Source organism: Carettochelys insculpta, chromosome 6 (genome assembly GCF_033958435.1).
Source record: "Carettochelys insculpta isolate YL-2023 chromosome 6, ASM3395843v1, whole genome shotgun sequence".
NCBI lineage: Eukaryota > Metazoa > Chordata > Testudines > Carettochelyidae > Carettochelys > Carettochelys insculpta.
Window position 1 is genome coordinate 61,157,579 of NC_134142.1, and position 72,089 is coordinate 61,229,667.

General features: G+C 46.3%; 1 long non-coding RNA gene across 1 annotated transcript; it reads left to right on the forward strand.

Annotated features, from left to right (window-relative positions):
- Window positions 1-7,980: 7,980 nt before the first annotated feature.
- On the forward strand, window positions 7,981-35,940 carry LOC142015374 (uncharacterized). Its single transcript, XR_012646141.1, has 3 exons — window positions 7,981-8,209; window positions 28,268-28,467; window positions 35,569-35,940. It is a non-coding gene; the product is annotated as an uncharacterized LOC142015374 (long non-coding RNA).
- The last annotated feature ends 36,149 nt before the right edge of the window (window positions 35,941-72,089 follow it).

The following is a 72,089-nucleotide window of genomic DNA, read 5'->3' on the forward strand; positions in this document are numbered from 1 at the left end:
TGTACCCTGCTCACAGAGGCGGGACTGTATCTGGTTCCAGATCTAGAGCATGTGTGGTGCCAGGGTCCATCTGGTTGGCTGGCACACACACAGAAAGGGGCTCCTGTATAAGCGGTGGAGCAGAAAGGACACTGTGCTAGTATGAAGGCTGTCCAAGAGGCTCCCACACGGCATACGAATTGGCTGTGGAGAGGAGATAAATGAAAACCTCCACTTTTGTCATGAAGTGGGAGCAAGGAATGTTTGGCTGTGCAAACCACACAGGGTATGATGACAAGGCCACAATGTTTGCTTTAGTAACAGGCACTTGATACAGAAGCAGCAGCTTCTTCCACTGTGGACAGCTGACTGTCTTCCAATCAATGCAATCAATACCAGAGTGGTGCTGAGAAGTTTACCTGCCACAGACACTGAAATGAAAGACGCGTTCCTGGACGAGGTGCCCATGGAAGCCAGGAAAGCCACTGTGAACTAAATCTGGTCATTCTCTGTATCATCCTGGAGCAGCTGAAAAGCAGGATTTGGGAAGCGTACGGTCTCAGAGGCTTTCCCGATGCATGCTTGGTCTTTCTTACCCACCATGCTGTTGGGTCCTGGGTCCAGTAGCCCCTCCCACTAGGCTAGGGGCACGGCCTCCCCACTTTCCAGCACTCGAATAGTACCTACCATGCTGCTGTCCAACTGCCTTTGATGAGTTTCTGTTTTATACTAAGATTTGCTGGTGAAGGGCCCTTCTCCTCTGTACCATTCCAGCAATCTTTCTGTGTAATCTTTCTTCTGGCTTCCACCCAAAGCATTTCCCATCATTACATTGAATGACCTAACCAGCCCATCCCTTTTCTGCTTTTCTCTAGCCACCTACAACCATCTGCTTAACCAGATTTTGCCTGACATATGTTCCAAATCAGTCTAGAATCTGTGATCATGACTATCCCCACCGATTATCTATCGACCACAGCACAGTAGCAAGGTCATTCCTCATTGAACCAGAATTACTGAACTGGAGCTCTGGAGGGGAGAGTGAAGACCAAGAGGCTGTAGCTGATTGTTTTGATACAAAGCTGGTGGGTGTTACAGAAAAATAATATTGGCTAGTCACAGATAGGGTTAGCTTTTAAGGGCTATTACGGAGATCTGCTCACCCTTCCAAAGCCACATTAGGCCAGCCAGAACAATGTCTTTAGCTCACCCATCAGATCTGCTCTGAAACTTGCATCATGCACCTGTTTCAGGATGTGTGTGTAGTGTTGCCCTTCTTATGGAAGGGGTTGGAGCCCCTGGAATTTCTGAGCCTCCTGGCTCCATAGCTCCTGAGGAACGTAGGGAATGGGATGGGATGGAAGTCAGACATCACAGATATGAGGCTTGCTGAACAGCACTGATGGTTTTACAGTCGTTCATCAGTCAAGTGGATTTTTGAGGAGGAATTCACTCCCCCTTGGCACTTTATTCCGTGCTGTACTCTGTGAAGACTGAACGCAGGCGCAGTTATGTATTGGAGTTGCTGCAGATTGGCAAGTTCAATTGGAAGAAATGAAATGGCCTTGTTCCCCACATCAACAAAAATTAGTAAGTAACCTTAGTATTAAGGCTCTGACCACTAGGTGGGTGTAGAGGGCCTTAGTTGATTAAGGAACATTCCTTTAAATTGTTTCCAGTTTGGCTTCTGACCCAGATTCTGGCTTCCTGAAAGGGGAGATGAACAATATGGCTTGGGTTTTTCCTCTCTGAAGTGAACTTTGTTAGGCTAGAGGTGATTCTTAATAAATTATAATTGCCAGAGTTATTCGGTAAGATGCCGTAAGTTAAATATGTACAGACCCTGGCAGGGCACAGCTATGGACCAGGTCACTTTTCATTAGCCCTTCTTCTGAAGCCCTGTAGAGGTGTGAAGTTGTTGGCCATGCTGGTGTCACTCTAGTTCTCCTGCAGTCCTCAGAATATCTCTGACCCCTAAGTGTGCACATTCCTGTAGTCTCTCATCAGCCACTAAGGAGGAAGCAAACAGACCTCCAGTTGAGACAAGCTGAGCACAGTTCCTGCTAGCTTGACGAGAGGGATGCTTCTCCTTGGCTCATAACATTGCTGACTTGAAATCACACGGTTCGTGTGTTTGGTGCCGGTTCAGCTCCACAGCCACTGGAAGAAGAGGGTCTGGCTCTGCTAATTAGTTCAATCATCTCCTGTGCTTGATCACCATTTTGGTGATGGATTCATATTACATAACTATCATCAGGCTGTGTTTGGTCATGGACAAATCACCCCCCCACTTCACAACTCTATCTGACATATGACAGAAGTCTGGCTTTAAGACTTCAAGCTCCACACTCACCCAGGACACTAGATATGAGACGTCACACCATCAGATGGACATGATGGTAAAATTATGCAAGCCAAATGCAAAACATGGTGATGGGAAGATGAGATAACATTGCTAGAGGACGGTGCGCTGCGGGATGACTTTTTGCAAGCTATCTTGTGCAGCAGATGACAGAGATGAAGAGGTTATTTCACGTGCCAGGAACGATTACAAACCAGACATCAATATAATGGTGATGATGGGCTCCTATCCTACAGAAAAGCTGACTGAAGCAGAGTGAGTCCTAGCCCAAGTAGTGTCAACAAAGGTTGTGTGGTCAGCGACTCATGCAATAGGATTCACAAAGACGTAGAACTGGCTTTCCAGAAGTTGGGTTCTTCTCAACAAAGCAAAAGAACAAACAGACGGCTTCGCTTAGAAGATGTTTCCTAATTGAATGCGATAAAATGAAAGCCATCCGTTAAATCTGAATGGGACCTGTTTCTGCTTATCTGAAGGTTCCAAAAACTTGGCTAACTTTCTTCGCTTCATCATTTTTCATTTTCCTGACTGCTCCTGCACCCCTCCCCCTTCGTTCTTGTTTGGACAGGAAGTGGAAGTTCCAAAATACCTTGACAGAAGCAGTTCTCACAGTATTTCCAGCCTGGCTGGAATCGGGAAGTACAGGAAACCTTACAGGCAGCTGTTCTCATGAAATTCTCTGCTTAATTTTTTTGCAGACCGAAAGGTTCAGATAGTTCAAGCAACCAACTTTTGGATGTTTGTCAGAACAAACCTCCAAGCCCTTGGAGGCTTGCTTGTCACCAATTCTTAGAAGGAAAGGAACAAACCCAGGCCTCCAGAGAGAGTATTTATTGGGACATAGTAATGATTCTGGGTTATGTATTACATAAATGTGGACAGAGCCAGGGGGACCAGATGCTCTGTGCTGAGGAAGTGGGGGCCCAAAAGGACTGTGCTGTGCTATTAGTCTTCATTTCCTGAGGAAAGAGTGGAAACTTGTGAGCAGTAAGCAGTCAGAATCTTCTTCACATTTAAACTCTTCCCAAAAAAATGGAACCTGAGATTCCTTGTCATAGCTTGAGGAAATACACACCTGGGACTAATTTAGTCGGCCAATGGATTGCACTGCTTCTCTAGTCAAACCCAACCGGCTGGCACGTAGGCTCCGCACTGGAGAAACTTGCCTACTGCAGGGGTATCCGGACTCCTGGACTTGTGAGAGGCTATGGGCTGCTGCCACCACGGCGCCCAGCTTCACTGCCTCCACACTGCTAAGTTCAGCATTAGCAAAGTAGCACACTAGGGGGGCCAGGCAGGTGCTTTGTTACCACAGGTGTGGTTGTACTGCTATTTACAGGAGAAAGAACAGTCGATTAGATTGAAACTCACAAATAACTATTTGGGAACTGGTACTTTTCCTCACCTTCTCATGCTCCTGGGATGTGCGGGAGCCAGGCTTTTGTGTGGGTGGTAGAGAGAAAGGAGGTTATGTTCCTATGATCATTTCTATCTGCAACATCCATTGCTCACAGTAAAACAGGAGAATCTCGCCCAAAATGAGAACACACACACACACATACACACACACACACACAGACAGGAATTCTACTGCTCACCTCTTCACACTCTTCCTGCTACAAGCAAACCTCCTTCTTGGAAGGAGTAGTAAAGCTAGGCTAGCAACGAAAGAGGTAAGGGTAGCTAGAGAGCTCAGTCAGGGCAACTGGTTGCACCTGGTGTGTGGGCCAGGCCCATTTACTGCTGCGCCCCAGCTGAGGAGGAGCTTGGTGTCTACTGTAAAGAAAGGACTTCAGGGGAGGCAGAGGTCTGGGGAGAAACCAGAACTTGAGTGCTTTTCCTGAAGTTATGCTTTCAATAAAGGATCCGGGCAACAAGATGCAATCAGTGGAGCAAAGCAAACTCCAGAATTAAGCCCTCATAAAAGTGTGGGACCTGGACTTACAGAGAGAAAATCTCACAACAAAGGAGGGCAACCTGTGACCTGACCGTGGCCCATAAAGGTTGTTGCTAGCAGGCTGCAAGACAGCTCGTTTATGTTGAGCGTCCATAGGTATAGGCTCCTGCAATTCCCACTGGCTGTGGTTTACCGTTCCCAGCCAATGGGTGCTATGGGAAGCAGTGGCCACCACATCCCTGTGACCTGCTGCTTCTCACAGCTGCTGGGAATGGCAATTCGCAGCCACTGGGAGCTGCAAAGGGACATATCTGCACACGCTTAATGTAAACAAAGTGTCTGACAGCCTCTCAGCAGACAACCTTGAGAGGCTGCGTGTGGCCCATGGGCTACAGGTTCCCCACCTCTGCCTTAGAAGGAGTTCTCCTGAGCAAGGGAAGCTTAACAGGTATGAAGAGTCAGGCCCAAGGAAGACAGAAGTTGGCTAAAGTTTATAAGTTCATTTAGAATTTGTTGGGATGGTTTGGGGCAAGCCCCATGAATCCTCCCCGCTATGAAAGCATGGCAAACCTAGAGAGGCTTTGGAATATTAGGTTCATAGGGGGCCCACCAGGGACTCTGAGAAAAGTCTGCTGGAAGCTTAAGATAAGGCAAAGCCCAGGGAGATAGCAGTAGGTGAGTCGGAATAGATAGCTCTTGCCTGCCCACTGCAGGATCTCTGGGTTGGAACCCACTGGCCAAGTAGGGCCTGGGATTTCATACTAGCCACTGGTGAAGCTTGTATGAGGTCCCTGTGCTACAAAGGCTTAAAGATTTCTGAAAGCCCTGAGATGAGAGGGTGTCAGGGCCATGCTGCGCAGAGTGGGTGACTGAAAACCTGTTATGAGGATGTTGGACTTCCGTGTGTGGGACTTGTCTCTACTGGTGGAGGGAATAAAAGTGAGCATAAGATCCTTGGTGTTACCTACATCAATCACTTTACTAATGAAGAGATTCTATGAAGATGTGGTCTGTGGAGACTGCAGTTTGTTGCGGCAGAGAGTAGATTGAGTCTTGCTGGACACATCTTGCATCTTTCAGATAAACTTCATCCAAAGGTAGCAATGCAATGGACACCAGCTGAAGGAGAGAGAAAAGGGGGAAGACCACTGAAAACGTGGTGGCGAAGCACAGTTAAAGAAGATTTTGAAAACATTGGCATAACGTGGGAAGAAGTGGAAACAGTGGCATCAGATTGGAATCTCTGGAAAGCATTTGTTGCCCAATGGGCCCAGATGCACAGGCGGACCTAAGTCTAAGTCTAAGTAAGTCTCCAGGGATGAGGAGGCAGATTGCAGGACTTGAGTGGCCGTCAACAGGAAGCACTAGACGAGGAGCATCTGCTACATCACGTCCAGTCGTGAGTGCACTAGTGGTGAGTCCATTTTCCTACCTCTTCTTTGCTTGCTGTTCCTTCAGTTGTTGCCAAAGAGAGCAAAGCCGACAAACCAGGGAATTTTAGTTTGGCAAAGACAAACCCAGTCTGACGACGTGCTTGGAACACACTATCAACTTGGAAAATAATTATGCCAGCATCCTTTGTGAGCAGGTGAGGTGTCCACCCTGCTCTGCACAGAGTATATTTAGACTCTAGACTTGCCCCATTTCTGAGGTTAGTCTTTACTGGTAGCTGAAATAACCATCAAACAGAACCTTAAGCCTAGCAGTTCTTAAGGTTGTAAGATCTGGATCCCTTGCTGTCTTGTCCCAACATGCACCTAAACCCTCTTCTGCCCTAGTTGGCACTAACAAGATTGATCAGACATAAATCTGGAGCAGTAATTACAAAGGGGACAAGAGTATTTTTTTTCTAGAAGAGACTCCAGTCTGGAGATGGTGGTGTTGCTTTGTCTAGCAAAGCTCTGGAGAAATTCCCAGTTTCAGTGTTCTCCACCTGCACTTGACAATAACAGACAATGACTCAAAACTGAAGGTCTTTGTAATGCCTCATCTTGGTCATGGTTGAGTCACTAGGGAGATGGGCCCAGCCAGGAAATAATATGCAGGATATGTTTAAAGTACAAAGCAAATGTTGACAGGTGCTTCTCAAGTGTGTCTGTAAGAGAGAGAGGAGGGTTAAATTCAGTAAATCTTCCAGATAAATCCTGAATACAATTGATGGACACTGACTTACACCAGCTTGGAGTGGGGGCAGGGGTCTAAATGTTGCAAGGTTTGGACATTAAGGCACTGAAACAGTCTTAAATCTGTCTTGAAATGACACCATGAAGTAATCACTGTGGTTTTTGTGGTCCTAGATGAGATTAATCGATTTTTAAAAAAAATTTTTTTTTAATTTCCCATTCATGGGTTCATTATAGGGCAAAATCAAGATTGGCCAAGTGCCATAACAGTGCATTTCAATACCTTCATATATTTGGGTTTCTTTTAGGAATAATCACAGAAATTCCTGGGTTTATAATATTTGTTGTGGTGGTAATCACAGCATTTGTAACATTATAGTACTAATACATACTCCCGCCTTTCAATTCAGTTGAATGTTGTTGTCTGGAATGGGAACAACTAAAAGTATGTTTTAGAAGTCTAATGATAATTAAAACATTTCCTTACTGAATGAAAATGGAGATTCTAATAACCATTTGGAAGTTAACGTCTTGATTCTGCTTTCTGTTTTCACTTACCCTAATGTAAATCAGAAACAACTGTGTTGGGATCAGTAAAGTTACATCCCTGTGAAGCTGATGAGAGAGGAGAATTAAAAGGCAGTGAAATATGTTGTCTATCACAAATTAGTAGGATGGTGAAAACTACAGTGAACTCAGGTGTTTTACATTCACATGTGACTAATGTTGCTTCTGTCTGGTCTGTCTCCTCTACCAAGTTATCTAAGGCTGCTTTGCTATCAATTTGGTAACAATAGTAATGAGGACTTTCCTCAAGATAGGAAAATGCTGTATGGCCTTTAAGATTCCTCATCTGAATGTGTATTTTCTGCCATATTGTTCTTTGTATGAAAGGGAATAGTATATAAAGGGGTCAAAGCAGAGTTTGGGGCAAAATTTTAGGATCAAATGTGATTTTTTTTTTTTTTACTTGAACCCAACACAAAACTCTGGTCCAAACACCCCTGCTATTAGCAGTCTGAAGCCATGCCAGCTTTATTTGAACCACTTTGGGTCCCCTTAAAATCAAGCTTTCACAGTCCACAATGCTCACAGATTTGTGTCCGTGACTTTTCTGGCTATCTCCTCTTCCTGAAACGGGGTAAGTTGGAGGAGAGGCTTTGTGTAGTAGTGAGAGGCAGGAATTCCCACTTAATCCTCTAGATATGAAGGGGCAGAGATGTCCTTCCAAGTTTGACATAGAACCCAATATCTCTGTGATATTTACACTAATTACTCATAACTAGCTTACCAGAACCAGGATCAATGCTTTGCTTATAGGATCAACATGTTTATATTTTGTTTCATGGCAGCAGGAAAAAAAGACTAAGCCCTGACTGCCTAAACTGCTTCATGTCCTTTCGGCCCACTGCCAAATCCTGTGTGCCCTTCTCAAAGCCCAAAGGGAAAGCCCCCTCACAAATTCCTTTGAAATTTTGGTCTCTGCTGATTTTGCCTGTAGCTGTCAGCAGTGTGGGCACAGCAGCATATGGTAGCTCTAATCAGCAGAACTACAGTGTGTACCTCTGGGGGAGAGCAAGCATAAGATGGGACACAGCAGAGAGAAGAGATAATGGTATTAGGGAAGATGTTTTGGGGAGTGTTTCTATTTTGCCTCAGAAGCTAAGACATAAGGGGGAATCTGCAGCATTTCTCAGTTCCCCATTCTCCCTCACCAAATTGTGGGGAAATCCCTAGACTGGGTCTCAGGAGGTCTAAGTTCACTTCTCAGCTCTGTCTCGGATTACCTCTGTGACCCTGGGCAAGTCTTTTAAATGCTGGACTTCTATTTTCATCTGTAAAATGGAGGTAAGTAAATAATGATACTTTTGCTCCTACCAACTGACTTGCTGATTTATTCAGCAAGTGTCTCTGGTCAGACTGTCTTTTACTCTCTTTGGCTGCTTCTACACTCTCCCTCTCCCCTTGGAGGTGGCATGATAATGAGGCAATTCAAAGCAAACTAATGAGGTGCTAACATGCATATTCAGTGCCTCATTAGCATAGTGGTGGCCACATGCATTTCAAAGCGCAGACTTCGAATTGCAGATTGACAGTGTAGCTGCGGGCCGCTTTGAAATAAACACCCCACTTCGACATTCCCTTACTCCCACAGAACTAGATCGGGCAAGGAGCCTTTGTGCCCAGCACCCAACAATCGCTATCTAAGCATGCAGGAATGTCCCTCTTTGTGACATTCTTATGCCTCAATGTCTGAGTTAAAGTGAAATGATGGAAGCGCTTACAAGTGTGTCTGGGAGCTCTTTGTTCGGAATAGCTCCAGGTTTGTTCAGGCTATCACCATCTGGTATCATCTCTGGGTTCTGAGATCTTTTACCGTCCAGTTTTGACGTTCTCCACCATTTTGACTTTGCAAAATGACACCAGTGCGGTGTACGGCCATCGCAAGGCATGTTTCTCTGCCATGCCTATACCACTGTGAGATTAGAGGTAACTGGACCAATCTCCACCCGTCCCTTATCCGTAACTTGCATACAGTCACTTCATTTACACTGCCACAGATGGCAGGTTACTTGGCCCGACTGCCACCTGCACAGACCAATACATATCTTCCAGCACAGCCCTTCCAGGCAAACATCAACATATTCAGCATACACAATAACACTGAATGAGCACAGCCCTTCGTGGCAAAACACAGCACTCATCTGCCACCCACACAAGTCAACACTGCCAGCACACACATGCACAGTGACCTCAAATGCTGCTCAAAAATCTGAGCCAGTGAAGATATGGAGATGTATCACTGAGAGCTCTTTTATTTAGGCTATCATCAGGCTCAATCATTCCCTGTATGTGAGGTCTGGTACAGTCCAGATTTTATGTTCTAGGACACATCTGGCTTTCTTTTACATGTGTAGTAGCCAGAGGTGCTGAGACCTCTTCTGGGGTGAGTGAAGTCCCTGCTCTACAGGGTGAGCTGAAAGTCAGCTGGCCTTTAGCTCACGTGGAAGAGTGCAGTGCTTTAGACCCTATGTTTGCAGTTTCTGTCTCTGGGGCTGGCAACCGAGGTCTGTCAGTGTTCCACATGCAGTTTGCTTTGCAAATTATACCTGGCTGACAGCATGGGCTTTCAGCTACTCATCCCCTTCAGGAGGGAGTTACACAGGCCATTCTACACCGGGGATTTGTTTTCTTCTTAGACTTCTTCATTGCACTAAGGAAATGATTCGGGTTTGGAGGAGAAGCAGTTGTAGGCCTTGAGTCCCTGCTCACACCTGTTTAAAATAGGAATGACTTCATTGAACTGAGCAAAGTCATCTTGACTTAAACTCAGTTGTACCAAAATCAGACCTGCCGCATACTGTGCTTTCTTGTCAGCTGTACATCTCAAAGGATGTGTCAAGGGTGGGTGAGCATTCCCATCCTGGTTCTACCAATGGGGCAAGCCAGAAATGGGACAATAACTGACTGACTTGTTCTAGTCGGCACAGCAGCATAGTGACAGCTAGTCACTGGACACAGGTCTCCTGATGCCCAAGTCCCTGCAAAATAATGGTCTACTGCAAAGAATGGCTGACAAGAAAATTAGCCTGATTTAATCGTACGCCTCAGCTGCTCTGTCTCACTCCAATGACCTGAAGCAGGTTGAAACCAGTTAAGCTGGGTTTATAGCTCCTGCGTACTGCTGGAGTGACAGATGGGCACCTGTGAATCCAGCAGTAAAACTTTATTACCTAGCCCAGTCATAGGAGGTGGGACAAAACGTTTCAAAAATAAGTACCTCAATCATACCCATATCACTGTTTAGACCTGGCCATTGTTGCCTCTCCTAAGCACTGACCCAAACACTTTGCTTCAGACTTAAATTTTGAGGTTCAAAAAAGTTCAGTCCCCTCTTTTGTTTGCTGTTCATTTTCCCATGACGTTGAACTTCCTGGTTTCTGTCTGAACTGAAAGTGGAAGAGCTGAATTAGCAGGAGAGAGGCCTCTCTCGTTTTGCTCCCCAGAACCAGGAAGAACCAGAGATCTCATGACAGTTGATTTTGTCATAAGACTTCCAGCCCTTTTTTCAAGCTCAAGAAGTTTTGACAAACTGATATAAGTAGCTGAATTTGGGACTGCTTATCTGAACTGCGATCTGCCTTTGGGAGCCCCTCTGACTTGTTTTGGTCTGAAAATCCTTCTGAACAAAGGGAATTTTCCACAGGCTGAGAGACTCTCTCATCTGAGGCTCGTAGGGTTCAGGTGTTGTAAGTAGAAACAAAGCTCATGGATACAAACAAAGTGAATGCACTTAATGAAACTTCAGCACATTTCAGTATGATGGCCACAAAGGTCACCAGCTTCCTGGCCACCTGAGAAAGGCTTGTGCTGTACTTGGGAGGGTGACCCAAGGCCAGCTACAAAAGCACTTTGACTTGTACTCTGATGTGCCTGAAACGAAAGCCCATCAACGAGCCAAAGACAGAAACTGGAAACAGAAATCTGCATTGTCTAGCCCTCCTTACAGGAAACAAGTGCTTTTCCTACAGAACTGACAGCCTTACATACATATGATAATGGTGCTAAAGTGCAGTTCTACTCTGGAAGGTGGTTTTTGCACAAATGAGCTCTGTCATTCTCTACAGTTCTGCTCCGTGGGTGTATTTACAGTCAGATCTGCTGATGTTCAGTAACAAAAATTAGAATGTATTACTTTTTATGCCATTTAGCTGTGCTTAACTTGTGCCTGGGCTGAGCCTGACCCCTCTAGGTTTGGCGGTTCATAGCCCAGGCACCTCTGGGCTTGCTGCCTCAGTTATGAATATTAAAAAGGCTGCTTGAGCCCTTGTATCTGTTCCATTACAAATTCAGCGCTGTCTGCGAGGCTGGCACACGAGGAAGCTGGATTCTCTTTAATTAAACCAAAACTTTCAGAAGGGGTGGCGAACTCTGGGCGATTTGTGACCGTGAAACAACTTAAGTTGATTTGGAGTGTTGCCTTGAAAAACCTGAAGTGTCTCAAATTGGCCCCCAAAAATCAGGGCCCCTTTTTGAAGATGCCACTCTCAGCGCCAGGCAGTTGTATCTATCAAAGCTCACTGATGGTAACAGGGTTGCATGGGGGCCACTGAGGGCATCCTCTGAAGGTGATGGCGCTGTACGGGTGCCACTAGGGCTGGGCTTAATTTGGCTGCAGAAGCTCAAATGCTGGTGATGTGTGAGGCAGAGCATGGCTTGCTTCTTGGATGCTAGGCTGAACTGTGGAGGTGGGGTCTTTACAGTTGTCAACTGAGCACATTAGATCTGGAATTCACTGAGAAAAGAGACGTAGAACCTCAAAGCCTCCCCCTGCCCTGTGACTCTTCTGAGCATCACTACGCTGAAACTCTTTTGAGCTTTACATTTCAAGTGGTCACACACGAGAGAATCATACTCATGACAGGGAAAGCGGCTGCTGCTCAGGGGACACTACAACTTCTCATTTCAGGCCCCGTTTCCAGGGCAAAGTCTGTCACATCAAAAGCTCGTGTTATAAGAGGACAGCATCCCAACTGTGTTACAACAAGAAATGTCCTCCTTAATGCAGAATGCTGTGAAAATAAGCCTGCATGTGAGACCTCGATCCAGCAAAGTCTCTGCTGTGAAATCTTGGCAAAGAGAAGGGCAGAGACCATCATGTTGGGTCGCGATTTTCAAGGATCTGGATTAGTGAGTCCATTGAACTGTAAATGATACTCCAGCACCTCTCCTGTCTGTCACTTAAATGGACTGATGAGAACCACTTAATCTTATGTTCATGTTTGGTAGGAGGGTACCAGAGACTGAATCAGAGTAAAACCAAAGCACCCTCAAGTTAAGGAAACTTGGATCCAGATTCAGGTGTACTATTTTTCCAAAGGATCAACCATAGCTGTGTCTACACGTGCACGCTATTTCGAAGTAGCGGCACTAACTTCGAAATAGCGCCCGTCGTGGCTACACGCGTCGGGCGCTATTTCGAAGTTAACTTCGACGTTAGGCAGCGAGACGTCGAAGTCGCTAACCTCATGAGGGGATCGGAATAGCGCCCTACTTCGACGTTCAACGTCGAAGTAGGGACCGTGTAGACGATCTGCGTCCCACAACGTCGAAATTGCTGGGTCCTCCATGGCGGCCATCAGCTGGGGGGTTGAGAGATGCTCTCTCTCCAGCCCCTGCGGGGCTCTATGGTCACCGTGGGCAGCAGCCCTTAGCCCAGGGCTTCTGGCTGCTGCTGCGGCAGCTGGGGATCCATGCTGCAGGCACAGGGTCTGCAACCAGTTGTCGGCTCTGTGTATCTTGTGTTGTTTAGTGCAACTGTGTCTGGGAGGGGCCCTTTAAGGGAGCGGCTTGCTGTTGAGTCTGCCCTGTGACCCTGTCTGCAGCTGTGCCTGGCACCCTTATTTCGATGTGTGCTACTTTGGCGTGTAGACGTACCCTCGCAGCGCCTATTTCGATGTGGTGCCGCGCAACGTCGAAGTTGAACGTCGACGTTGCCAGCCCTGGAGGACGTGTAGACGTTATTCATCGAAATAGCCTATTTCGATGTTGCTACATCGAAATAAGCTATTTCGATGTTGGCTTCACGTGTAGACGTAGCCCATATTACATTTGCATGACAATATTTGCATTGCAATAGCTCATATAGGCCCCCATGAAAATTGGTTGTTCGTTGTGCTAGGTGCTACTTAAACAGAATGAGACAAGCTCTATCCTCCCTCCCCAGCCCCAATCACATGCACACAAACATAGAGGAGTCAAAGAATGAAGTAACTTGCCTGATGTTACGCATAAGGCCCCACGTTTTCAGTTTTTATTGGATTTAATTTTTTTTTCCAGGAATTTGCCGATGTTTCTTGCTACAATAAAAACTGGTGAAAATTGGTGCAAAAGCTGTCGAGGATTTTTCTAGGTAAATACCAGGGTTTGTTTTGCTGTACAGAGGAATGGGGGAAAAGTATTCAGTGAATTAATGCTTTGCGGAATGAAAATCAATGAGATTTGTTGCACAACTAACACAGAACTCACAACACGATGCCATCTCATTGTTTAAGAAAACAATATCTCAAGCCCCACATAAACTTTTCATTTGAATAAACAGTTTACTGCTGTAGACTTAAATCTTCTAGCCTATAAATATTTACACTTAATTGGGCCACCCTATTTGCAGTACATGCCCTCAACTTCATCCTTTTACCCTGTTTTTGTTTAAACAGTCGAATATTTGTGTTCTGAAATGGATTCTCATACAGACTTTTCGAGTCCTTCCCCCCGCCCCCGCCGTTTTAGCATGTCAGATTTTTAAACCGTTATCTGCTAACCACTTGCAACGTGTATGTGGTGGGCATAAGATTCTGCAGTTCGTTCAGATGCACATGCCCTTCAGAGCTTGTGTGCATGCCTGTTTGTTTACTTGAGTATCTTCTAAACTCATGCATAGCCGGACTTCAAAAGGTAGCTTTGCAGGTACACATGAACTAACGTATTATTGTAATACAAGTGTCTGATGTGCTCTATTTTCCTAAAAACTGGTTTTTATTTTATATGTTTCATTGATACACAAGTAGGGTGAAAAATCATGGAAAAAAAGAATACCCGGGACTCTCTTGGTAAAAATCAGTTTAAAACGAAAACAAAGGGCCTTAATTATACAGCACACCCTTGGGTGGGTGGCGGGTAGGGAGGGAGGAGAATTATCCCCCAGGGTTTTCTGGATGTTAGTCCTTTGCCCTGTCTCCCATTCCATGTCACTTCTTGCAATTGACGTTAATAAGAGCTGTGAGTGGAACAACAAGGCCTCAGATGAGCTCCACAGCTGTACAATATGTTAAACCAGTGATTCTCAACCAGGGGTACCTATACCTTTTGGGGAACTCAGAGGTCTTCCAAGGGGTACCTCAACTCCTCTGTCTATTTGCCTAGTTTTACAACAGCCGTGTCTACACTAGCCCCAAACTTCGAAATGGCCATGTAAATGGCCATTTCGAAGTTTACTAATGAAGCACTGAAATGCATATTCAGCGCTTCATTAGCATGCAGGCGGCCGTGGCGCTTCGAAATTGACGCTGCTCACTGCGCGGCTCGTCCTGACAGGTCTCCTCTTCGAAAGGACCCCGCCTACTTCGAAGTCCCTTTATTCCCATCTGCTCACAGGAATAAGGGGACTTCGGAGTAGGCGGGGTCCTTTCGAAAGGAGCCCTGTCGGGACAAGCTGCGTGGCGGTGAGCCGCATCAATTTCGAAGTGCCCCGGCTGCCCGCATGCTAATGAGGCGCTGAATATGTATTTCAACCCTTCATTAGTAAACTTTGAAATGGCCATTTACATGGCCATTTCGAAGTTTGGGGCTAGTGTAGACATGGCCAACAGGTTTACATAAAAATCATTATCTAAAGTACAAACACATTTCATACAGGGACTTGTTTGTACAGCTCTGTATTTTACACACACAGGTTTAAGTACAGTACTTATATTCTAATTAATTTATTTTTATAACTTTGGTAAACATGAGACGATAAGCAATTGGTCAGTAACAGTGTGTTGCAATACTTCTGTATTTTAAGGTCTGATTTTGGAAGCAAGTAGTTTTTAAAAGTGAGGTGAAACTTTGATCTTGCATGCTCCCATCACACTCCTGAAAGGCTACACTTATCTGGAAAGGTTGAGAACCACTGGTATAAAACTGTGGGTACTTACAATTTTTTTAAAGGAGTACTTTATATAAAAGGTTGAGAGACACTGGGTTAAACAACCATCCTTGCCCAGATACAAATGTTTCCCTTTTCAAACTTGCAAACTAATGCACATTCCAATTTGGATCCCATCGGAACAACTCTAGTGGAAACTCTTTGACATTGTTTCACCTGAGGCCCCATATCGCTTAGTCAGGGAGTGGCTGTTGATAAGATGTCCAGAAAAGGCAGCTGAATTCAGAACTTGGGTACAGCTGTCCATTTTTTTCCCAGGGAGAGGGTCCGGTCCAAATGCTAAGGCTGAGGACGCTGTTGCGCTGAGTGCCGGGGGGAGGCTGGAGTTCACACATGAGTCAAAATGCCCCGTGAGTGTGCATGAGCCCAGAGATCTGCACGCTTTTCCCCAGCACATACTGCTTCTCCCCAGCTAATCTGCTCACAACTTTGCATTGCCATAAAAGTGACAAATGCCTATGTGGTGAGGTCACTGGTTCCCTGACCGGCAGCAAGAACTCACAGCAAAGAACAATGACTGTGATTAGAGGAAAGATAACAGATTAATCAGCAATTCATTCCACCAGTCACTCAAATTGTGACGGTGACCTCATCTTTTATGAAGTGAGGGGCAGTGCTGGCATTAGCTCCCATAGGAAAAGGGGAAGTTTCCCAAAGGAGGGTGAGCCAGGAAATTTTTTTGCCTTCAGGTGCTGAGAGCACAGTAGCATCAGAACATTGTGCCAGGAGTGTTCTGTTGCCAGGCTGGCAGCAAATGGTTGTCGACCCGCCTCCTGTAGGATTCTGGAGTCTCTGATCTAAGAGGATCCTTATCTGTGGCCATAAATGTTTTCTGAGTGGCCCTTCACCAATCATAGGGCTCATCTACACTAGCCCCCTCCTTCAAAGGTGCATATGCAGCACCTCATTAGCATAATTCCCACCATGCAAACTTTGAGGTTACTCACTTCGAAGCAGCGGCAAGCAGCGTAGCTGCAGGCAGTTAAAGTACCTGAGAAACTTCAAAGTTCCCTTACTCCCATGTATCACATGTACAGTGCGCACCTCATTGCTATTCTCCAATCTGGCTCGTTTACATGCCCCCTTTGAAGGAGGGGGCTAGCGTAGATGAGCCCATAAAGTCAAAGACTCCTAGAACACTAGAACTGGAAGGGACCTCACCCTAATGGCAGAACCAAGCACTGTCTAGACCATCCCTGATAGGTGTCTATCTAACCTGCTCTTAAATATCTCCGGTGATGGAGAATCCACAACCTCCCTAGGCAATTTATTCCAGTGTTTAACCACCCTTACAGGGAGCTTTTCCTAATGTCCAACCTAAACCACCCTTACTGCAGTTTAAGCCCATTGCTCCTTGTTTTAGCCTCAGAGGCCAAGGAGAACAATTTTTCTCCCTCCTTCTTGAAATACTCTTTTAGGTGCTTGTGAGGAGCTATCATGTCCCCTCTCAGTCTTCTCCTTTCCAAACTAAACAAGCCCAGTTCTTTCAGTCTTCCCTCATAGCTCATGTTCTGTAAACCTTTAATCATTCTTGTTGCTCTTCTCTGGATCTTCTCCAATTTCTCCACATCTTTCTTGAAAGATAGCACCTAAAACTGGACACAATACTGTCAGTGTTGCCTTTCCCATTTCAGATGTGACCAGCCTCCACTGCCATAGCTGTTATCTCCTCCTCCACCCATGGAAAAATTCATCTGCGGTTGTGCAACTCAAGGGCTTGATCGTGCAAGTGAAACCAACACACCTCTGGGTCTGGTGTTCTGGCCCATCTAGTGGCACTGAGATTACTTAAACAACAAAGAGTCATCTCTCCAGTCTTTGTTCATAGCTAGCTGGCGTTTAGCTCATGCAGGAGAAGCTCATGTTCTAAACTCCAGAGGTGACAGATTTGATTCTACCGTCCGATGGTGGAGTCTGTCTGTGTTCCACGAGCCTCCCCAGAACTCACAGCGCTCCAGGATAAGCAGCAGGAGTTTCAATCTTTTCCCCATGCACCTGCTCCCTGCTGTACAAGTGCATGAGCCACAGGATGAAAAAAGGAGCAAGGGAATGGGTGTTTTTGTGGGGAAGTGGACTTCTTGTTAGCCTCTGGCTTCTCGGGCAGCTTGCTCCATGGTCCCCTGTGGGGCCTGACTCCAGCTGCAAAGGCAGGGCTAATTTGGCATCAGTGCTCCCATTAATGGAAGGCCAAGTTCCCCTCTGCTCCTGGTCTGACTCATCACATTGCACTTGTGCTTATGCGTTTGCATTCCCCAGGATGAGGCTCTGAGGACAGCGGAAAGGCTCAGCCTAGCAGGGAGGGCTATTTCCCACCAAACTCCTGGCCAAATGCTTCTTGCATGGCCGAGAAGCTGTAAGAGGACCTGTGAGCTTGAGCTGGGGAAGAAAGGCCTAGTCCCATACCCTAGAGCAGGGGAAGGCAAACTTTTTACGTCAGAGCCCACTTTTTGTCCCTGCCATTAAAATAAAGGAAACGTTGCAGTGAGGGCAGGTTTGCAGAAATGTTGGCGGTTCTCCGAATGCGTCGAGAGCCCACACCCCATTCAATTACCCCCACGTCTCCCCTTCACCAACCTAAGGCTTGGAGAGGGAGTTGGTGGGGGTGCAGGTGGAACTGTGGGCTGTAGGCTGTCAAAGGGAGTTTGGAGGCTGGAGGCAGGGAGTGAGTTTGGGGGTCGCATGGGGAGTGGCAGGAGAGGGTGCAGGCTCCAGAGAGAGTGGGGTGCAAAATGGTGTGTGAAAGGGGTACCAGGCTTATCTGGGAACACCCCCAACAATGACCTATCAGGGACAGGGGTCTCCAGGCACTGCTGCCCCTGTGTACTCCCCCGGTGCCCTGCATGCTTCCCCAGTTCTCCTGCCACCCCGTGCACTTTCTCCACACATCCGTGCCTCCCCTCGACTGCTCCCTGGGCCTTCCCCTGCCTCCATAACTCAGAAGTTGCTCTAATCCTGCTGCACTGCCAGGAGTGGTGGCAGAGTCTCCCTAGGACATTTTAAATCACCCAAGGGAGACAGGCGTGGCAGTGGGACGCACAGGCGGTGGCGGGGGAGTGTGTAGGGTGGCAGAGGGCAGGAAAGGTGGGAGCAGGAAGCAGCACCAGCAAACAGTGAGTTTTGGTGGGGCACAGCCCCAGACCAGGAATAGTCCTGGAGCTGGGGCCTGCAGGCTCATATAACTCACTCCCTGTAGGCGTGAGGGTGGATGACAACTGAGAAAGGGAGAGAAACAAGTGTGAGGCCTGTGTACTAGTGAAAACTGAGAGAGGTAGATGGTCAAAAGAAAGTAGCAAGAAAAGGGGTGGTATGAGCTATCTTCAAAAACACCTTAGCTGCTAGTTAGGACACAGGAGCTGTGTCTACACGTGCACGCTACTTGGAAGTAGCGGCACCAACTTCGAAATAGCGCCCGTCGCGTCTACACGCGTCGAGCGCTATTTTGAAGTTAACTTCGACGTTAGGCGGCGAGACGTCGAAGTCACTAACCTCATGAGGGGATCGGAATAGCGCCCTACTTCGACGTTCATCGTCGAAGTAGGGACCGTGTAGACGATCCGCGTCCCGCAACGTCGAAATTGGCGGGTCCTCCATGGCGGCCATCAGCTGGGGGGTTGAGAGATGCTCTCGCTCCAGCCCCTGCGGGGCTCTATGGTCACCGTGGGCAGCAGCCCTTAGCCCAGGGCTTCTGGCTGCTGCTGCGGCAGCTGGGGATCCATGCTGCAGGCACAGGGTCTGCAACCAGTTGTCGGCTCTGTGTATCTTGTGTTGTTTAGTGCAACTGTGTCTGGAAGGGGCCCTTTAAGGGAGCGGCTTGCTGTTGAGTCCGCCCTGTGACCCTGTCTGCAGCTGTGCCTGGCACCCTTATTTTGATGTGTGCTACTTTGGCGTGTAGACGTACCCTCGCAGCGCCTATTTCGATGTGGTGCCGCACAACGTCGAAGTTGAACATCGACGTTGCCAGCCCTGGAGGATGTGTAGACGTTATTCATCGAAATAGCCTATTTCGATGTTGGCTTCACGTGTAGACGTAGCCAGGCAGAGCATTGCAGGAAGGTGGAGTGCTGGTAGCAGAAAGTTGACTTCCAAGACAGGGGAGGAGTAAGCAAGACCTGACCAAGGGAAAGAGAGATAGAAACAACATAGTTTTAAGAAGATATAAGGTCACAGAGGTAAATGGGGATGTGGTCTTGGATGTGTGCAAAGCAGTGCAATTCTTTCAGGAGGGGGAGGCAATGGGGTCACCTGCAGGTGGATAGGAAGAGCAGGGTATTTCCTTGAAAGGTTACTGATCACACAACCCAGGCCTGCAATTGCTAGAGCAGTTGTTTACCAACCAGGAAGGATGTAAATGTACTTAAACGAAAGCTGCGATTCTCATAGTCACGGGACTCTAGGAGCTGGGACTTTAAGAAAACCACTAAACATTATAGCTGCGTCTACATGTGCACGCTACTTCGAAGTAGCGGCACCAACTTCGAAATAGCGCCCGTTGCGTCTACACGCGTCGGGCGCTATTTCGAAGTTAACTTCGACGTTAGGCGGCGAGACGTCGAAGTCACTAACCTCATGAGGAGATAGGAATAGCACCCTACTTCGACGTTCAACGTCGAAGTAGGGACCGTGTAGACGATCCGCGTCCCGCAACGTCGAAATTGCTGGGTCCTCCATGGCGGCCATCAGCTGGGGGGTTGAGAGATGCTCTCTCTCCAGCCCCGGCGGGGCTCTATGGTCACCGTGGGCAGCAGCCCTTAGCCCAGGGCTTCTGGCTGCTTCTGCGGCAGCTGGGGATCTATGCTGCAGGCACAGGGTCTGCAACCAGTTGTCGGCTCTGTGTATCTTGTGTTGTTTAGTGCAACTGTGTCTGGGAGGGGCCCTTTAAGGGAGCGGCTGGCTGTTGAGTCCGCCCTGTGACCCTGTCTGCAGCTGTGCCTGGCATCCCTATTTCGATGTGTGCTACTTTGACGTGTAGACGTTCCCTCGCTGCGCCTATTTCGATGTTGGGCTGAGCAACGTCGAAGTTGAACATCGACGTTGCCGGCCCTGGAGGACGTGTAGACGTTATTCATCGAAATAGCCTATTTCGATGTCGCAACATCGAAATAAGCTGTTTCGATGTTGGCTGCACGTGTAGACGTAGCCTATGTGACTTATGATCCCGTTATTACTTAGGGCTTGTCTATACTAATCAGAAGATTGACCTGGTCAGGGTTGATTTTCTTGGGTCCGATTTTGTGTGTCTAGTGAAGACATGGCAAAACTGTTTTCTCTGGGCTTCATGGTCTAACCCCATACGCCACGCTATCGCTTTGAGTAGTGAAGGTCAACATGAGAGTATAGAGGCTAGGGCTTCGCTAGGAAAATAAATTGATTCTAGCTATGCAAATGCCATAGCTAGAATTGTGCATCTGAAATTGACTTATTTCCCTATTACAGACTCTGCCTTAGTGCTGCCTGGAGTTCAGAGGACATGCCCAGATTTCCCCTTAAGGTCCCTTGCAATCCTTCACTTCTGTAATTCTATCACGAGAGCTGGCCACACTGACACTGAGCTAGACTTGTCCCTTTTTGATAATGAGACAATCAGGAAATTCACAGACCTGGAAAGTTTTTAAAACATTTTTCCTTTAAAAGGGTATTCAAAGTTTGCCTGTGTTATGCCTTCTGGTGAGTCTGCTACAGTCACTTCTAAATATCATGGCTAGAAGTGCAATAAGATTCACCCCAGTATCATTCTGGCTGTTGTGATTTATCTGTAGAAATAGGTTTGGGCATCTGGAATGGTCTATATGGATGAGAGTGTGCAGGAAGAGGACTCTTCCACACAGGAAGGATATTTTTATAAACAGGAAGTGTTGTCTCCTTCCAGATTTACTTCTGTATCAAGTCTTATTTTAGGTGGAACTGTGTGATTAAGGAGAAGAAAACAAGCAATTTATTCACAGGATGGAAGGGCAAATTAGCACATGATGAAAAACACGTATCAGGATTCATTCTAATCCCACAACAGTTTCAAGCTGGGAGAGCCTCTACAGATTTCAGTGGAATTACTGCTAATTTGCACGTGTGTAACTGAGATCAGAATCACACCAATACTTTTTTAATTAAATGCACAAAAACAAAAAAGCCCTAACTTCAGCTAAACTACTCGTGTGATCGTCGTTAAGTGTGCACATAAAGTTTTGCAAGACTGGAACCAAAGACTTTAATATGTTATACATCCTTCAGTCCCTGATCACTTTGCTGATATGGCGTATCCATGTCCCTCGCCTTCCTATTTTGTCATTATCTTTATGAATTGTACTCTGTTTCGGGGACTGAATGTGACTTCCTCTGTTTTTCAGAAATGCCACACAGTATAATACCACAAAATATATAAAGGATTATTATATCTACTACATCTTAAACCTCTCTAATCTGGCACTTTCTCATCTGGCAACATCCATAATCCGGCATGATTTTAGTTAGCTGGATGACCACTTACCATGGGTGTGGCCAGGTTTCCTGTAGTCCCATAAAGTTTGTTTCCAGCCACCAGTCCTGGCTCTCAGTGTTCTGTGCTGTTACTTAAGTGTAATTTACCCCTAAATGTCTTTTAAGAGATAAGTAAGCAAAGGAAGCTTGGTAATGCTGCTAGACGATATTGACCTCTCATGGTCTGGCAAATTCTATTGTCTGGCACTGGTCAGATCCTGAGGATGCCATATTAGAGAGGTTCAACCTGTATCTAGTTTAGGGAGTTTGCCTGTTTGGTGAAGAACTCCTAAATGGTAAGCGCTAAGACCACCAAATTCAGTCTACACTTTCCTCTTATAATAACTTAAAGCAACATAAGGGTTTAGTTGTGCCAGGAAAATGGAATGTACCTGGAATGGGATTGCCTCTCATAAAACCACAATAGAAAAGAGAATTGCCAAATCAGGTACAGTCCTCAAAATTGACACAACTGAGCAAATGTTGGAAGAGGCTGAACCAGGAGGAGCCAGAAAAATAGGACAAACCTGGGCTAGGATTGCTTCTCGGTAAACCTTACAGAAAAGAGAGAAAAGGGAGAAATCTGGAGTTGTGCTCTGTTTTGCAACGACTAAATCAATGCTTAAGGTTTGAAAACTAGAAGAAAATGTCATTGGAAGCTAAACTGACTATGGCCTTTTTTTGTTAAAACATAGCAAATGATAAAAGTTTATTTGAATGAAATAAACTGCACACGATGGAATTCCCATTTTCAAAATTGCAAAACAATTAAATGTAAAATTTTAACAGTCCTTATTTTAAGGAACTCAAAAATTAACTTCATAAACCTAATGTTATTTCTGAAAAATACAATCTTTTATATAAAGAATGTACATTTTTTCCTTTTGTTTTCCAAAAAAAGCCACCCAAACAATCCCTTAATTAAATTAAGGATCTGAGCAACACCAGGTAAATCTGCTACGTAAATACACTACATTAATCCAAATGATGCTCTTTTACTTTCCCTTGGTAAAAGGGCAGCTACTAAAAAAGGTTATCTATTAACTGAGGGCAATTTCAATTAAAAATTGTATGCAAATGTGCCACTACTAAACATGGATGGTCAGAGTAGTTTGTAAATCAAAAGTGATGGTAGTTTTAACCAATATTTAAATAGAAAGAGGCCTGAATCAGAACACTGGATCCAGACTTGGGGGAAGTGGGGTCTGCCAGACACCTGTTGTTCCCAAAGCTTGCTTAATTGGGGCTGTAAAATCCTAAATCCCACCTTGCCAAAAAAAAAAAAATTCAGAGGCTTACTTGAGCTGCCAGAGCCGCCACTGCCTGGACCATGGCCACTGCCGGAGCTGCCACATGCTCCTCCCACCAGGGGTGGGGCAAGTACGTGGGCAGACGAAACTTGCACATGCCACCAGCCCTGGTAGGAGGACCATGTGACAGCTCTGGTGGCGGCAGTGGCTCCTCCAGCCACGTGGCACGGTTCTGCAGCTCCAGCAGTGCAGCGCCATTCCCAGAGGCTCCAGCCACATGGCGCCCAGCAGCTCAAGCTGCATGGCTCTCAGCGGTTCCAGCCAGCTCCAGCAGCGTGGCGCCCGGCAGCTCCAGCACAAGCGCAGGGTCCAATAGATCTAGCCATGCCACTGGGCTCTGGCTCCTCCTGCAGTGAGTGAGCAGCAGGCATTTGGGAGGGGGGTGGGACAGGGGCTGGGGGAGCCTGGTGAGAGTGGGTCTTAGTAAACTCTCTGATTTAATGGATACCCAGGTTTAACGGACATCTCACCCCCCTCCCCCATTAATCCATGACATTGAAGGTTTACTGTACAAATCAGAAAACTAGACATGAAACCCTCCTTCCCCTTGGATTTTAAAGATCTTCAGTTATAATTCCAGGTTGGGATTTCCTGGTACAGGCCAATCTCTAACATTAACAAGTCAATGTGTTTCATACACAGTGTAGTAATACCCAGTAATGTAAACAGGTTTATTTGGTTTATGTACACAGATTTGTGCACAGACAGATGTCAGGCATATGCATTTACAGCCTGAACATGTCAGAAATGCACTATAAATATTTTCTCCAAACAAATGGGAAGGGGTGACCCTTTCTCCAGCGGAACTTGTATTTCTGGTAAATAAAAACTAATGGCTTCCAGCTGTTACTGGAATCTGAAGCCTCTCCGAAATCATACAATTATTACCATCGGTTCATCAAGCCTCTACTCAGAAGCAATGGTCCCCTCTGCTGCATCCATGTACGCCACCATCCAGTCTGGAGGGTCTGAGTGAATTGAGCTCTGTTAAGAAGTCAGAACTACGCCCAGGCAGTGCTTTCAAATCAGTTGCAAGTTTCAGCCTGTTCCATTAGAGCAGTTTTGGGGTGTGTGTTTGTCTATGACAAATAATTTAATCTTCTTCCAGGAAAAAGTGCCAATTTCTCAGATATTTCTTCTGGTTTCTTGGAATTTAGGGGCATTCTACTGGGAATCAGTACGACTAAAATGCAAAGTAGTCTTGTGGCAGTCAGAATTAAATGCAAAACATCTTTTCTATGTACTTCTCCTGTAATAATCCTTTCTAGCTTATCCCCTTTGTCAATTCCACCTTTACAAGAAAAAAGCCCCAGCACTGGGCAAGCTCCCCAGCTTCTATAAATCAATGAAGTTGATAGAGCTACATTAGTTTACACTTATTGAAAATCTACCTCAGTAACATCCTCCTGCCAACAGGAGTGGAAGAAAGAGAGAGATTTGAAGGTTACTGTTGTGGAAGGTGCCCAAGTACCACACTTTTAGGCAACCCTGTAAACACCAGACTGTCCAAAGAAGTTCCATTCATTATTTACATATTTACCTTCATGATGGTTAAATAATACCTGTGCACCCAGCGGCTGCCCGTCCATAGTTCCATGTGCCATAATCTGATCTCAGTTACACCAGCACGGAGCTAGAGCTGCTTTGCTACCACTGCATAAAACCAGAGTAAAATATGGCTGGGGGAGAGGGAGGGAGAGAGAAGAACTCCTGGAGAGATACCTCTAGCTCAATGGTAGGGAGGTAGCGTTGCCGAGTGTCATGTCATTTTCTTCAGCTAACCTATTAAAGTCTCCAGCATTGGTTTCAGTAGTCACCTGAAGATGGCTGCTGATTCTGGGATACCCCTGGCCAATCCTGGAATGTTGGCTACTTTAGAGAAAGGCCCGACAGCAGACCCTGTCACTGTGAATTTTGATAGGTCTATTTAAGTCAGTAGAACTGTGGCAATTTGCACCACCTGAGAAACTGTCCTGAGGGTCCGTGTCTTGCTTTTGATGCTAAATTCCACCGTTCAGGCCTGACTGAGGGGATCAGCACTTCAGCGCCCACAGGCGTAACAGGCCAGGAGGCACACGTGTTACTGCTTGCAACCCAAAAGGCCTGTAGCACTCCATAAATATCCGGACCTAAGGTCTGAAATCCAACAAGAGAGTGTAACGTGCTCACCGCTGAACAATGCGGAGGCACGTAAGTGTGAACAAGATGAAAACCCTCATGGCTCTTACTGATGACCTCCATTCACAGCTGTTCAACTGTGATATTAAACTTGTCACACATTTTGAAATGTCCTTGCGAGCAACTGCAGTCATGTAAACCTCTACCGTGGCAGGTGCCCCCCTGGAGTTGGGCACAAGCACACGGTGCTGCAGGAGGGAGGAAGAGGATTGGTGCAAACAGCTGAGTTCACTCCTTTCCTGCATTGGGTGCTGGGTGCTTGGGAGGGGAGAGCACGAGGCACAGCAGATAGCTGGGCTGTGGGAAGTAGATGTCTCATGGCAGTGGCCCTGGCCCGGTGTACTTAGGATAAAGATCCAACGCCACTATTCCTTGCAGCTCTGGAGAAGAGCTTGGCAGCTCAGCCTGCTGTCGGTCCCTCTTAGAAGTAGCCTTGCCTCTCCCTGCCCCCACGTCTTCCCACCTCCTCTGCAGCCCCAACAACCAGCTGGCCAGTTGATCCCCTTCTGACCCTTTCAGATAGCCAGTTGGTTTGGGAGTCCACGAGAAGCCGTTGCATTAATTTGTGCCCCTCTTAATCAGGCTGTTTCCAGCTGTCAACGCTGACAGGCTCCGTGGGGAGAGACACCGTCACCAAGTCTGAACTGAGCCTGGAGCAGCTTGGGCTGGAGGAGCAAAGTTGGCTGTGTGACAAGGGCTACGTCTACACGTGAAGCCTACATCGAAGTAGCCTATTTCAATGTGGCGACATCGAAATAGGCTATTTCGATGAATAACGTCTACACGTCCTCCAGGGCTGGCAACGTCAATGTTCAACATCGACGTTGTGCAGCACCACATCGAAATAGGCGCAGCGAGGGAACGTCTACACGCCACAGTAGCACACATCGAAATAAGGGTGCCAGGAACAGCTGCAGACAGGGTCACACGGCGGACTCCACAGCCAGCTGCTCCCTTAAAAGGCCCCTCCCAGACACACTTGCACTAAACAGCACAAGATCCACAGAGCCGACAACGAGTTGCAGACCGTGTGCATGCAGCATGAATCCCCCGCTGCAGCAGCAGCAGCCAGAAGCCCTGGGCTAAGGGCTGCTGCACACGGTGACCATAGAGCCCCGCACGGGCTGGAGAGACAGCGTCTCTCAACCCCCCAGCTGATGGCTGCCATGGAGGACCCCACAATTTCGACGTTGCAGGACGCAGATCGTCTACACAGTCCCTACTTCGATGTTGAACGTCGAAGTAGGGCGCTATTCCGATCCCCTCATGAGGTTAGTGACTTTGACGTCTCGCCGCCTAACGTCGAAGTTAACTTCGAAATAGCGCCCGACGCGTGTAGCCACGACGGGCGCTATTTCGAAGTTAGTGCCGCTACTTCGAAGTAGCATGCACGTGTAGACACAGCTAAGGAGACTGTTTTACTGTCAATAAGTGGTGGTGTTGTCATGTCAGTCGAGAGATATTAGAGACAAGGTGGATGAGGTAATACCTTTCTTGGGCCCAACTTCTTCAGTAAAAGGTTTTCTTTCATGCCCCTTGTCTCACCTCTGAGGAGTGATGTGCCACACAGGTGCAGTTGTAGAAAAAGAAGTTTATGAAGGATGCTGAGAGGCCGGTGTAACTGCTGAGGCTCTCATTTTTGATCAGCAGCAGCCTGGTCCTGCAGTTTGTTTCTGGTCCCCCTCATGCCACACCCGGAAAAGGTCACACCTAAAACCTGATCTTCTTCCTCTAGTTCCATTCCTTTGCTACAGTTCCCCGGCACTGCCCCACCTCTGCTGGTCAATAGCTTCAGAGTCTGCACCAAAGAGCTGCATGGTTTTATCTGCATCAGTATCTTCTTCACTGGCAATTCTGCGTTGTCTTTCCCTCTCAGTTAGACCAGTGCAAATCAGGAGCGGTACTAATAATACCATCTGTTTAAATCGTAAACCAGAGACCTAGGTGACCACGTTGCCTATGGAAAATACAGGGCACTGACCTCTGGGATGGGGGACTGCTGTCCCACGTCAGGGCTTCTGGGTGATGGGGGCTACTGCCCCATGGTGAGGCACTGGGGATGGAGGGTGCCACAGCCTCCTGATGATGGGGGCTTCACAACCTTCTGGCAGGAGGATGCCAAGAACAGGGGTTTTGCAGCTTCCCAGCAGCGGGGAACAAAGAATGTGGCAGCCTCCCTGTGCAGTAGCTTCCACCCTGCAGGACCTGCCTCCCCAAGGGGGGGGATGCTGGGGAACAAGGCATTAGCTTCATGGAGGGGATCCCAGGCAGCAGGAGCTGCCTTCCCTATGTATGGGACACCAGGGAATGAGGCAGCCCTCCCATGGCAGAGCTTGCCAGCAGGGGGAGTTGCCACCATGGGGTGCTAGGGAGTGGGGCAGCTGCCCCATGGAAAAACTCTTCTGCAGCAGCAGCTGCTGTCCCAAGGCTCAGGGAACCAGGGAAAGGGGCAGCTGCCCCATGGAGGATCTCTCTGGCGGTGGGGGCTGCAGCCCTGAGACACCAAGTCACCAAGGAACAGGAGCCCTGCAAAATATAGGACAATTTGCCCATTTTCTTTAAAAAGCTGGGCTGCCTGTGAGACAGCTTAAATAAGGGACTGTCCCAGGAAAAACAGGATGGATAGTCACTCCACAGAGATCTAACGTGTATTTTCCCCATTTCTGAAATGACTTTATAATACCATTGGAAAAGCTCTAAAGGTGTTTGTTTCGATTTCTAACTGCATTGAAGCAAGACAGAAACGCTCTGACCAGAACGTCACTGTGCTGAGGAAGGGGTGGTGGGTGACCCATAGAACTTACACTTTAATGTAAGAAACAAAGTCCCCTAGAACAGGTTCAGAGTGAGGAAAGGAGCTTCCACCCACCATACCACCCATGTGCCCTCCTCTCCCCTCCAGAGGATCAACCTGTCAAGATGAGGTGATCCAATGATCTCCCTGGTCCAGTGAGTACCTGCTTTCTCTGCTGTGAAGACCATCCAGGGTGCCGGTTATCACACTTATTGTTTTGATGATGTGGCCTTCTGTCTCCTGTAAACCGGACTGAAGCCACCCAAGTCATTTTGCAAAACGCACCAAAATGCCATAAAAGACAGAATAGACAATAATAACAGAGGATGTAGCAGATTGTTAGCATGTATTATTAGCCCAGGAAGTGCTGGGATTAATCACTCCAGCAAAAGCAGCTGTAAAGGATGGAAGTGGTTGATCAAAGTGGGTTTTTTGTTGTTGTACAGGGATCATTCTGCTGAGCAGCAAGACCCAGTGTGGGGCATGAGAGCTTCCAAGGGCATCTGACGACTCAAAGGCCCGAATGAAGGACATCACCAGAGCTAATCAAGTAGGAAACCCACAGCTAGGTGGAAATGATGGAAATGAGTCCTTCGCCGCAAGGAGTTTTTCCATGGCTTTCATTTCCTAAGGCCGGACTTTTGAGGTAATAAAACTCACAATCATGGAAAAATAAATAACGGGACAATGAGAAATGTTGCTCTGTGGGACTGGCCTACGTGTGGCAGGCTGCTCCTCACTTCTGTGCTGGTGTGCAAGGGAAACAAGCAGCCTCTTCCTTTTGTACTTCACACAGCGCTTGGGCAAAAACGTCGCCCTCCGCTTCCACTCATGCAGCTGCCACTCCGTCCTCGTGCCTGGCAGTTGCTCAGCACCACAGCTGGGGGCAGGGGGAGAGGGAGGGCAATGGAGGCCGCGGCTGCCACTCCTGATGGGTGTAATAATAGGCACATTTCTCCCTGTGTGTCTACGAGCACCAGAGGCACACAGCCTCCTTGGGCCCCTTCTGCACCTGCTCAGGGCTATTGCGAAAAGCCACTAGTGAGCCTGAACATTTTAATGAGGTAGACGTGAGTGAGCAGAAGAAAGGAATACTCAGCTCAGTCTTAGACACATCAGGCCGTATCCTTCCCCTGGCGTCACTCCAGTGGCGTGAATTTGGCCGAGTATTTGCAGCTGAGGAGGAAAAACTGCCAGAGCCCCATGCCCTTGGCACTCTCCTCTCTCAGGGGGTCAAAGGATGCAACCTCTGACCAGGTATTGTGTTGGAGCAGTTCTTCAGACTCCAGGGGCCATGGCAAGCCTCCACGGAGCAGAGCCGTGAAGGGAGCGAGGTACATTTCCTGAGCAGCAGAGTCCAGAGGCATTGGGCTTCAATCTGAGCTCATTTAAATTGGATTTGCACTGGTACCACTCCACTGATGCCAGAAGAATTATTCCTAATGTGCACCTGTGTGACTGAAATTGGAATCCGATCCATGTGGCCTGTGGACAGTATAATTGCTCCACAGCTGCTGGCGATGGGGGTGGAGGGTGAGGAGTGAGTCTTATTATGACCACGATCAGCCAGTCTGGCTGCATCCTCCCGCTCCTGGTAGGGCCCAGCCCTTCCTTTGCTGGGCAGGGGGTTCCAGAGTTCAGCTGAATGCGGCAGGCTGCGTGCAGACTCAGGCAGGTGCCGACTGCATTGGATCTGTGTTCACTTTGGACTTCTGGGGCTCAGAAAGTGAAACAGAATGTTGGGTTTGAACAACAGCTGAAATTCTGGTCTCACATGGTGAGTTAGGAGAGAGTTTAGCATTGACCCGGCCATTTGCTAGCTCTGGCAGTGTCCTTCCCCTAGCACTCTCTTTCCAGAACTGTCCTGTACATGGGGTAAGAGGACAGGCCCCCATGACTCCAGCCTATGTACAGGTACATGACTTCAGGGGCTGCAGGTGCTTGAAGTTCCACCTTTTGATACCCCCATGCTTGCTGTTCCTGCCAAAGCCAGACAAGTGGAAGCTGCCTCGTCTACAGCTACTCTACGGGAAAGGAGGGCCTCTCTCGCCCAGCCCTCTTGTTCCCACAAGAGGGCAAACAACATGATTCAACCCCAACCCAGGCACATCAGAGAGACAGGGAAGCAGACTCACTACATAAGTTTTTCTGCTCCCTGCTACCCCTCTCAGAAGCCATTGGTTGCTTCATTGCTTGTCAAACCCAGCTAGAACAGTTCCGTGCGTGCTTTGTGTTTGACAGTCAAAAACGAAAGCAACCCCTTCTCCCCAGATCCTGCAGCTGCTGGGCTGCCTCTTTTACTTCCCTGAGCTGAAACATGCAGCAGCGCATTCGGGTGAAAGGGAGAGCAAACCATCCGCCTCAGAAGACTGACAGAATGAGAAGTGGCAGAGAGGAGCCCTTGTTTAGAAGGGAATTTGACACCACAGAAGCTCTGCTCCAGGCTGTGTTGCAGCATGTTTCCCTGGCTCACGGACTCCATGGGGGTTTTAAATCACAGGGTTGTGCACTTCCTTATGTCTATTTCACTTGGGAAGGGATAGCAGGGAAGAATTTCTTCCTAGTGGAGAGGGGTGTGTCCGCTCTGCTTTGAGGGGAAGTTACCGTGGAGGAGGTGTGGCCCAAAGGCAGCCTACAAACCAGACACGGCCTCATGAGAAAGTGTCTGCAAGATAACCTGGGGCTGCCCTCATCTATCGCATGGAGATGTGATCCAGAAAGATTAGGGCCCAGATTTATTCCTGCCCCAGTGCAGAGCCGAACACAAGGGCTCAGAGTGTGAGTGTCTCACCTCCCATAATTCTGGGGCTGCTAAGGGTGGATTTACCCACTAGCACTCAGTGCTTCTCTGACTTACTCAGCACTGCCCATGGTCCCTATATGAGTGCTGGGGACTAGGCAGGGCACAAGACTTCCCTGCCTACCCTCTCACCTCTGTGTTAGGGCTCTTTCCCAGAAGACCAGGAAGTTGTGTTCCAGCTGCTTTGCGTTATCTATCAACTGGCCACCCTGGTCCTAATTCCCCACCATGCAACTTGTTGAGTCATAGAGCCATAGGTGCTGGAAGTAGGGATGCAGGGGGTGCTGCAGCATCCTCTGACTTGAAGTGGTTGCCATTATATACAAGGTTTACCATTTGGTTCAATAGTTCTCAGCACCCCCCACTATAAAAATTGTTCCAGCAACTCTGCAAAAGAGCTGGGCAGGAGCTGGATGGAAAATGCAACTCCACCTGCAATGAATGAAGAAATCTGAGACTGGGGCATGTTGCAGTCACTTTGCTTGGGTGCAAATGACAAAAGCTACCATGCGGTGGGGAATCAGGCCCTCACGTATCCCGAGAAGAAATGATCCTGCTCGATTTGAGTCACATCCACTCACGTAAAGAGAGACGATTGCATGCTGGGAGCCTCAGGCTCTTTTTGGGGCCACAGCTCTATATTAAATGCAAAGGTTGCTGTGATCTGCTCCATCTTATGTAAATCAGGTTCATCGCTGGGCACCTGGCAAGTTGTGAAAGCAGCATTAAAAGCATAGTGGCCTCTGCCATAGAAGATGGGCAGTATTTTAGATTCTCAGCACAGAAGGTCCTTACGTACAGCATAGTGCTTGACAGTACAAGTGGTGCATTCCTAGCACCAAGGAAGGTGTGATCTACGCTGGGTGTGATGCTCACAGACGCTGAAGCAGGGTTGCCAAGTTGCTACTTCTGAAAACCAGGCACTCCAGCAGGAGCACCAGAACTGCCCCGGCTCCACCTCTTCCCTCTCTGCCCCCCTCCAATCAATCTTCCCACCCCCTTCCTCATCACTGCATCCTCCCTTCATTTGCCCCCACATGCCCCAGCTGGCCTTTTCTGCCCCTGGTGGTGGCCCTGGCCGAGAAGGGCTGATGCGAGTTGATGCCCCAGTGCATCCTCCCACTGGCGGTAACTGGAATTTTGGTGGTGTCCATTCAGTACATCAAACCAGACACTGTATAGGTCCACCTTTGACTGGACTTTCTTATCAACACCAACCCTATGTCGAAGAGCAGAAGAATGTTGCTATTACCATCACGATTTGCTTCCACCGTTGGCGTGGAGAGGCATTCACCAGGGAAAGGGGGAAGAAAAGGGAAAGGGACAGCAAATTCCATCACTACTTGCCTCGGAGGAGAAACCTTTCCTCCTGGAAAGCAAGAAATCTTACCCTCTACAAGAACTGTGTAAAGGCAGTCTGAGAAAGCTGTGACATCAGGGGTAGGAAAGGTTGGGGGAGCAGGTCAGAGGAAGCAGCACCCCCAAGGCATGGTGAGGAGGGTTTGGAGAAGGTGGAGTGTGAATGGCTGAGTGAGAATGGCTTTTGTTATTTTAATACCAATGATTTCAGACATTCAGTTTCTGTTGATGTCCTGAACTCTGCCCCTGCAGTCAGCAGCGCCTCAGCTGTGCCAAAATAAACACAACTGCCTGGCCAAGGAAACACAGTGAGAGCCTTTCCCTTGCAGCAGCAGAAGCAGCAGCAGCATCCTCCTCCTCCTCCCAGCCCCTGGTATCCAGTTACCTGCTCTATTTAAAACAGCTCAGTAGATAAATATAGAGCCACGCTACAATTCAGGCAACCAGAACCATGATGCAGGGAAGGGTAAATTGATAGTGTCAGTGCAGCAAGAGGGTGGGCACATGAATAGCCCCTGTGATGCGCAGGAACCGAGGTGCTGACCAGGCAGAGAGAGATGGAAACACCTCAAGCGCTTTGATGATTTCAAAACAACCATATGGCCATGGGAAATATTGACCCTGGCGCAGGGTTTCATGAAGGCAGCAAAATGGGATGTAATGGCATGTCTCTCTCTAAAGAGCTGTCAGGGCACTGGGGCCTCCTGAGGACAGCCGCTTCGGTTCCTGAGTGCAGGTGCCCAGCCTGGCGTGCTCCCATTTGGAAATAGAAACCCTCAGCAGATGCGACGGAGCTGGTTTCTTCCCCAAACGATGCTGTGAACAGCTGAGCCGCATGACAGAGGAGGTGGGATCAGACAGCCTTGATTCTGGAAGAGTCATCACCTGAAGCTTTTCTTTGTCCAAGGGGGCATAAGCCACGCAAAAGGCAGCGGCGTCCCATCGGGAATGCGGTGGAAGAGGGAAGCGTATTCAGCCACGTGCATCGTGTTGATGAACAGGGAGAAACAAATACAGCCAGGGAAGTTAATGCCAGTGACAGATTAAGGCAGGGGATGAATCAGATAGGTGTGTCTCATGCTCCACTGAGAGCCCCAAGTTCCTGAGAATATTAGTACGGGATGAATATGAGCCGCAAGTCCCTAACTTTTCACTGAGGCGCACAGGACTCTGTCACACTTTCCCCACCCCATGACTAGACCTGGGCTATTTAATGCCACTTTCCCTGTAAACAACAGTGCACCTTTCCTAGTGTAAGCAAGTGAAATGGGAGGAGATGCCTTGTGATTTTCTTTTTTTTTTTTACTCTGGATCTACTTGAAGTCAGTGTGACAAACAAGAACTGTGAAGCAAAAAATGTCACGAAACAATTGCAATTTCATTTATTAAAGCCCAATCATTCTGGTATGATATGGTATAGACTTGGGTGTATATCATACCTTCCTCCCCAAGAAATGTATTGTAACAGAGAGGTAGCCAGGTTAGTCTCCGTTCTAACAAAACAAGACAGTAGTCACGTAGCACTTATCACCTAATAAATCATTTTGTTAGTCTTTAAAGTGCTATGTGACTGCTGATTTGTTTTGTAAGACACGTATTGGAGAGCTTTGAGGTACGCAAAGGGGAGAGGGCTTTCAGAGATCACAACACAGCTGGTGAGGATAAAATATGTCACTAGGGGATGCTGTAATCAGCCAGGGGGCAAATTAATCCTGTGGGCACCTGTCAACAGGAATGTCAGGTCACAGCCCAGCTGCCAGTATGCCTCTAACGCTATGGCTACACTAGAAGCATCCGTCAACAGATATTTCTGTCGGAAGAGATTTTCCAACAAAATGTCTGTCAACAGCATGCGGCCACACACAAAAGCAGATGGAAAGAGCGATCTGCTCTGTTGACAGAACGGCCAGACTGCCTGGACGCTCTCTCAACAAAACAGCCAACCAGAAGCCCAGCAGACAGAGCTGCCCGATGTCCTGGAAGCCCTGTCTATCGAGAGAAGGCCTCCCCAGAGTGTCCACCCAGCTTTTTGGTTGACAGATTGTGTTGACAAAGGCACTCTGCCTCATCTAGGAGAGGCGGAAGTGCCAAGTTTTGTTGACAGGCTGTCGACAAAATGCGTTTTGCGTGTGGATGTGCGGCGAGTTTTGTTGAACAAACTGGTTTTGTTGAAAAAACTCACTAGTGTAGCTATAGCCTAAATCTCTCAGACTGGAAGGTGAATGGACAGGTAGCTTAGGTACCAGCAGGAGGCACTCTGATCAAACTGAGGCTCACAGCAATGGAGGAGCCCACCCAGAGTGCAGGGATGCAGAAAGTTTGTAGTCCAGTTGCGGGCACTTTCATGAGGGCCATGGGTACAACCCAGTTACAGTTGGGTACAACTAGAGGTCAATCGTTTGTTCCTAAAATGAACATCACACCACTGTGTGCTGCGTAAACACTGAAGTCTCACAGCTGGTTTGCACAGAGCCCACCAGCTTTTTCAGCCTTGCTTGATCAACTAATATTCCTCCATCACACTGCAGGCAGGGCATGACTGTCCCAGCACACTGCAATTACTGGAGCAGTGTCAGTACGAGTCAGCCCCTGCCAATGGAAAGCACTTTTCGAATTCAGGGGCTCCCACTTCCTAGCCTGTTTAACTCTATAAGCAAAGAAGATGCCAAAGTATGCCCAGAGCACCTCTCTGACATGTAAATGCCAAAAGCTGTGAGGCAAGGGGCATAAGCATCCCCCAGACACCTAGGTGAATGGTCTGCTCTTAGTGCTTGGGCAACCGCCCCTTTGCCTTCTGGTATCGTGAGGGGTCTGCCACGATAGCAATGAAATGGGTTCTTTTTGCCTTCCACAGGTCCTGACAACAAAGGCTAACGGGGCCAATGCAAGGGTTTTTGGCTGCCCCCCCCACACTTCCAATGCAGTGCCATGGGACAATAGAGCAAGGAGCGCTCTACCTATTAAAAAGGTTTCCTGGTGACTTACTGTGCATACGACAACATGAGAGCAAAATAAAGCTAGTAAATTGGAACTGAGTTTATCATTTCACTTCAAACATTTTGAATAATTCAACAGGAGGCCAGAATTTCTATTAATACCAAACATTACTGCAATTAGAATGGAAAAGAACGTGCATGTTAAGTGGTATTTGTTAGCATTAGCAGTCAGGTATTCAGTTCACTACAGGTCGAACCTCTCTAATCTGGAACTCTCTTGTCTGGCCACACCTGCAATCCGGCATGATTTTAGTTAGCTGGATGACCCCTTATTATGGATGTGGCCAAGTTTCCCGTGGTGCCAAAAAGTTTGTTTACAACCACCACTCCTGGCTCTCAGTGTTCTGTGCTGTTATTTAACTGTAATTTACCCCTCAATGTCTTCTAAGAGCCAGGAAGCAGTGGAAGTGTTGGTAATGTGATAGACAATATTGACCTCCTGTGGTCTGGCAAATTCTCTCAACTGGCACGAGTCAGATCCCAAGTGTGCCAGATAAGAGAGGTTCAATTGGTATTACTTAAACAGTGATGAATAGTCTACAATAATTGCACAATCTGAATCTTACATGTACTTATAATTCTCCTTTTACAGCCTCGTTAAACCTCTTACCAAACATTTCAAGTCCAACATAATATAAACTCTTCATGGGCACCGCGTCTTCAGGGCCATGGCTCGTAACACCGCGGCGCAGCTGTTGTGAGTTGCTGACTGGCCTTCACAAAGCAGCAAGCAGCACCGACTCAGCTGTGTGACTGGCTAGCACTGGGCTAATGAGAACGACTGGATTGCCAGACCCCGCCCCCCGGACACCAGACCCTGGCGGGGCTCTTTGGAAGGGATTTCCTGATATGTTTCAGCTGAATTTATGTACACAATCGTGCTCCACACTGTGAAATCAATAATGTAACTCAGCTTCTCACAAGGCAGTGCTGCATCATTTTACAAGTACGATATTTGGTACTTTTGTTTATGAGAGAACATATTAATATAGATGTTTTAAATGGACAAAAAAATGGCTTTCATCTACTTTGGCGCCCCTTAAAGCCTAGCACCCTGACTGACTGCCTAGTTCTTCCATATGGCCCTGCTAACACCCTAAACTTCCCTTCTTTCTGTAAAGCTGCTGGGCCAGATTCTCAGCTGCTCGAAACAGCCGTAGTTCCACAGAGGTCAAACTTCATGAGTTTAAATCTGCTAAGGTGCTAGACCAAATACCTGCCCTCCTCCCTTCGTCTACCTAATTTGTCTTTCCTGGTGCTTACTTCGCACCCGTCACTGCAGGATCTGAGAAGCTTAGAGAAAGCTTAACAGTCATTTAATTTTTAAAACAAAGCAATAAAGTCCCTCTCCCAAACAGAGTGGACCTGATCCTATTTCCTCTCTTAGATTACAGCCACACTACCGTGGAAGATTGATCCACTCAGGGTTGATCTTCCGGGGTTTCATTACGTTCCCAGAGGTCCCCATTGACCCCTGGACTCCTTGTGAGAGATAAGGAAGGTCAAAGGGAGAAACACTCCCGTCAACCATCCGCCATGTGGACGGACATGGAAGTCGTCTGCTGATAAATCAATTTTAGCTACACAATTGATGGCCGACTTCGAGGTCTAGTGCCCTGTGTGCTACTCCAGCAGATTCCCCCAGAACGTGGAGCTGGAAAGGGTCGGCATCTCCTCAGGAGTAGGACAACTGCTGAACAAACTATTCCAGAGTTCCCCGAACGTGATGTGCCCAGTTCTGAATTAAACCATTTTTTAGCTTCTTGCCCCATTATTTTCACAAGCATCTTGTACAGAAGGTAAAGGTGCAGCCTGTCACTGTAGCAGTCACATTATGAGATCCAGGCAAGGTCTTTCTTGAATGAGAAGGTTCATCCGGTGGGTAGAATTTCAACACTGCACAACGCTCTTTCAGCTTTCTCTGCGGCACATCTATACGACAAAGCATTTGACACTAGGGGATTGTCTGGAATTGGAGACATGAGATGTTGGTGCATCTCAGTTTACAGATTACTGTATGAAGGCCTCTGCTCTCCTTGATCACGTGCATGTTACTCTGTGGTTTATTATTGTTTGCTTGCATTATTAATGCTGTGAAATGGAAATACTGTGCGTACAGCTGTGGGCATATCAGGCTTACAGACACAACTATTATCTAGCTTTAAGGTGCCAATTATGCCAGGGAGTCTTTATTTTTAATTATTGATGTCCTGAAACATGAAATAGTTATACATTTCCTGCCCAGCCGTCTCCGATCACTTTCTCTCTCCCTAATCAAATGGAACTTCAGAAATATTCAGAAAACATGCACAACACAGATGGCACATGTCTATTTGACAATTTTTACTATTTTCTGGGGCATCTTAAATAAATAGCACACAGGATCTACTGTTTCACTGGTGCGCTCCAGCGTGGCTGCCTTCTCCCCTGTTTACACAGGAAGAGAAGAAAGAGATGTGGAGTCAAAATGAGCTGCATACTGTCCTTGTATTTCATTACCATATAATTAGCATAATGAATATTCGGTCACATTACTAGCTTATTGTTCCCATTTGCGTAGTGTGAAAATTGTGAAAAGTTTGGGTGGGAAGATTTTAACGGCAGTTCTTTCTCTTGCAGGGAAGAGTTCTGTTACTCAAGCGCCCACACAGTTGAGGAGTAGGAAAAAAAAAGAAAAACACTGTGTTGCAACAGCATTCCTTGCATTGTTTACAGAATCCAAAGCTGAACGACTAAGTTCATGTATGTTTCGTAAAAGGAAATACTGACCACAGTGTGTAGCTATCTTTATGTGGATTTACCTCTACCTTTAAATACTACAATAGCTAACCCTACAAATAACCGTCTTTATGGGGCTGGTTACAGGTAGATGCCAAAGAGCATCTCTTTGGAAGCAGGCCAAGTCCAGCTGCTGAAATGCTGATCAGTAAGAGCGTATGAGCTTGTCTCAGCCACTTGACTTGCCCCTGAGACAGAGCTGGAAGGAGATGTGGGATTGTACTTGAAAGCAACTGGCTTCCAGCGTGACTGGAAAATGAGGCTGCTATGTAGCAGCCGCTCAGTGCTGTCAAGTATTTTGCTCCCACAGTACTGCCTGGAGGAGGCCTGCAGCACAGAGACCATTTTGCCAGGATCAGCCATTGTTCAGTATATCATTCTGACGGCTGGAGGGATTTGAAGGGAAGAAAGAGGAATCAGAGTGATTAACTTTTTCTAAGAAAAAGCCCAAGGGTTGTTTTCCATTTACAGACTGCTAAAGACTATGGTCTATTTCCTCTCCCATGACATATTCTAACCCTTTGGGATAATGCAGCTTTGTGCTTCCAGAACATCTTCTAAGCATCTCAAAGCACCTTACCAACATTCAGTAGTTAAGCTTCACTGCACTCCTGTGAGACAGTTAAGAGACGTATAAGGATCAAATCATTTACCTGCTGAAATGCAGGGACCTAAACTCCCAACTCCCGCTGATAGTCAGTAGATACTGGGTGCCTTAAGTCAAATCTGTTACTTTTAAGATCTTCGCCACAGAAAGAAGTGTTGTGATCAGTTTGCACGGAAGACATTGGGATGCTTTATAATGCGACACTTTAAAGGTGTGACTTGCTAAAAGATCTTCACCCCAGTTAATAAGCTACCGTACAGGTGGAGGTCAGTTATTGTTGTGGTCACAAAAAGCCAGATGGACTTTGGATTCTGGACAGGTGCTCTGCTATGTAAGCAAAAGGCGAGTAAACAGAAGAATTAAAACTGCTTTTGGACCATGTTTTCAAAACTGGGCCCATAAGATTATTTATACATGCTCTATATACAAGCATGTGTGTAGATAACTCAGGAATTTTCATTTGTATGCCAAAAAGGCACATGCTTAACTGTAAAATATGGCTCTATATCTATACTGCATTTCTATCTGGAACTATTCCAAAGCATTTTATATAGTGAATATAAATATAAAACTCCCCTAGTACTGAAATGCTTTTTCCTTTGTTGGTGAAACAAGACATGCAGTCTGCACCAGCAACTCTACATAGCAATTTCAGAGGCTGGCAAGCGAGAAATGATGTATTCATCCGAAGCTAGGAATGGGAGGAAGATAGGTAGGTTAATATGGCTAGACGTTCAGGACTAACAACCCTGAGATTTTCACTGACCATGGATGATGAGGGTCTTCACTTTATATCTCATACAAGTTATTTATCTCTGAGTGTCATCGTCCCTTTAGGGAGACAAGGCAGGGGAGGAAATATCTTTCATTGGACCATCTTCTCTGTTGAAGGAGACAAGCTTTTGAGCCCCACAGTGCTGAACTCAGACGCGGAGAAGAGCTCTGTGTAGCTCAAAAGTTTGTCTTTTTCTCCAGCAGAAGTCAATCCAGTGAAAGATATGATATTTCAGAGGGGCTATGGTAATGTGGCACTTTGGGATATACTAATGAGGTGCTGTCATGAATATGCAGTGCCTCATTAGCATATCCTAAAGTGCTACATTATCGGTGCGGCCACAGGCTAAGCATGCATGTGGGTAGACTGTGGGCAGGCGGGGGGGGAGCATGGTGGAAAAGACCTCTTAAACACCCAATCCTCCAGTGCTGGAAATGGCTGTGTTTCCCCTCTCCATCCATCCAAAGGCAGCCCAGTGAATCCCAACCAAGGTGTGGAGTTCCTCCCTTCAAATATGGCCCCATTCTAATGCTGCTATTTTTCTATACCAGGCAAGCTCACAATCCAATAGCTCCAACCATAACAGGGTGCCTAGACAGGCCCTGATACACCAGCCACCAGTCAGTGGCTATTGACCGTAACCTTTTGTAGTCCTGATCTGCCAGGTGAGTGGGGCCACGACGTAAAGACTAGTTTTCCCAGGACTCCTACATGACACAACTTTATTACAACCTTGTCGCTGCCCTTAGAACCTGGGGCATGTGGATGAAGTGCACAAGCCAGGCTCTGCCCCTAGGACTCCCGGTACCTGAAGTGTAGGTACACACTGCCCTTGTCTTGCTCCTGCTGCTCCTGGCTCTGTAAGTGTGCATGATGCATCCTGACCCTTTCCTGTTCCCTTGCCAGCTGCGCAAAGTGGATGATGAACTTTGGCCCAGTCCTGCCCCTTTATCACCTGGCCCGGGTCCTAGCGCACTGGCCCTCTTCTTTCCAGCTGGTGTACAGGCCAGGTGGCTGATACGCAACTGTTCCTGTCCCATTAGTGTTTGAGATGTGTGGGCGAATCTGTCTTGATGCACTCGTGCACCACCACTCCTTTCGAGGGCTGCTGCAGCTCTGACCCTGCAGCTTGCCTGGAAAAAAAAAAAAAGGAAACGAAGGCAGTAGCTTATTTGCTGGGGAAGTCTGGGAGGGATTTTCTCTTCAGATCAATGAACAGGCTGGAAAAAGGAGTGGACAAATTAGCCAGTGATGGCTGAAGGGAAGCCACTGGGACTCATCACTAGTATAAACAAGGAAGCCACCTGATGTGACTGGGGTCAGATAAAAGCAGGTGCTTCCTGTGCAGAGTGCTGAGCCTGTTCCAAGTTCCATCGCCCAGTAAAAACAAACCAAACAAATGCTCTGGGATAGAAGTGTGATCTGTGTGGGCCTGAAGTTTGTAGCGCTCAGAGGAAGCTGCTTCGGGTCAGTTCATTCTCAGTGGTGCAGTGGTTGCACCTCTGTGTTTTCTTTAGTGGACAGCTGCAGCTTCAGGAGAGGATCCCTTTCATCCTGGGATCTGAGCAGCATAGGCTTTTCCAAAGTTTGCATTTAAACACACAAACAATATGCTGTATAAGAGGAAAAAAAAAACCTGCAGAGTGCGCCATCAGCACATAGGGGTTTCTGTGGGTCGCAGCTATTTTAAAACACTGTTGGATCAGAGCAGGAAGCCAAAAGCCACTATTTTTGCTTGGATCTGTAAAAAGGCCAGGTCAAGTTTTCCATCCATTTTTGTAGTGTATTGTCCCTGGAGTCCTTGACACAGCACAGAAGGATGCCTGGCAGCCATGCACAGATGCAGGTAGGAAGAGGCTGCTTGTCAATAAAGATCTTGGTTCTTCCCTTTATTTTGTAGACTGCAAGGCAAGTACTTTACCTCCTAAAAGGATGAGACAATAGCCTTTTCTTTTGGACACTTCTAATGCTGCCAATAAAATCAAAGTCAAACTTTTAATATAATTATAACTTTTGGGACAGTTTAATTCCGGGCCCTAGATTTCAGTCCCTTGGAACACGGGAAAGGTTTGGATCTTGTTCCAAGCTTCAAAGATTGGGCCTTTATTTAGTTTGCATGAAACGTGTTGGTTTATACAATGTTGCAGGACCTGTGTACACAATGGTAATCTGTGGATTAGAATATTCCTCTACACACCATTCAAGATCCATGTCATGGTGTGTTCTCAGCTGCTGAAGCGCTGGGGCAGGGTAACTACAATGACTTCCCCGGCACACTCCAGCTTTACCCTTATGTAACTGGCAGCAAAACTGAGGCAGCAGCCTTGAAGAGGTCTTTTGTTAAAGTATTTGGTGAGGCTGATGAGGTTAGGGGAGGAAACAGTGCTGTCCCTTCGGCGGTATTTCTACCAGCCATTAAACAGTTGGGGAGATGCAAGGAAGGGTCGGTGGATTTAACTGCTATTTGTAGCTTTTGGTTCCTCCTTGTGCGGGATCAGCATGGGTGAAGTGAACTGTTCAGCCTGGCTTCTGAAACCAACATCTCTTTCAGTTTGGCAATTTTTTGAGCCCAGTGGAAGGATTATTTGTTTCGTCTGGCCCTTTAGCTAGCTCACCCTGTGTTAGGGAATCAGGACATGTGAGGAACAGCATTTTCTTCTTTCCGTCCATATTGTATGTGTTTGTCTTTTACTTCCACAGTGGTTCCTGTGCGCCATGGCTGTGGGCACTACAGAAGCAGTTAAACCAAACAGTGCTAATAATGACTTAGATATGAAACCTTTCGGAGCAGAGGCCGTCTTTTTGTTCTTTGCTTGTACAGCACCTACTACGCTGGGGCCTGAGTGCCCAACTAATTCCTACAGCCATACTCACAATAATGCAGATACGTGAAGATGAGGCCAGCACTAGTTTTTAAGATCCTTGATGCCCAGCTGTACTTTAAAGCCCCATCTCTCTCTCTCTCTCTCTCCCCTGCCCTTGTCTGCTTTTTTTCCCTCTCTTGTAGCAAAGCAATAACATTGTTGCTCTTCACTAGAGGACATGGCTCTCTCGCACTGTGGGACCACAGGCAGGGAGAGAGGCCCTTGTTGCTGTAAACAGAGTTTCTATATTCACAACAGTATGTTCCCAACAACAGAAGAAGGAAAGAAAAAAGGCAAAGCTGCATTAGAAAGCTGGGCAGCTTGCAGTCCCCTTGGTTGTGTTCAGCCCATATGTCATAAGTGGGAACTCACAAGTTCAAGATGTAAACTCCAAGGGGAGCAGAGAACAGACAACTACAAACAGAGCTACCAGCGGCGTATCCAGGAGATCTCCTCCCATCCCTTGGGACATGGATGTGTGAGGTTGCCTTCTTGTGTGTGACAAAGCCTTCAAATGAGAGACACAACACAAAGAACACAAAGGGGGATGCACCTGAAATAACACAGGGGACGGGAGATCTTCTTTATTCAGTATCAAGTCATCAACAACAGCTCACGTTGCATGAGCTGACACTTTTTTCACTCCAGCTATTTTTACTACTAATAAAGAGATCACTGTGGGGTCATGTGGGATGGAAATAAGTCTATGTTTACAAATGAGTGATACATCTCATTTTAGTGGGGAGTGTGAGCAAGTTGTTGAAGCAGAGCTCAGGACTCTGGTGTGGGGGTCTAGTCCCAATGCTACCATTGGCTTTCTGTGTAACCTTGGGCAAGTCACTTAACGTCAGTATTTAGTTGATTGATCAACAAAGTAATTGGGATAATACCAGTTATCTGTTTCACTATAGTGTTGTCAGTCTTCACTGATTAACTCCTTGGCCTTTAGGAACTGAGTGTATGATACATTTTGTATGCGGTGCCTAAGAATTTGAGGTTGAATGAGTGAATGCTTTGATGATTAATTAATGAAAGAGATGTGCAAAGATTATGACACAGCTGAGAGGGAATTATGTGTGAGGGATCTATATTTGCTCATGAGCAATCAAATCAAAAAGACCAGCTGTAATCATTATAAATAAAATTCCGGTGTGACTTAGAATGCCAGGAAGTTCCAAAACAGGCTGAGAGGACCATTGTGTTCCAAATATTGTCCAAGGGCCATCTGATTTGGGAAGCCCTGCATGCATTACCCACCCTGCACTCATGGATCAAGGGCGTCTCTGCTGGGACGTGTTTCTGAAGATGTCTCTTTCAGCTGAAGGACGTGCTATAGCTTTGGAGATCAGGGTGGGCCCTGGGTTCTTTGTTCAGTCAGTGATATATTTTGTACGCAGCCCTTCTGTCAATGTGGGGTAGCCAGTTCTGTGACTGGACGTAATTCTCACTGTGATCCCCAAAGTATCCCAGTCATTCTATGCTTCTAGACAATACCAGAACACAGCCCTCTCTCTGCTGCTAGCCTGAGCTGGTAGTCCAGATATCAGGCCTCTCCAATCACTCTAAGACCTCAGGAACACTCCTCTTCTGTACTGCCAGGCTGTCAGTACTCCTACAATGTGTATCTAGCCAGCTCACCTTCTCTTGGTGAAAGTGAGACAGTTCCACTCCTCTCACTGGTGTCCATTTTAGTGCCATCAGGTGAAGTCTTGGAGAAAACACGGCCTTCCTCACCCTCAGTACCTGGAGAATCACATCCGTCCCTGGCCCGACTGCCTGACCTCTAGCTGTCACATCCATTGCTTTCGCCCTCTTAGTCCAGGGCACTTGATAGCCCTAAAGCACTACCTCCGCCCCCAGCAGCCTCTCTTCTAAAGAGGTGCTCCAACGTGTTATTTGCAGACACTTCCTTTCTGCTCCGTTCCCAAACACCAGGTCTATTCTTGGAACGTCCGGCTAGCACACTCATATTGACGTCAAAATTAGTCAACAGTTATTGTCAGGAAGGTCTTGATTTGCATTTGAATAGAGTGGGGTTTTAATGTCTCAGAAAGAAGAGGCTGTTGGGGACGTTGTCTGGAAGGGTTCCTCAACGCAAATGTGAGACTGGCCACTTACCATGCCCGGCTCTACTTTTAAAGAATTCTCAGATCCCCAGTGTGTGTGAGGCTGGAAAAAGTACACAGAGTGCAAGCATAGTGACTGCCTCCAGAAAGCTCCCTCTGTACTCCACTTCCTCGGTCCCTGGTGTGCTGAACACAGGGATGCTCCAGCTGCCAGCCTGAGAACAATCAGACAGCATGTCAAGCTCTTGAAAGTACCATGACAAATCTGTGCTGGCTGTTTTGTGAATGTTCTCCTGGGAGAGGCAGAGAATGGGAGGGAAAGAGTCGTGTGACCTAACTAGCTTTCCATAAAAGAAGAGAGCAACCACCTTTCCTCTGCTTGGCTGTGGCTGAAAGAGAATTTGGTTCTGCTCATTGTATCTCCCTCCATATGTTCCAAAGCCAAGGGAAGGGATTGGCCTACTGAACAAATTTGCAATACGTAAACTCCGTAAAATCATAGGGTTTAATGCTGCTGTGGTCAGCTCAGCTCCTCATTCTCCTAAGGAGGGTAAGTTAATTACCTGGCAGTTTACTGGGGGCAGAATTTCTCAGAGGTGCATAGGCAGTAGGGGATGCATTTTAACCATGCATTCAGAGGCAGGTGTCAATTTGTGGACATAATGGGTGCAAATCACAGCTTGGCTTGTAAAGGTAACAGGACTCATTGGAGTTAGAAGATACCGACCCCTTCCATGTGACAAGAGTATAAACTTTGTCATACTGACTCAAAGCAGGTTTTTTTTTTTTCAACTAAGTCTCTGACTTTGCCTGTAAATCAGATAACTGGACATTGACTACTGTCATTTGTCATTGCAAAATTAGAGGCCAGGCTGAATCTCCCTTAAAACTGTGGCTCTAGAGATTCCACGGCACTTTTAGAAGAGTAGAGTATGACCCTAAGTATTGGCTAAAATTTCCCTTCTCTCATTTCCACTTCCAAGGTGGTCATCCTGTAGTAGTACCCCATGAAGTGCCTTTGGATGATGAGGTGTATTTGAATGAATACTGGCTGGCTTAGACAGCCTGGAAACGTGAGTCTCCCCAGCACATGTAGCAACCAGTAACTCCCATGGACTTTAACAGAAGTTGCTGCTGCTTTGCAGGAGGGGACTGTTTCTAACTGTTTATTAGGACTAGGTTAAGATGGGTTTGAGTCCCTGTTAGGCTGCAGGTTCCCTGTGTGAGTCTGGGCAAGTCAGTTAGCCTCTTTTTCTCCATCTGCAAAATGGGGATAATAGGAATGTTGTGAGGCTAAATTTATGAAAGATAGTGAGAGGCTAAGTAATGGGGCCGTATAAGCACCTAAAATAGACAGTGAAGTGGCTCTGGATAGTTCTCACGCAGAGCGTGGGACACCAGAACTTCTTGTCTTCAGAGATAGAATCTTGGCCAGGACACTGGGTCATCTCTTGCTTGGTCTGAAAAACTGCTGGGACTGGGGTGGTCAGGGGTGTCTGTGACTTCCTCTGGACAGCCCAGGCAGAAGGGCACCAGAGACAATGAGGGGAGCAAGAAGCAGAACAATAGAGAGTGACCAGGACAAAGAGACTTTAAAACAAGCCAGATCAGAAAATTTTCATCCCAGACCTTCCCTTGTCCGTGCCAAACCATCAGAACTCTCCCAGTGAGGTGTTTTAGGGCAGTGAGCCAGGATCTTGTTTTCTAGAATGCTGTTCCCAAGGAAGGCACAAAATCTTCCCAGCCTGGGACTGGCTGCTGTGTTTGTATTGAACAGTGCTACTGTTTACAGATAACGAAACTAAGTGCTGTGTGTAGGACCATGGAGGCTATGTTCACCTCAACAGTGACTCTCTGCACCAGCCAGTCCATAGGTCTCTGAGTCACCCTTGGAGAGGGTTGGCGGGGGGGGTGTTTCCACTGCTATTGTCCATAGCTACAGATGCGCTTTGCCGACGAGTCTGTGTAGAGGTGCCACTCCTAATCCAGTGCCCTAAATCTCATTCCCAGCTTGCCCCCCCCGCAGCGGCAGACCAGCTGTGTGGGCTTGTGTGTGGCAAACATGTTTCAGTGCTAGCCAGGATTCTCACAGAAGGAGCTCGCTTACAGCGGTGCTTTGCCAGTGCCAACTCGGATTACTGCCGACTCAGTGTCATCAGAACAGCGCCTTGATAAGACTAGCTGGGGCTCCAGCAGCGTGGCCTTCCTCACAGCCATATCCCTCCATGACCAGCTCAGGCTGCAGCTCTGCAAGGTGAGGCCCATTCCAGATTCCATCTGACCACAGCCATGTGAACTCGCTTACAGCCACTTTGCGTCAGGGCCTCCTCAGACCTCATTTGTTTCTGCCCCCATCTTTCAAGCATGAGTCAGTGCGTGATGCGGACATCTGTTGCTGCTGACTAATCATACTGGTAAGGCAGGCAGAGTCTGGCCTCCACGTGGCATACAACCCTTGCCTAACATTGAGATTTTACTCAGGGATTCACATGAGCATTAAGGGGACCTCAAAATGAAAGTGCCATCTTGTATTTCGCTCCTCTGAGAAACAACAAGAAGTCCTGTGGCATCACATATGCATCTGACGAAGTGGGTCTTCCCCCATGAAAGCTTACGCTCCAAAATATCTGTCAGTCTATAAGGTGCCACAGGACTTCTTGTTGTTTTTGAAGGGACAGACTCACACGGCTACCTCTCTGAGACTCCTCTGAGAGGTTGCCAGTCAGAACGATTTAAATAACAAACAAATACCCAGGAAATTAGCAGGCAGCCTTCACGGATCAAAGACTTTCTGACCTGAAATGAGTCAAAAACCACAGGAGCCATAGTCTTAGCTCAGACAAACTGCCTTACTAACACACAGCAAGTTCAGAGTTGTGTCCCTTGCCTCATCTATTTTTGACCTGCCAGCGTGTGGAGTCTCTGGTGCACCATGGCTGCAAAGAGGACATTAAGGACAGGGCGAGTTAGTTAACTGGGTATATTTCGCACAATGTGTTTGCAACACCACTGATGAGAGGCTGGACTTCGTCCCGTAAGGTGCATTTTCCATAAGTTTACAGTACCCTGCTCTGGCAGCTGGGGGGTAGCTGTGAGCTAATGTTCCTGTAGCCTAAGAAGGTGCCACAGGGGTCCATATTGTCAGTGTGTAGCTGAGGCTGCCAGGAGAGTGGGTAAAGACGGGCTGTGTTGTGCTGATGGTACCCAGCTCCCAGCTAAGCCAGCCCTGGGAAGTGTTGTTAGGGGTATTGTCATTAACAGCTGGCATTGGTCTGCAGTAAATTACCACCTCCCTGGAGCAACAGGGAAACAGGGAGGGGACTGGTGCTCCTGGGGTGGTACAACATCATGCCACCTTTGCCTATGGGCTGCGTCCTTGGGACATGCATTCATGCAAAGGGCTGCTCACAGAGGCTACGTCTACACGTGCACTCTACAGTGAAATAGCTTATTTCGATGTAGCGACATCGAAATAAGCTATTTCAATGAATAGCGTCTACACGTCCTCCAGGGCTGGCAACGTCGACGCTCAACGTCGACGTTGGGCAGCACCACATCAAAATAGGCGCTGCGAGGGAACGTCTACACGCCAAAGTAGCACACATCGAAATAAGGGTGCCAGGAACAGCTGCAGACAGGGTCACAGGGCGGACTCAACAGCAAGCCGCTCCCTTAAAGGGCCCCTCCCAGACACACTTGCACTAAACAGCACAAGATACACAGAGCCGACAACTAGTTGCAGACCCTGTGCATGCAGCATGGATCCCCAGCTGCAGCAGCAGCAGCCAGAAGCCCTGGGCTAAGGGCTGCTGCACACGGTGACCATAGAGCCCCTCAGGGGCTGGAGAGAGAGCGTCTCTCAACCCCTCAGCTGATGGCCGCAATGGAGGACCCTGCTATTTCGATGTTGCGGGACGCGGATCGTCTACAAGTTCCCTACTTCGACGTTGAACGTTGAAGTAGGGTGCTATTCCCATCCCCTCATGGGGTTAGCGACTTCGACGTCTCGCCGCCTAACGTCGCAGTTAACTTCGAAATAGCGCCCAACACGTGTAGCCGTGACGGGAGCTATTTTGAAGTTGGCACCGCTACTTCGAAGTAGCGTGCACGTGTAGATGTGGCTAGAGTCAGGCGCTGCTCAGTGTGAGCAAGGGTGGCAGAAGGGAAGCGCATTGTTGCAGAAGGTTCTTTGTTCGGGCATTACTAATGAGTCTACTTTGGCTTCTGTGAGTGGAGACCTGAATCACGTCTCTTGGTGGGGGAAAGTCTGACATGGCTGTGCACACCATTATCACAGTCTTCCCTCTAGCAAGAAGGCCCCACAAGCTACTGGCACGGCTTAGAAATGAGTAACTGGCTAAACAGGGGCTGCAGCTACTATGCTGGGAGGATGTACAGAGCCAGTAGCTATATAAGTGGAAGGACAACAGTCCTGGGCTGTTGGCAGGAGGGAATGAACCTGCAACCTGAGGGGCTAACACCCTGGGCTCTAGCACAGGAGCTAAAAGCCAGATGGCTCTCAGTCAAGGCTGTAGAGTGGAGATTTCAGTCCCCGTTGTCAGTGGTCTCAGTGCCTCGGGGGTTACATGAGCACAATCCTATGGCCACAGATGTACACTTGAAGGTGTGTCTTGCATGTATGGAGATGCAGGAGCTGGGTTGGGGAAAAGACACAAAACTTATTGTTGAAACTCTGCTGTGTCTTTCCAGAGCCTTTCAGTCTGTTATCGACGGTGGACTGGAGTTTCAGGGAGACCTGTTCACAGCATGACTCACACTGGCTTTGGCCTGTTTTCCGTAGTGTGTGTCAAAGACAACTTCAACATAGCAATGAAATATCTGTATGAGAAAGTCAGTCTGAGTGTGATCTGCAGTTGGGAACTTTGGCATGTGCTGGTACATCTCAGTAGGAAAATTAAAGTAAATTGCTGGAGCAGTTATGATGGTCTCAATAGGAACCTCTTGAGCATCTGAACATTTTTTAATAGATTGTGTAATGTCTCATTCAGGGACCCCTCACCAGCAGGTATAAATTGGTGTGCCTCCTTTAAAGTCAGCAGAGCTTTGTAGATTTACATCCGCTGAGGATCCAGGTCACCTGGAAGAGGTAGAATCACAGGGCTTGATTGTTCTCTCCCTCATCACAGGTGTATTTAGCAGTAAATCCACTGAACTCACAGAGCTACACAAATATAAAGCTCATGTGAGGAAGAAAAAAATCAGACTTTGAACTGGAAAAGATCCAGCTATTGTCTGATCAGCGTTTTTCATACTGGGATCTGTAGAGGCTCATGCACTGAGGCGGACAGGCACAGGTTTGAGCTGGTCTGTGGGGGTTTAGATCTGCTCTTCCAAAGAGGCACAAGTCAGAACCACAAAGGGGAAGAAATGATACAGACCTGGGCTTCTCAAACTTTGCATTTAGAAGGAGAAGCCCGCGGACTTTATGTCGACCTTGTGCTCCACCACAGAAGTTGTCCACTGAAAATCATGGAAATTAAATGCGAAAGTTGCTTCATCCCTCTCCTTATCAATAAGGATGCGGAGACAGGCAGAGCTGTAGGAGACATCTTTACTGAACATGTGTGGAGTTTTGTTTGACAGGCAGACAAGTATGTGCCTCGCTGTGTGGCTGACTTCAGACCTTGCCACTACTTCAGTTTCTCCTTCTTTCCCAACCACCCCATGGTAGGTTTTTTTCTCCAGAACCGTCTTCTATTCCATTAAAAACAATACAAATCTTCCCCTCTTCCCATCTGGCTCCAGCTCCGGCTCCCTCCAGGCATGCATGTCCCTCTGCAAGGACACAAAGGGCAAAGTCACTGCATGGAGCAACTCACACAGACCGCCTGTTCCTTTGAACCCCTCCCCTGGCTGACCTCAGACTGGGCTTATTACCCCGCTCCCATTCCTAATCACACCCTTCCATTATATAACCCCCCCTGGACTCAGGAGTGAGGCGAGGACTCAGGTGAGGCTGACCTCAGCACTCCCTTAAAAGGCCAGATTGCCCTGTGACCCTCTGCTTGCAACGCGGCTCCAGCTTGGCTTCCCGAACCTCTCGTGCGTGCGGTGCTCGAAAATTCTTTTCTCTGTAACTCCCCCGGCTTCGGCGCAGTGAAGTCCTGCTGGGTACGCATGTGCACCATTCTTACACCCATGGTGCTTTCTAGTGTGACTAATGACATACAGCAAAGATTCCCATCTCTTACCTACCCCGGCCGCTGAAGTTGCCATCCTCTTTATAGTTCTACTAGAGAGTGTTCCAAGTTCTGTCAGAATCAGAAACATGCCACATGCTGATCTAATCCCTTTAGCAGCATACAGAGTCATGCAGCCCTTCAATAACAGGGCAAGTGCCATCCTGAGCGTCTCCAATTCATCACAGTCAACAGAATTTTTCCCCCTCTTTCACAGCACAGCAATAACTTAACAAGTCTTTGATGCACCAGCTAGCCACTGTCACATCTACAGGATGATGAAATCACTGAGGGGCAACAATAGACCAGGGTGGCTCAGCTAGATTTTGTAAAAAGAAGCTTCCCTCCAATCTGCCTCTACCATCCTGTAGCATGGGAGGAAAGACGTCTCATCTATCTCAGTCATCCTACAGAATAGGGCAGAACAAGACTTCTCCCCCCTACTGTGCTCAATCATCCCGAAACTTGTAAAAGAAGAGGGCCTCCTCTCCCAGAAACCCCTGTCCTCTTGTCGCATGAATAAGATTCCTTTCAACCTGGCTCCACTGCTTCAGTTCAAGGGGAGGGTTCCATACTCACACGTCAATTGTGCCAGGTGTACAGTACGTCAAAAAACTAGAAGGAAGAGATTTCTGGACTTCCACAGTGGTGTACAACACACAGTGTAGGTCCCACAGAGGTCAACGATTTGTCTTCTGGGCCCTACGAAGCATGGTGAATAGGAATTCTTCATTATTATTATTATTTTGTTAGGAACTATCTCTGTAATGATTTGTTAGGTGAGTGAGAGAGTTGGACCTCTATATAGTGACCACATGTCACAAGTGTCTCTACTGGTCAATGCTCACATCTACAGTCTGTGGGCTAGACCCTCAGGTAATGTAAATCTGGGCCAATCTATTGGCACTTAACTGAATGGCACCATCACAGGAGCTGTTCCTCTGAAGGCAAAGGGTCTCTGATGGAGCTTCATTAGGAGCTCCCATTAGTTCCCATGAATGTGCATGCATGAATGTTGTCGGTTTGTGCATACATGGAGCAAGTATTAGGTTTTACGGTTTTCTATTCAAAGAAATATGTACAAAGCACCATTCATTTAATGCTACCTAGGCACATACCTCAATCTGTCTTAACCATCTCCTGCCTGCCGGCTAATCCCTTCGAGATGGTATAGCTTCCCTCATCGATTTGTGAAGCTCTGTGGTTTCTGGTAAACACTCCACAAGGTGGACCTGAATGACAACTTTGTAAGTAGGGCAAAGGTGGAAAGTAGTTTGAGAATTCATCCTCCCACATAAAATTGTTTCTCCAGCTACCTGGTCTGGGAATTATACACCATGATTCCTAAACTATGGCACGTGAGTCCTATCTGATGGGTCTGCATGGGCAAATACAATAGAATATCAATGTTATGGACTCCAGTATTACAAACTGACCAGCCAACAACACTTACATAATAAGACCATAAGAATGGCCATGCTGGGTCAGACCAAAGGTCCATCTAGCCCAGTACCCTGTCTTCCGACAGTGGCCAATGTCAGTAATGAGCAGAACAGGTCATCATCAGATGATCCCTCCCCATCGCCCATTCCCACTTTCTGACGAACAGAGGCCAGTGACACCATTTCCACCCATCTACCTAATAGCCATTCATGGGCCTATCCTCCAAGACTTTATCTAGTGCTTTTGTGAACCCTGTTAAAGTCCTGGCCTTCACATCCTCTGGCAAGGAGTTCCATGGATTGACTGTGCTTCGCCTGAAGAAATATTTCCTTTGGTTTGTTTTAAACCTGCTACCTATTAATTTCCTTTGGTGACTCCTAGTTCTTGTGTTATGAGAACAAGTAAGTAACATTTCCTTACTTACTTTCTCAACACAAGTCATGATTTTATAGCTCTCTGTCATTTTTCCCCTTTGTGTCCTCTTTTTGAAGCTGAAATGTCCCAGTCCTTTTTAGTCTCTCCTCATACAGCAGCTGTTCCAACTCCCTAATATTTTTGTTGCTTTCTGAACCTTTTCCAGTGCAAAGATATCTTTTCTGAGATGAGGTGACCACATCTGTATGTAATATTAAAAATGTGGGCGTACCATGGATTTATATACAGGCAATAAAATCTTCTCTGTCTTATTCTCTATCCCTTTCTAAATGATTCCTAATGTTCTATTTGCTTTTTTTTTACTTCTGCTTCACATAGAGTGGATGTTTTCAGAGAACTAGACACAGCAACTCCTATCTCTCTCTCTTGAATGGTAATAGCTAATTTAGTCCCCATCATTTTGTACATATATTTGCAATTTTGTTTTCCAATATGCATTACTTTGTATTTATCAACACTAAAATTCAGCTGCTGGTTTTTGCTTGGTCACCTAGTTTTGTGAGATCCTTTTGAAACTCTTCACAGTCTGCTTTGGACTTAACAATCTTGGGTAGTTTAGTGTCGTCTCCAAAGCTTGCTACCTCACTCTTGAAACCGTTTCTCCAGATTGTTTATAAATATGTTGAATAGGATAGGTCTCAGTATGGGCCCCATGGAACACCACTAGTTACCCTTCTCCATTCTGAAAACTGACTATTTATTCCTACTCTTTGTTTCCTTTCTTCTAACCAGTTACCAATCCATGAGAGGACCTGTCCACTTATCCCATGACTACTTACTTAAGAGCTTTCAGTGAGGGATCTTGTCAAAGGCTTTATCTAAATCCAAGTACACTATTATCCACTGGATCTTCCTTGTCAATATGCTTGTTGACCCCCTCAAAATATGTTAGTAGATTTGTGAGGCAAGACTTTTCCCCCAACAAATTATGTTCATCCATGTGTCAAACAATTCTGTTCCTTACCACAAGTTTCAACTAATTTGCCTGATATTGACAGTATACTTGCCAGTCTTTAATTGTCAGGATCACCTACAGAGCCCTTTTTAAAGATTAGCATTGCATTAGCTTTCGTCCAGTCATTTTGTACAGAAGATCATTTAAAGGATAGGTTACAAACCGCAGTTAGTAGCTCTGCAATTTCACATTTGAGTTCTTTCAGAACTCTTGGTGAATGTCATCTGGTCCTGGTGACCTATTACTCTTAGGTTTATCAATTTGTTCCAAAAACTCCTCTAACGATATCTCAGTTTGGGACAATTCCTCAAATTTGTCACCTAAAAAAGAATGGCTCAGTTTGGGGAATCTCCCTAAGATCCTTAGCCATGAAGACGTATGCAGAAAATTTATGTAGTTTCTCTACAATGACCATATTGTTGTTGAGTGCTCCTTTAGCACCTCAATCATCCAGTGGTCCCACTGGTTGTTTAGCAGACTTCCTGCTTCTGACGTGCTTACAATTTTTTTCATATTAGTTCTTGAGGTTTTTAACTAGCTGTTCTTCAAGCTCCTTTTTGGCCTTCCTGATTATATTTTTGCACTTTGTTTGATAGTTTATGCTCCTGTCTATTTTTCTCACTAGGGTTTAAATTCCACTTTTTAAATGATGCCCCTTTATCTCTCACTGCTTCTTTTAATTGATTGTTAAGCCACGGTGGCACTTTTTTAGTTCTCTTACAGTGTTTTTTAATTTGGGGTATACTTTTCAGCTGGGTCTCTGTTGTGGTGTTCTTGACATGTTTCCATACAGCTTGCAGTGATTTTACTTTTGGCACTGTACCTTTTAATTTTTGTTTAACTAACCTCCTCATTTTTGTGTAGTACCCCTTTCTGAAATTATTTGCCACAGTGCTGGGCTGCCGTGGTGTTTTTCCTATCATGGGTATGTTAAATTCAATTATGTCATGCTCACTATTTCCAAGTGCTCAAGCTGTAGTCACCTCTTGTACCAGGTCCTGTGTTCCACTCAAGACCAAATCAAGATCACTTCTGATTTGGAACTGCAGTACACAATCAGGCAGGAGCAGGGACAAAAAAAAAATTGGCAAATACAGTTCAGTACTGAGCCAAATGTGAAATACTTTAAAAAGAGAAGGGAAGCAGCATTTCTCTTCTTCATAATAAAGTTTCAAAGCTGTATGAAGTCAACGTGCAGTTGTAAACTTCTAAAAGAACAACCATAAAATTTTGTTCAGAGATACCAATATTTCAGAGCTACGAACACCCTCCATTTCCAATATGTTCCTAACTCGGAGGTTCTACTGCAAGATATTGAGAGAACTCCATTTACTAGAAAACAAACTTCCTTTCTCTGCTGTGGCCAACTAATGGCAGATTCAGAAGAGACTCCAAGCAAGGAATGCTACCTTGGCAGGTTGCATAAGTAGTGGCATGGAACTCTTGAAAGAGCAGATGCCTGGACTAGGTTACATAGGCCTAAGGCTGTCACCATACATGTGAATCAGTTTGAGTGCATTCAGCTACATGCAAAAGTGCATGTTGCGCCTGGAGTTTTGGGGTTGCATGTCTGTGTATGTATATGTAGGAACACGAGTATGTGCACATGTGTGAGGGTGTGTGGTTTTTGTATCTCAATGTGCGAACTTGCTTTAGCGTGTGAGTTTGTGTGAGTATGCAGGCTTTTGCGAACTGCCAAGAAAATATGGGGGGTGGGGTTGGAATGTACACAGATGGACATACACAGATGGATCTTGTTTAAGGAAGATGGGGATAGTCAGAAAAAAAGATTGGTTGTTCTTATTCGTTTAACCTCTGTTCTAAATGGTGGAATTTTTTAAAGGTCTGGGTAGAAGTACCACAATATGCAATATAAAGTGAATACCAACTTAGGCCTGGATGGTTACAGAATTCAGCAAGGGATACTGATGTAAACCCTTTAAATTGAAGGAGTGAGTCTCGAGAGACAATCTCAGAAACGTATTTCAAATCTTCTTCTTGCTCTGCACTGAGAAGCAGCCACTGAAACAGGGCATGGCAGATGGAAGCCACAAATACTCTCAGACCTTTTGCAAGGTAAGAAGCTCTTATTACTACAAAATATGTATCTTTCTATATCTTTTATCCTTCCTGCTTCTAATCTCTCCACCTTGCCCTTGTCCTCCACCCCAGCCCTATAGAAAGAGTGTTCTCTTATTTTCGGCCTCACATCCATTCAGTAGCGTTCCATCATTAATAATTCTTAGACACATAAGCTGCAACTTTCACATTCGGAAATTCCCAAAGGTCAGAGAAGGGAAATGGTTAATTCCTTTTATTCAGTGCCTAACCTCCCCCAATTTCCCCCACTTCCCACCCCCACCCTGTGTGAACAGGAAGTTTAAAAAGGAAAAGCTTTCTGAATCCAGCAGCTGGGAATGGAGGAATCCTGGAACATTATACTGCAGAAACACAAAGACGACAATAATAGTTTCCCCCCTTCCAAAGAACAAGTTAAAAAAAAGAGAGAGAGAGAGAGAGAGACCTCTTCAAACAAACAGGCAGGGGGGAAAATCCTCAGAAGCCAAGCACTGGAATGAGCTTGAGAGCTAGAAAAGCACCAAGAGATGGTACATACTGTATCACCAAACCAGTTAGCTGAGACCAGGGAGGAGATCTGTCCTGTGTGCTTATTGAGAGAGTTTATTTAGAAACAATCCCATCTGTCCTGTGTCTTCTACATATGCCTTTCTTAGCCCTCATTTGCATAACCAAGAGAGATGAGCCCAAACCAACAGCTGCCTCCAAACCTCTGCAAAAGCTGAAGAGCCTGTGTTAGCTCTGGATCCGATCTTCGTGGGCATCACCATTCCTCTCAGCGGCCAGACTGAGTCTCAGTTTGGAACTCTTGGAAAGTTTGGTGGAGGACTGAAATTGAGCTGCTTGAATCCATCTCAGATTTCTAAGGCCATGTGCCTGATTATTATTATTGTTGTTTGCTTATGCAGCATAATTTGCATACAAGGCGTCATTTGACAATAAGGCAAGTCAAGGTCCCTGATTATTGTCAAATCAAAAATGGGATCTGTGCTTAAAGCTCTAAGCTTTGGAACCACAAATTATGTTCCTGTGTTTCTGAAACTGCCGTTGGTTAATGTGGAGGGTATTGTGAAGCCACCAAGTTTCAGGTGGAGCGTGAGCAGCAAGAGCAGATGATCACTTAAGAAACAGAGATAATGAACTCAGTCCCACGCCCTTTCCTGAGGCCAAAAAAATAGGCTGCAGTCAATAGGAGTTTGGCTTCAGTAAGGGCTTGGAGAAGAACATGATCAGGCTATCTACTTACAGGACATCCGCTGGCCTAAACCACAGGCCTTCGGGTCATATGGGCAAAAGAGTCATCTGAAATTACACCCACAATTTTTCATGTCCCATGTGCTTGTGCCTACTCAGATTTGCACATGCACAGAATGGAACCAATCGCGATTTTATGTCAGGACAGCCCCACTGACATCCGTGGAATTACACCAATGTTAAACTGAAATGATGCTTTGGTGAGTCCTGTGTCCAGTAACCTGCTAGATACGAAGAACTGTGGGTGGCAGTTCGGAGGCCAGATTGAGACCCTTTTGAATAGTTAGACATCTGTCACCCTGTTGCTGGCTGAAACAACACTGTGTTGCAGATATTCATTCATTATCGTGATTATTTGTATGATTTTAAAAATATTTTAGCCTGTTTTGAGCAAGTGCCTGGCAGTTCAGCGGGTTAACTGGGAGTCAGGACTCCTGCATTCTATTTCCAGCTTTGCTTCTTACTCACAGGGTAACCTTTGACAAGCCACGTGACATAACCATTCCCTGCCTCAATTTCCCCATCTGTAAAATGGGGATAGTACTATGTATCTCACAGAGGTGAAGTACAGGTTAAGTCATTGTGGTCTGTAAAATGTTGTGAGACCCTTGGATGACAGGGATGCAAAGCATTAGTGATGCTATTTGGTGAGTGTAAAACATGAGTGGAAAGCTCACCCAGAGTCTCTCCCACAGTGCGTTGTAGTTTCACCTCTTAGCAGGATCCATGCAATATGGAGGCAGGTGGAAATTAAAAATAATGTAACTGTGAAGTTGAAAAACAATGTATTTTTTTTTCACATCTCAAACACAGATTTGGCTCTAAGATTTGAGTTGGACCTTGCTTCGTTAGAGCTGGTTCACCTGCAAACAAGTGACACTGGTGGATGCTGCTCTAAAGAAACCAAAGAGTAATACCTGGTGCCAGCCATACAGTGCTTTACTTAGAAATGGGCCAAAGCCAACGATTTGAGGCTTAGATCTTCGGATCTGAGGCTATGAACTTCCTCGAAGTTCAAAGGCGTTTAGCTCTGGTGTGCTGGCTTGGGCCCATCTTAGGTTTCAATGGACGAAAATGGCTTCTGATGTGGAGAAATCCCCAGGCAAAGCCCTGATATACCAGGTGCAGCTTTATGCTTTGCTTGTGTGTGCTTGTAAGGAAAACAGGATATATGCAGCCTCAAAAATTCTACTCCCGTAACTGCTTGTGCAGCTTTTGGACAAACTAATTTGTCCTGCCGTAGCTGTTCCCTTGAATTCTGCTCAGCTCGGTGTTTATAAATCCTTTGAAGACATGCAGAGTGCTTCCTGTTTGGAGCTGGGGATTCGCGCTGCCAACTCCCCTCCCCCAGCCATTGTTCTAGTGAAAGCTGTGTTCCTGTGGCAATGGAAGTCCATGGTCAGTGTATTACACTGCCGCTCGTTCCCCTGAAAGGATGGTGGGCTTCCATGCTGGTATCGCCAGTTAAAATACTTTTGATGGCTGCAATTTTTCATCAGCACCGAGAAATCTTTGCAGTTCTAAACACCAGACAAATTGGCAGTAATAGTTCAAATTGTCAGCCATACACCTACTCCTTCACAAACCTGTGAGCCACAGCAGGGGCTCAGATTGAGCCCACCACATACCGAGGCCTCATCAATACAATAGTATGCAATGGTGGGTGAAAGATAATCAAATGGGTCCGTTGCCTTCTACCACCACCACCATAATCTACTCCAGACAAACCTAATTCTCTTCCCATCAGATCCCCTGGCAGGATTATTGCATTTAGCCTGCAATCCTGGAAGAATGCGTTGATCTTAATGAATCTGGGTGTACTTTTACCTGACTAGAAGTGCTTTATAGAGTAAGTACGTAGCTCTTTATCACTACATGGAAGGTACCTCTTGACAGACAGTTAACACAACCAAGAGTGATGGAGCAGGAGTGGATTCGAAGGAAGTATTAGTCCCCAGTGCTGAAGAAAACCCATACGCTTATGCAAATGAACAGAAATAATGGCCAGGTCATGTTGCATTCCAGCTGTCCTTGGCTTATACATGATCCTGTGGAGACCACAGCCTTCTCGCATAGTTTAAAGCAGCCCCCAAATTGTATTAAGAGACTCTGAGACCAGGGCTGCCCTAGAATCCCCCACAAAAATCAGGCTACAACCAGCTCCCTTTTGCAGATGCTCAGTGCAGCTGAGAATACGAACTTTGGACTTCCTGGGTGCAACTCCCTTGAACTCAATAGAGTCATGTGGCTCTTTCTCACCACAGCTGCTCTTTTAAAGGAGGGGGGGTCTCTTGTCCTCATTGCACCAAACCCTAGTTCACTGAAACATCTGTCTAATTCAAGCCAGCAGTGCACACAATGTATTGCTTCCCCATCTATCCTATTAAGTCAAAGCGTTGGGATTTCAGGAGTCTCTGAAACCCTTTCAATAAACAGGATTGTGCTACATTTAAAATAAATATGCAAAACACTGCTTAAGTCATTGCTGATGCAAACATCCCATCATGTTTGATGTAGTGCTCAAGGGATAATGCATTATTAGTAATAGTTTGCTGAAAGGGACTTCTTTCTGTAGTTTTCCTTTTTCTTCCCCCTTCTTGGTCTCCGTTGTCAGAAACATCCCTTCACGAAACTCACGACAATGAAATTTCCTTCCCCACTGATTTAGTCCTTTACCACTTGGCAAACACTGATATTTTCCCCTCTGGTTTTATGGAACCATAGCCTCTAGGAGTCCCTTTTACTTCCTTGTAAATATCCGAGCCTCACTGATGGAGGTCAGTAGGAAGGTACACAGCCCCTGGCCCGGGAATAGCTGGAATGACACTGCGAAAGTAGTTAGATTGTAAAAGGAACCACCCGTGACAGCCATTCCATTCAGTGGATCACACAGTAAGGCTTCCAGGATTTATATTTTTCCACCTACTCCTGCACTTCCTGCTTTCAGCTGGCACCAGAAGTGGAAGTACCAAAATACTATGAGAAAGTTACAGTATTTGTTCAGTAGCTGTGCAAGTTAAAATAAGGGTAATAAAAATATCACTCTTCAAGGTGTGAGCTAATTACCCATTCACATCAAGAAGGAAGTCTACCTCTATCCCTCATGCACCCATGTGTAATGGGCTAAGTTCTCACCTGGTGTAAATGGATGTATCTTCACCTGGGTCCATTTGTTCATCCAAAGTCAACAGAGCTGAAAATAATCTTACAGCAGTAGAAGCTCTGGCTCATAACTTGGCTTGTAGAGGTTATTGGGATATGTTTTCAGGAAACATCATTGGCCATTCATTGCCAAAGACCGGATACTAGTTGGGATGGATAAATATTGTGATCTTAAAGGCTTTTATCTCTATATTTCTGAACTACCTGGGGCTAGAAAGCACTGCAAATCTGATCTCCCCAGACTTTTGTAGGGCAAGAGCTTCAGGTGCTGTAATGTTGCTCCATTGACTTTGGATTAATGTCACCTGAAAATCTGTTCCTTGATTGCTGGGTTAAGTTTAACCAAGCTAAGGTGAGCCTACAAATATTTTTAAGATTCACTCAGAAAATATCCTTGGATAAAAAATAAAAGCAACAAGAATAAGCATTGCAGTGAGCCTACTTTCATAACCATGGTTATCACCTGGAGTGTCCTGCAAACTCATCTTCAAACCTATCTATATTAGGCAAACCTTTCGTCCTGTGGGATATGTCTCAGTATGGATGGCCATGAATAATCACACAATTGGGAGATGAGGTACAGGAGGAGAGGAAGGCTCCAGCTGGGGTTGTAGGCTCTGGGGTGGGAACAGAAATGAAGAATTCAAAGTGTAGAAAGGGGCTCCAGGCTTTGTCTGAGGCATTCAGAGAGCAGAAGGGGGCCTCATGGCTGGGACAGGTTTGGAGAATGTTGTGGGAGAGGGATCCTACTGGAGGTGCTAGTCATCCTGTGACAAATAGACCCAGGTCTTCATCATCCTCTGTCACTTCCAACTGATACATACCTTACTTATAGGAAAAAAATCTTGTTTCTAACCCTTAAGAGCATGACCGTTGCTTTGCACTAGTAAATTTTATCCCATTTTTGTTCGTCCAGTTTGGAAGGTCAACCACACCTTCTAGTCCTCCTCTGCACCGGCATTGCCTCTTGACTTTGTATCACCCACCAAATTTGTTAGCACGCCCCCACTTTTTGTGCCAAGATCATTAATAAAAGTGTTAAATAAGATTGGTCCCAACAGCAGTTCCTCAGGAACTCCGCTAGTAAGATCACTCCAGCCTATACCAACAGAGAGGTAGCCGTGTTAGTCTGTATTCTAACAGAACAAACCAGCAGTCACGGAGCACTTTAAAGACTAACAAAATAATTGATTAGGTGATGAGAATAAGTGGGGCAGACCCACTTATTCAGATCCTCATTTCCAGTACAGCACTGATGGTTTTATAACACAAAGATCAAAAAAAATTGAAATAAAAACTGACAAATCAGATGCATAGCACTGAAAGCGGGGGGTGCAGAAGCTGGGGAGCAGGGGAGAGAAATACTAAGTTTCCTGCCTAAGATGACTATGAATATCAAAGATAGGGATGTGGTAATTGCTATCTTTGTTAAGGCTAAGCCTAAATGTATCAAATCTGAGCCTAAACTGAAGGTCACGCATTTCCCTTTGTAATCTGCTGTTAAAGTCTCTTTGTTGTAAAACATATATTCTCAGGTCTTTAGCAGTATGGCCCACTGCACTTAAATGCCCAATGACAGGTTAATGTGTATTCAGATTCCTAATGTCTGCTTTGTGTCCATTCATTCTATGGAAAAGTGATTGTCCAGTTTGTCCAATATACGTAGCAGAGGGGCCTTGCTGGCACATGATGGCACATAAAGGAGAATCAGCCCCTTACCCTGTAATTAATGTGGTTAGGTCCAGTGATGGTACCTCCAGAATAAATACGTGGACAAAGTTGGCAATGGGGTTTGTTGCAAGGAAAGGTTCCAGGCTTAGTGTTAGTGTGCTATGGCTTGTGGTTGCTAGTGAGAATTTTCCTGAAGTTAGGTGGCTGTCTGTAGGAGAGAACAGGCCTCTCACCTGGGTCCTCTCAGAGTGTAGCATCACGTTCCAGCAGAGGTTGTAGGTTGTTGATGATGTGCTGCAGCGGTTTCAGCTGGGGGCTATAGGTAATGACAAGTGGTATTCTGTTATTGACCTTCTTGGGCCTATCTTCAAGTAGTTGGTTTCTGGGTATTCATCTGGCGCTGTCGATCTGTTTTTTTACTTCTCACAGTGAGGATGATGGACTACAAGTCATTAGAAACACTATTGCTGATGTTACCACAGCAAATCTGGAAGCTGACTTATGTAACGTTGGTCTCACCCACAGTTATTTCCTTGCAACAAACCCTGTTGCCAACTTTGTCCACATATTTATTCTGGAGACACCATCCCTGGACCTAACCACATTAAGTACAGGATGAGAGGCTCATTCTCCTGTACCTTAACAAATGCTATATATGCCATCATGCGCCAGCAATGTCCCTCTGCTATGTCTATCGGACAAACTGGACAATCACTTCGCCCCATTTCAGTCCCATACATCTGATCTGTCAGTTATTATTTGAATTTTTTTTTGGATCTCTGTGTTATAAAACCGTCAGTGCCGTACTAGAAATGGCGTATCTCCAGATCTGAAGAAGTGGGTCTGCCCCACAAAAGTTCATCACCTAATAAGTTACTTTGTTAGCCTTTAAAGTGCCACTGGACTGTTTTGCCCCTCCATCCAGACAAGCAACAAGCAGTCTTGTTGCACCTTAGAGACAAACAGATTTATTAGGTCATGAGCTATAGTGCATAGTCTTACTCACAAAGCTACAGACTAGCCTGGCTACCCCTCTGAGAATAACCAGCCTGAGAGTTCATCTTTCAGCATGACCCATTGTACTCTCCCCTTATCAGCTCCTTTTACACCTTTCAGTTCTCAAGTTAGTGCCCAGCTTCTCCAACTTAACTAATCATTTCCCACATGAACCTGTATCGAATGCTTTTATGAAATCCAGGTGGATTAGATCTATTGCTTGTTCTTTGCCCCAACAAATCCATCATCTTCCCAAAGGAAGAGATCAGGTTGGACTGTCATGATTTGCCATTCGTAAAAATCATGTATTTATTCCAAATAACATTCACTCTCATGTTTTTCACCACTTTCTTATCCACAAGTTATTGTGAGACCTTACATGGAACTGAGGTCAAACTAATAGGCCTGTAATTTGCCAGATCTCTTCCCCTCTTTTCTTGAAAATAGGAAATATGTATTTTTCCATTTGAAGGTGATACATTATTTTGTGGTCCATTGGGTAAAGTTCTGGAGAAAATGAAAAATCTACGTACTGTAGTTAGATTTTTAAGGGCTTTCATGCAACTAAGTGATCATTATCTCTTCTGCTGTTTAGGTTTCAGAGACAATACACACATTCTTCACCTACCCATTATTCCTACCAGAGAAACATTTATCTCCTGGAAAATCAGGAAAATAAGATGTCCTTTAAAGCATATAGTAGTAAGAAGGCTGTGACTACCATATCTTTTGCACTTTCTTGAAGGATGCAGATTTGACATGAGGATATAGACTTGCAGTCCTGTCCTATTAGATATTTGTACCTCTACCCAACTGGTGTGTGCCTGTCCCACTTTTACCATCAATGGCAATGAATAACACCAGACAGTTGGGTTCTAGAGTTTATACCATGCATTTACTTCATGCCATTATAAGCCTCTTCTACCTGCCATCACAACCCTTGGTCCAGGATGCAATCAACAGAATCAGCTGAGGGAAGAAGCTAATTACCTCTTTCAGTAGGGGAAATAGATGAGGTCTCTTGCATGCACAAAGGAAGAAGTTTTATCTGTATTACTGCTTGATCCCAAAATGATGGTGATTTGGATCCTAGATGATGAGATAACTTTATAAAACTTTATAAAAAATTAGTACCCAAAGGCGGTCTCTAACCGCTATAACCCCTTTTACTTCTGTCCAGGACTGATTTGCAGTTTTGGATTTAAAAGATTTATTTCCATATTTCAATAAAACTATGTCACGGAAGGATCATTTTCAGGACACAATCTCGCCTTTTGGTCTGTCCTGTGTGGTTTCAAAATGTCTTTCTGTCATTGCAGTATGACTAAGGAAATGGAATTTTAGTATATCCTTATACAGACAGGTGATTAATAAAAGTATGATGGAGGCAGATTATATGAATGTAGAGAAAATGGGTTTCCTTCTTAACAACCAGAATCTATGCATAAAAATATCACTCCTATGGTCAACAAAAAGGATGGCTTTCATAGGGGTCATATAGGACTACATATTTGCCAAACACCAAAGCTTTTTCTGCTGGAAGAACAATCTGTACAAATAAAATCAGTGGTACTTGTGGTCTTGCAGTCCCCACAAGAAACAATACTCTTGTTCTCTTTGGTTCCTAGATCTCTTAGCATTGACAGCCCTCACAAGACACATACACACTTGTCTCTAATGAGGGAACTACAGCCCGAGTTATTAAGCAGCTACAAAGTAAGCATGGATGATAAGCACTAAAAATGGGTAATTCTTCAGCAGGTGTTAGCAACACTAAACTGGTAGCAATATGGTATAACTGTGAAAAAGAGTATACCATTCACCCTCCCCATGTCAACAGTAAATTTCACCACACATGCACCTACTGTGGGATGAAGGTGGATGGCCTTTTAGGGCAACAATCTGATGATCAGAGGTCAATTGTCACTAGTGAAAGAAAACATGTCCTGGTACTGAGCGCAATAAGATGGGCTCCCAAAGAAATGCTGTGCCACGTTAGACACAAAAGCTGCGTCTACACGTGCACGCTACTTCGAAGTAGCGGCACCAACTTCGAAATAGCGCCTGTCGCGTCTACACGCGTCGGGCGCTATTTCGAAGTTAACTTCGACATTAGGCGGCGAGACGTCGAAGTCGCTAACCTCATGAGGAGATAGGAATAGCGCCCTACTTCGACGTTCAACGTCGAAGTAGGGACCGTGTAGACGATCCGTGTCCCGCAACGTCGAAATTGCTGGGTCCTCCATGGTAGCCATCAGCTGGGGGGTTGAGAGATGCTCTCTCTCCAGCCCCTGCGGGGCTCTATGGTCACCGTGGGCAGCAGCCCTTAGCCCAGGGCTTCTGGCTGTTTCTGCGGCAGCTGGGGATCTATGCTGCAGGCACAGGGTCTGCAACCAGTTGTCAGCTCTGTGTATCTTGTGTTGTTTAGTGCAACTGTGTCTGGGAGGGGCCCTTTAAGGGAGCGGCTTGCTGTTGAGTCCGCCCTGTGACCCTGTCTGCAGCTGTGCCTGGCATCCCTATTTCGATGTGTGCTACTTTGACGTGTAGACGTTCCCTCGCTGCGCCTATTTCGATGTTGGGCTGAGCAACGTCGAAGTTGAACATCAACGTTGCTGGCCCTGGAGGACGTGTAGACGTTATTCATCGAAATAGACTATTTCGATGTCGCAACATCGAAATAAGCTATTTCGATGTTGGCTGCACGTGTAGACGTAGCCAAAGTGTTTTCAATGGTGACAGAAAATATGATGTTATAATTTTAACTAAATGAGCTAGGAGAAGCTCATTGTCTACAGTTGTGCAGGGAGACAATATCTCTTTGGGACTGCCGCCTAACTCATGAGAGTCATACAATGGCACTTCAAGAAGTCCTGTGGCATCTTATAGACTAACAGATATTTTGGAGCATAAGCTTTCATGAGCAAAGACCCGCTTCATCAGATGCATCTGACGAAACGGGTCTTTGCCCATGAAAGCTTATGCTCCAAAATACCTGTTAGTCCATAAGGTACCCCAGGACTTCTTGTTGTTTTGGAAGATACAGACTAACTCAACTACTTCTCTGATACAATAAAACTTCATGTATCTGGGAAACTTAATGCATATGGCCTAAGTGGTCACTGGATGAAATGATGTCAAACTTCTCAACTATAGTGGGGGTTTTTTGCCTCCTGCATCAACAAGTGTCAGAGGTTCTTCTCATATAATTTGCCTCCATCATGCCTGTATTAATCAACTGCCTATGTAAGGATATACGAAAATTCCATTTCCTTATACTGCAAGGCAGAGACAAAGGTTGAATAGCAGATGCATTTCTAATGATCAGTAGTCCAGGGCTCATGTATGCATTTCCCCGATTTCCCTGATTCAAAGAATGTTAAACAACACAAAACAAGTGAAAGCCAGGGTAATTTTGTTAGCACAGGTGTGGGCAGGCAGCAGGGGTATCCAGGCTTACTTCACCTGTCCAGAGGGCTGCACAAGACTCTGCTGTTACTGCCAGATTTGCTGCCGTAACAAAAAGGCCTGGCGTATCATCCACATCTTCAGTTGCTTCAGTTACCTGAGTGGGAAATACAACTCTGGATCTGTTAGAACAGTCTTATTCTCTACAAGTCCAAAATATTCAAGGAAATTATCCACATGAGAATGCTATAAATGGAAAGGATTTTTATTGTGGTTTTCCATGTATGAAGAAGATCCGACTAGAAGTCCAATTCTTACATATTGGAGTGGCTTATTACATCTTCAAGGAGCAGGTCTCTCCTTGTCGTCAGTCAAGTTTCGTTACATAGCAGTCTCAGCAAACCATGTCCTTGAGGATAGTAAATTTTTATTCATGATCCATTCATTAAATTTTTAAAAAGTATTAAAAATGCATGGTCACCAGTTAGGGGTCCTATAACACTTTGGGATTTAAACTTACTGCTTGCGCATATAGTGAACCATGCATTTGAACCTATGTGGAGCTGTACCTTGATCTATTTACGCTTTGAGACAGTCTTGCTGATAGCTTTTATTTAAGCAAGGCAGATAAGCGAATTACAAGCACTAACGGTGAACTTTTATCCTTTTCTTTAATGAAGATAAAGTAATTCGCCATACAGATGTAAGATTCTTAGCCAAAAGCAGTACCAGATTTTCAAGCAAATCGATCAAAAAAGGCCAACTTACATACATAGAAGCATTTTAAACAATTTTGTTTAAGATCAGAGGAATAAAGGGAGAGCTGTCGCTGTATGGATTCTTTCAAGGTGGATTAGGCTATGTAGTAAAGAAATTTATATGCTGATGGGTCTCCCTCCTCTGCAGAGATTTAGAGGTCATTCTACAAGATCAAAAGGAGCATCTATGGGATTTTCTAGACATTTTCTCTTAACAGAATGCAGAGCAGCAGCATACAGTGCAGTCCACACATTTTCTTAGCATTACTCATTAGACTGAAAATGAAGATCAGATGCAAAATTTGGCAGGAAGTATTGCAGTACATATTTAATTAGGCCGCCATGTTCCCACCATCCCGGGTCAGAATTACAGCTTGTTAGCCTGTCCTCAAAGAAGAACTGAAGGTTACTTATTGGTAACTGGAGTTCTTCAAGAAGTACTCTGTGTCCACCTCTCCTCTCTGTCTCAAACTCCTACTTAGTAAAGAAACTGGGATCCTGGGGAAAAGCTCTGAGGCAGCTGTAGCCCCTTGTATGCCCTCAACCTGAAATGTTGGCTGAGAGAAGAGAAAGGAAGGGCATGTGACCACTTTGAGGTACACTGCTTGCTCTAGATTGACCATTTGAGCTGCACTGGTCAGAGGAGAGTCCCAAGAGTAAGAACACACCATGTCCATCTTGAAGAATTCTGGTTGCAGATCAGTGACATTCATATCCAGGCTCTCAGTACTTCTATATATGAGCACCTGGGTCTTCATTAGCACATCATTAACCCACATACCAGCCATGCTTTTACTGCAGCTACTAACTCCGTACATTGCATAGAAGAAAAGAGGGGCTTTGATGAGAGCAGGACTGCAACCATCATGAGGGTGTTCCCCAAAATACAAGACCCGATGTGGAGGCTTAACTTACAATATACTGCTGGCATGAACATCCCCACATGAGCACTTGTTTGGCTGCCAGTCTGTAAAATGGAGTGTCCAAAGGGTTAAGAAATGCCAGGGAGGACATTACCTATGAACTTCTTCCAGTACTTTGGCGCAAAAGTTTTGAGGTCAGCCCTTCTGTTCTAGGTCTCCCTCTCTGACTTCCCACAAAACTTCTCTACATAGAGTCAGGATTAAAAGTCTCCGCAGATGCATAGGAATGAAGTGCTGATCCCAAGCACAAGCTGTATGGGAGCCATCTTTAGTAAGCAGTGCTCACACAACTTAGTGGCTGAGCACCATCCAGCTGGACTTAGCAGCAGTAGGCGGAGCAACTCCAATAAGCTCCTCCACCTCCACTCAAGGCTATCTATTCTTCCAGTCATTCTGCATGGTTAGACTGAAGGAAGGAGGCAGGTGAATATGTTGCCAAAGGCAGCAGCTGGTGGGCACCTGAGACTAAGCCTCAGGATAAAATGATGGAGGCAGCACACTCACAGCAGAAGCAGCCATATTTGTACATAGCCTGAGCATATATTTATATGTGGATACTCAGAATTTTAGATACAAAATGTTGCACACAGTATTTATGGTGGTTCTTTTGTCCTCTAGTGGTAACAGACCCTGTGAAGTTGTCTGCATGTTCTTTGAAGTCATAGGAGAAACTGGATCAGTGTTAGCAAAGGAGGGAATATTAGGAGAAACAATCCAGTATCAGACAAGGCCTGTGGACCTGCAGCTCCACTTCCTGTTTTATATAACTGCAAATACACTGGCTGGACTGGAGTTATTTCTGATTTACGCCAGCATGAGAGGATGAGAATCGGACCTTCAATGCATCCTTTCTCCTAACGTGACAGATTCTGAACACTAACAACATGCCCCCAAAATGCAATATGCTTCCCGACTTTCCACCTTCCTCACACGGATGGCTCACTGTTTTCAGACTCCGCAGAGCCAGGTATTTAGAGATGGGTTGTGAAAGCATGAGGGACTGCTGACATTTTTTTAGAGCTTTCAGGACCCGACTCATCTCCTTTATGGCAGTTTTATGCTATGTGTAACTCCATTGGCTTCAGAGGAGTTATTCAAAATCAGACCCTTAGGATGCATTTACACTGGAGCTGGAAGTATAAGCTGCGTCTACACGTGCACGCTACTTCGAAGTAGCGGCAGCAACTTCGAAATAGCGCCCGTTGCGTCTACACGCGTCGGGTGCTATTTCGAAGTTAACTTCGACGTTAGGCGGCGAGACGTCGAAGTCGCTAACCTCATGAGGAGATAGGAATAGCGCCCTACTTCGACGTTCAACGTCGAAGTAGGGACCGTGTAGACGATCCGCGTCCCGCAACGTCGAAATTGCTGGGTCCTCCATGGCGGCCATCAGCTGGGGGGTTGAGAGATGCTCTCTCTCCAGCCCCTGCGGGGCTCTATGGTCACCGTGGGCAGCAGCCCTTGGCCCAGGGCTTCTGGCTGCTTCTGTGGCAGCTGGGGATCTATGCTGCAGGCACAGGGTCTGCAACCAGTTGTCAGCTCTGTGTATCTTGTGTTGTTTAGTGCAACTGTGTCTGGGAGGGGCCCTTTAAGGGAGCGGCTTGCTGTTGAGTCCGCCCTGTGACCCTGTCTGCAGCTGTGCCTGGCATCCCTATTTCGATGTGTGCTACTTTGACGTGTAGACGTTCCCTCTCTGCGCCTATTTCGATGTTGGGCTGAGCAACGTCGAAGTTGAACATCGACGTTGCCGGCCCTGGAGGACGTGTAGACGTTATTCATCGAAATAGACTATTTCGATGTTGGCTGCATGTGTAGACGTAGCCATAATTTCCAGTTCATGCAGGCCTATCCGCACTAGCTTTGATCAGACTAGTATGCTAAAAATAGAAGCATAACTGCTATGACATAAGCAGGGGGTTATCCCGATTCCTGTCCAAAAATCTGGGTACATACTTGAGCAAAATCTGGCCCTTCCCATAGGTCATGCCACTGCAAGATAGCACAGGTATGTCTACCCAAGCTGAAAAGTACTCCTCCAGCTCCAGTGCAGACCTCCCCTTAGAAATTAAAGGGCACATTATTCTTCCAGTAACTGAGGGTTGACGGGATTGTGGGGTCAAAGCATTTGTCACGAAGGCTGTTGCATGCTAAGAGCTGGGAACAGGGGAAGGCTCTTACTGACATCTCTTTTGGATGGCGGGAGAAAGTTGACTGCAGAAAGGTTCATTCAGACTAAAGTTAAAAATAGAAACTATGGAGATAAAAGAACCAGGAAAATCTTTGGTCATTTGCAGGGAGCTGCTTTGCCCCTTTGCTACTGAATGCATCCAGGGTGTACAACCCCCTTCGTCTCTCGATGGAAAATAAAATCAGAGCTAGAAACCAAAAAGCCAGACATGCCCTCAGTCCTGGCAAATGATTTACGGGATAATGATTTACTCTTATTTCTATGTGTTTAATGTCAGGCTGATCAATATTCCCAACAGTAAAATCCTGAAGAGGAAAGTCAGTGATAAATCAGTGAGACACAGAGTAAGATTTAGTGTCCCCTTGTTATAATTGGCCCCACAATGTTGGTTGGTGGAAGAGTGGTGCTGGTAACATAGGTGAATATTCAAGCTTCTGTTTGTCTTGCTGACCGAGTTAATCTCTGCATTATCTGAAGCTGGCAAAGCTTCAGTTAGATTGATGAGTCAAATAAAGCAAACCAGAGTGGGCTCCAGGAACATGATCCCCAATTTAACCCTGTGTGCTCCACCAGCAAGAGGAGCAGCTTCGCACGCAGCACTCAGGAATCGCTTACCATCCAGGAAACCTTTTCCTCCTTATATTTTCTCTAGTGAATGTAGTGAGGTGAAGGGCACGGCATTCAAAGCCCTAGAAAGGGGCGGTTGTGTTTATCCACTGAACAGGCATAGCTTGGATAGAAGGAAGTTGATCTGCCCCATGTTGACGGCTGGTTGCAATATGGAGATATGCCAATCTCATAAAGCTGGAAGGGACCTTCAAGTCCAGTCCTCTGCACAATATCAGAACCTATCCTCCCAGATTCTTTGTTTTCGCCTTTCACCTGTTTGCCCCACACTCCCAAATGACTTGCTTAAGGATTGAACTCACAACACTGAGCTAGCCCTCCCCTTAGCACTACTGTAACACTGGTTCAGATTCTAGAGCCATTTGCCCTGGTGTCAAGCAGAATAACTGCACTGATTGATACTGAGGAAAATTCGGAGTAACTGACAGCAGAAAACGGCCCAATCTGTCTTAAGCTGCGTCTACACGTGCACGCTACTTCGAAGTAGCGGCAGTAACTTCGAAATAGCGCCCGTCACGTCTACACGTGTTGGGCGCTATTTCGAAGTTGAAATCGACGTTAGGCGGCGAGACGTCGAAGTCGCTAACCCCATGAGGGGATGGGAATAGCGCCCTACTTCGACGTTCAACATCGAAGTAGGGACGTGTAGACGATCCGCGTCCCGCAACATCGAAATAGCGGGGTCCTCCATGGCGGCCATCAGCTGGGGGGTTGAGAGATACTCTCTCTCCAGCCCTTGCGGGGCTCTGTGGTCACCGTGGGCAGCAGCCCTTAGCCCAGGGCTTCTGGCTGCTGCTGCTGCAGCTGGGGGTCCGTGCTGCATATACAGGGTCTGCAACTAGTTGTTGGCTCTGTGTATCTTGCACTGTTTAATGAAAGTGTGTCTGGGAGGGGCCCTTTAAGGGAGCGACTTGCTGTTGAGTCCGCCCCGTGACCCTGTCTGCAGCTGTGCCTGGCTCCCTTATTTCGATGTGTGCTACTTTGGCGTGTAGACGTTCCCTCGCTGTGCCTATTTCGATGTTGGGCTGAGCAACGTCGAAGTTGAACATCGACGTTGCCAGCCCTGGAGGACGTGTAGACGTTATTCATCGAAATAGCCTATTTCGATGTCGCAACATCGAAATAAGCTATTTCGAAGTTGGGTGCACGTGTAGACGTAGCCTTAAAGTCCACCTGCCAAGCAAGTGTGTGTGTGTGTGTGAGAGAGAGAGAGAGAGAGAGAGAGAGAGATGTTTACTGTGTTTTAGGATGTATAAAGCCAGTGAAGTTTTTTTTTTTCTCCTGCTTGCTGTATTTGCATACAAAATACTAGAAGTATCAGGTCTTCGCTGCTTTGGCTGTGTTGAGAGACTTTGACCCAGATCACTCAGAGCCCTCACTAGTTTGGGCACCTATGAGACTGAACTATGCGGTGCATTTCTCCAGGCCTATTTAAAAGGGGAGGAGCTGTTAAAAGGAGACTGATCAAAAATAGTTTTTGATGGAAAAATGGCTTTTCAAAGAGAATGAAAAAAAAAAAAATCACGTTGGGTGACAAGGGGACAGGCAACCAACCACAGGTGTGGGGGGAACCCAAAGCCAGCTTTTTTCTTCAAAACAAAACCAACATTTTCTAATTGAACTGAAACGAAAAGACAATGATCATTCTGACTTAATAAAAAAATCACTGAAAACGTCAAATTGCCTGAAGATACTTCACAGACAACCCTTGTCATTTAAATACAGTGAAGCCCTGGATGAAGTAGTATTTGGGTTAGTGTCATCTCCTGGGTCTCCAGTTCAGTGGATTGTCCCAAGGAATCCCTGACTGGGGCCCAGTGTCACAAGGGCTCCTTGGGGATTTGTGCAGACTAGACGGCTCTGAGATTTGCAGTAGAACAAGCTAGTCGCTAGATAGTTCCAGCATGGGGGGAGGAGGCTTAGTATG